The sequence below is a fragment of the Bicyclus anynana genome, chromosome 16 (genome assembly GCF_947172395.1).
Source record: "Bicyclus anynana chromosome 16, ilBicAnyn1.1, whole genome shotgun sequence".
Taxonomy (NCBI): Eukaryota; Metazoa; Arthropoda; class Insecta; order Lepidoptera; family Nymphalidae; genus Bicyclus; species Bicyclus anynana.
In genome coordinates, this window is record NC_069098.1 from 11,159,347 (window position 1) to 11,231,435 (window position 72,089).

At 37.1% G+C, this 72,089-nt stretch overlaps 3 protein-coding genes and 1 non-coding gene across 5 annotated transcripts; 1 reads left to right on the forward strand and 3 right to left on the reverse strand.

The window, feature by feature from the left end:
• Window positions 1–3,472: 3,472 nt before the first annotated feature.
• On the reverse strand, window positions 3,473–37,221 carry LOC112054203 (homeobox protein unc-42). Its single transcript, XM_052886134.1, has 6 exons — window positions 36,549–37,221; window positions 18,268–18,434; window positions 17,446–17,553; window positions 11,279–11,446; window positions 7,454–7,613; window positions 3,473–3,683 (listed from the first exon to the last, which is right to left on the reverse strand). The coding sequence occupies exons 1-6, from the start codon at window positions 37,057–37,059 to the stop codon at window positions 3,574–3,576; spliced, it is 1,224 nt and encodes a 407-aa protein (XP_052742094.1). The 5' UTR covers window positions 37,060–37,221; the 3' UTR covers window positions 3,473–3,573.
• Window positions 37,222–44,156: 6,935 nt separating this feature from the next.
• On the reverse strand, window positions 44,157–44,229 carry Trnar-acg (transfer RNA arginine (anticodon ACG)). Its single transcript has one exon. It is a non-coding gene; the product is annotated as a tRNA-Arg (tRNA).
• Window positions 44,230–56,277: 12,048 nt separating this feature from the next.
• Window positions 56,278–66,236, forward strand: LOC112056664 (multiple coagulation factor deficiency protein 2 homolog). Its single transcript, XM_024097118.2, has 6 exons — window positions 56,278–56,422; window positions 59,377–59,533; window positions 60,131–60,266; window positions 61,081–61,171; window positions 61,568–61,700; window positions 66,071–66,236. Exons 1-5 carry the CDS (start codon window positions 56,410–56,412, stop codon window positions 61,693–61,695), a joined length of 525 nt encoding a protein of 174 aa, XP_023952886.2. The 5' UTR covers window positions 56,278–56,409; the 3' UTR covers window positions 61,696–61,700; window positions 66,071–66,236.
• LOC112056663 (uncharacterized) lies at window positions 66,065–71,106 on the reverse strand. 2 transcript variants are annotated; one of them, XM_024097117.2, is made up of 4 exons: window positions 70,816–71,106; window positions 69,848–69,968; window positions 66,814–66,994; window positions 66,065–66,203 (listed from the first exon to the last, which is right to left on the reverse strand). In XM_024097117.2, exons 1-4 carry the CDS (start codon window positions 71,086–71,088, stop codon window positions 66,095–66,097), a joined length of 684 nt encoding a protein of 227 aa, XP_023952885.2. In that variant the 5' UTR covers window positions 71,089–71,106; the 3' UTR covers window positions 66,065–66,094. The 2 variants fall into 2 exon arrangements, with proteins under 2 accessions (XP_023952885.2, XP_052742096.1); XM_052886136.1 differs by having other exon boundaries at window positions 70,792–71,106.
• Between the last annotated feature and the right edge of the window lie 983 nt (window positions 71,107–72,089).

Sequence of the window (72,089 nt, forward strand, 5' to 3'; positions counted from 1 at the left end):
AGGTAATATTTGTTTACAAGATTGTTTAAATATTTGGCTATTAGTTTCGTTTTACTGTACAAAAATTGAAAATACTGTCTTCTATGCTTATCAATAGGAAACTACGAGATCATTGAACTGACTAGCATCAACATTTGGAGCGTTTTTTTGGCATAGTGGCGTTTTTGAGATAATACATAAATAAACACATTTATTAACTTCACATTGAATAGTAATATAAATTTAACCTTTCGGTTTATTTATGCAATATAAATGGCGTTAGGTACTTATTTATATTCATTTAAGTAATTATTATTTGCAAACGCATGTAAGGTAAATCGATAATTCTTGTAAATTGATATCTATGTATTTATATTTATGATACAATCAGAGACACAATATCAATATTCTGTAATCGCCAATGTATGTTGTCATTATCTGCATTTATAATGTCATGATATATCGTAATTCAGAGAGAGTACCATGACGAGATCGAGTAATGCAGTTTATAATATGCAATAGTATATGTTATCATCACGATACTTATGTGGAACCGGCTTAAGTAATCAAATAATATATAACATGAAAATTACCATTTCATATTGTTAAATTAACTAAATTTATTAATATATATAATATCGTTGAGCTGTTAACACCTTATTTTATTGTATCTATCATGCAAACGCTTTTATATTTACAAGGGATGTATTCACTAACCTCTAACATTTATTAGAGATTAGTGGTTGATTGTAATAATTTATTATATTATATTAAAAAAATAATATGTCATGACAGCTCCTTTTACATATTTTAAATTTTGATTTGGATATCAGTTTTATTTTCGAGTAATTTTTGTAGATACACGAGGACATTGAAGGATTCGATTCATAAAGCAGAACATTCATTCGGCAGATTTTTTAAAAAGAATATTTGCCATATTTTTTATAATATGACCAATATTCCCATTCCCCTCCAACTAGTCTTGAAAGACTGTGCTAGGAGTGGGTACGACTATAGACGGGGATCGAACCACCACATTATATAAACCACAATATTGTGAGGTTTAGGTGACTTGACCATAGATTTACGATTCGGTACAAGTACCTAATGCTGGACAATCAGTGGATAGATTTTTAAAAGTTTATAAATAATAATAATAATAATAATTTATTATTTATTTATTACTATATTTATTTCATAAAAAAATAAGGCGGAAAAAACATAAAATTTTCTTTCCTCCGCTGTGTATTATGTAGCTATATTTCAAAGGGTTATATAATTATAAGAAACAAAATACGTATAATGTATTGGTATCTGAATATCTGATTCAAATATAAGTACTGATTTAAATAGTATCTTACTTACATATAGAGCTGTCATGAAATATGTCTTAAAATTTAACTCACGTAATCAATACAACAAGAAAATATGATACTTATCACTTAACCAATCCAAAATATCTGTACAATATGACTAGCGTACACAATAACCGTATATAGAGGAACAGGTGTCCCTTATTAAATTAGAATCCTATTTTGTACCTATACATATTTTCCAAGCCCGGTATCTTACGTGTTTGTTCAATAAACGTATTTTCTTATAAATACACGTCTTTCCATCGACAATATGGACGTAGAACATTGCATTGGTATAGCAGCGTATAAGTAAAGTAAAAGTTATTTAAGTGCATCAATTAGAAGTGTATAATACTATTTGGTAAATAGCAAAAGCTAGAATCGGGAAGACAGTTTCTGGATAGATCTTAAATGAATTTTGAGTAATAGAATAGATATAAACTCATATTTTTAATTAACAATATATTTTTTCATGTGAAACGTCACGTCAGACAAATATAAATCCGGCTTAAATTGACGTTGTGAACTAAACATAACGCCAAGTTATATATACCTATACCACGATGGTCTACGTGCATTATGTCTTATACACAATTCACATTTATGCTGAGAGGAATAAATTTTATTCCAAGAATTCAAGAAAACCACATACAATTTATTGTTTTTTTACTCAAACTTCCAGTACACTTACGCATCTGACGATTATTTATAATTTATTATAGTCGTTAGTAGAATGATGTGTGTTGTAACTCGCCTAAAGATGCGTAATTCAAACCAATTGATCTTGCCGGGTTTTTATGATCTGGTAGTATAGTCAATGCACCCAGGTTGCATCTAAAGTAAAAAAATCTACAAAAGGTACCGACACGTTATAAGTTATAGATACTTTTGATTGTGGTAAAACTCTGGGTGCACGAGTATGTTACAAGTTAAAAGATTTACGTATAAACCTTAACTGCATATATCCGGAAGTTGCAAGTTATCTTGCTTGTATTGTAGGCTTTGGTAATTTGCGATTTACTCTGCGTCTATCTATATCCATTTATTATGGCTGCTCTACACAATCGGCAGTGACAGCTAGAGCGTGTTACATGATTGCTGTTATTGCTTAGCTGTTGACAGTCATGTGGCCTACGAAAATGTAATGTCTATTTTAAAATTTCCTTTGTCATTTGTCCATAATCCGACATAGATGCGAATAAACTCATAGGCGAATATGCCTTACAATACAAGAGATCTCGTCTGTCACGATCGATGGTGTAGAAGAGCCATTATGGTCTGGCCTTAAGGTCATGGTTTCGTGAAAGTTAAGAAAACGCTTTTTCTGCGATCCGCAAGCCATGATGTTAATGTCGATTAAGTTATTATGTGTTACTGGTCACACATGTATCTGCATTTTGCGCAGTTTTCGTATCGTTTTTTAGTGTCCAGGATGTTTAAAACAGTAAACCTGTTCATAGTTTTGAAGTACTTGAAATGGGAATGACGTAAACAGTACCAATACAACAATTGCACGTACACTGAGAGATATTGTCCTTCCAATTATGCACATTTTTATGTTAAAGTCTTTAAAAATCTAGAGTAATGGGTATACCGAAAATTCATACTGCATCAACGAAGCTGTGACAGTATTAATGGTTCAGTAGGAGAATTTTATTCTTACTTTGAATAAAATTAGCATAACTGTAAATGTTCCGTTAGGAGAAAAACATTTTTGAAATAGTTTGCTTGTCTATCAGCAAATATGCGGAAAACAGATTTTCCTGCAGTTTTCACAATAAGAATAAACATATGGGTTATTTCACTAATATCAACAGTACCAGTGTAAATAAATATGTAGATAATATAGCTAAGTTACACAGTAATTCTTTTTCTACAAACGAAACTAACGCTTCGAAAAGTAATAAATGTATGGGAGATGACATTCGTTATCGATAGGTCATATGACCAACCTATGAATCGGATATGCTTCCATACATTTTTAGTTTTTGAAGTGTTAACGTTTGTAGAAAAAAAAAGAATTGATGTGTAACTTGGCTACAGCCCCAATTTTTATGTATTCGTGTTACGTAGATTTCGCTACTTGTTGGGGAGACTTTTGCAAGGAACTTGTCTTGCACTTGCCTAGAAGTTTGGAAGGTAAATTCCTCTCAGTGGTAGTGCACAATTGGCGATAAGCTTACGGCGGCGCATAGTCATGCGCCGGCGCCGGCGAGTAGTCGGCGCCGTGGAGCAACGATTAGGTCTGGTACTGCAGCATGGGCGCGGCGGCCAGGTTCGCGTGGTGACCACTGTTCATCCGGAGTGCGGAGAGAGACTTGTTGTACCACTCGTCCTCTGCGCTCATGCCTGTGGAGAAGACAGTGGTTAAAGCAAAGGCGATGTTCTTTTTTATCCTTTCAAGTTAGCCCTTGACTGCAATCTCATCTGATGGTAAGTGTTGATGAAATCTAAGATGGAAGCGGGCTAACTTGTTAGGAGTAGGATGAAAATCTACACTCCTTTTGGATTATACACGAGATCGTACCGGAACGCTAAATCGCTTGGCGGTATATTTTTCCCGGTAGGGTGGTCGCTAGGCACGGCTGACAGTAGATGTTATAATAAGGTGGTTTATAGCTGTCTCGTTGGTTGGGTCTAAGATTCAAATCTCTCTGTCTTATAAGTGCAAATGTATGCAAATTCAATTTGAGATTAAATAACGAGTCCGATCATTACTAGCTCAGATTAGATGAATCAACCGTTACAACTTCCACAATAGTGTCGTTTATTAAATAATAATAATAGCTTTGGACTGCTTTAATTTCAGGATGATTGAAAGTTTCTTAAGCAAAATATAAAATTTCGACTTCAACAAAAAATACACGTTTAATAATAAAAAAAGATTAACAACTGTAAATTCTAAATTATATATATATAATATTTTTTGTAATTTTGATTTTTATAAAAAAAAAGATTTTCGCATTGCCCATTTGTCGGTCTCCTTTATTTACTAAAAAAGCTACAATTTTAAAACACAAAATTATTTTATACACCAGTTATGTTCTATCTATTTACAAAGTACCTATGAGTCTATATCGAGGGTATCTCAATTCTAACAATGTTCTCGTAAATGCCCTCCCATTATTGATTACACTTCGAGTTGAGGGTCCGTAGCAGTTTCGTAGCACATAGCGATATAGCGAAGCGTGGGCGTAGCGGAGGGTCGTAGCCCGTAGCCCGTAGACGCGTAGAGCACAAGACTCGACCCTCGCGTTTTCTCAAGATGCAATCTCGCCCCAGGAAATAAGATATTTGCGAAGACGCCGCGAGGACGCCCGTAAAAGTAAATGTAGTGGAAATTTTCTTATTAGAATATCTACGGAACGGTGCCTCGGCTCGTTTTTTCTACGCAGGAATCCGGCTGGAGGCGCTTATACGTTTTACGGTTTGCCGCGTTTTATAGCTCATCCGAAATAGGCTGTTACAGATTTTTCAGCGAAAAATGTCACACGATTAAAAAATTCGTTGGTTTTACATTTTATGGAAACTGCGACAAGCTATGATGTTGTTTTTTTTAAAGGACTCGTAATATAGTGAAAGCTTACTAACTAATATTATTTTTAGGTACACACCATCTACTGACTAATGCCCTATTATTTTCCTGATCCTAAGGTTGCCTGGTTGAGATCGTTACTAAGCGATAAGGCCACCTTTTGTATTTTACTTCTTGGTATGTTTCTGTTAGGTTTATATTCTAATTGTAGTGTACAGATAAAGAGTAATAAATAAATAATATTATTAATATTATTATTGCAAAAGTTTGATAAACGGGTATTTGCCACTTAATTTAACCAGAACGGCTGAAAGGATCTTGAACGGCACAGAAGTGGAATAAAGTAGGGAATAATTTTCTTAATTTTATTTGGATACTACCTGACACCGCGCGGTTTCACCCACGTGATTCCCATTCTCCTATAAATACGGGGATAATATAATGTAGCCTATAGCCTTCCTCGATAAATGTGCAATCTAACACTGAAAGAATTTTTCAAATTGGAGCTAGTAGTAGATTCTGAGATTAGCGCGTTCAACCAAACAAACTCTTCAGCTTTATAACATTAGTATAGATTTCTAAGGCATGCGATATATGCGAGTGAAACCACCGGGTAGGGCTGGTATACAATAAATATATCCTTGTATTAAAAAGTAATTTACTGTTGATCTTAACATTCAAAGAGCAAGGTTTTGTATAATTGGTGGTCTTATATGAACCGATGATTCGCTCATAACCGTTACTATAATTCTAAGCCAAAGTGACCAAACATGAGTTTGATGAACCTTGGAAATTCAGTCAGTAAATACTTAGCAGTATTTGCCTTCATTTTATGAGTTAAACTTGATATTTTTGCCATACCTATCTGCATGTCAGGCAAAATATAAAAACAAATCCTCAGCCATCTAACTAGGTCAGCATATCTAAATTGTTAGTTATAACGTGTGCAAAACTCAGCTCCTTCGAAACACTCATATCTTAAATATATCGTATAAGTTAGAACGTCTTGAGTTGAGCAGCAAATTTATAATCTCCGGCCGCAAACTCAAGGATCATTGAATTAACAAACGTACCGACGTCTTCTACGGCGCACGTCTCAATGTAGATATGTATTATACTATTTATATTTACAGCCACGACTTATCTATAAAGGTTGGCTAGGTTTAGAATGTAGCCGTGCCTCAGTTTTACTGGCTTAGGTCTTTGATTTTCATGTTGAATATCGTGATGAAAAGCTGCTTAATTATATTCCCCAATCTATCTATGTGCCATTTTATGCAAATTCGTCCAGCCACGGCAAAAATGGGTGACAAACACCCTTCATTCATCGATCGTATTTATAATATTGGTTAATTTTCAATCTATTGTGGGAATATAGAGATGAAAAGTAGCTTATTTCTTATACAACTCAATACTATATCTAAATTTAATCAGGACCCATCTAAGTTAAATAAATTTTAGCTCAAAGATTTTTTATATAAAAGTATTTAATGATTTTATTTTGTATACACGAGAGTGAAAAGATTTTCAAATCGGAAATCGGAATCAGGATAAGCTCCGGTTTTCTTAAAAAAAAGGTAAACTGCCATTTAAAAGTTAAATAAATTTCGATAAAAAATACTTTTGAATTAAAGTAAAATGTGCCTAAGCGTAAAGTTTTGAACAATATTTAAGTAGTCAATTTACAAAACTTTAGCATTAAAAACGTACCGAAAGACGAGTAATACGAAGCAACATCCTACCAAGTTTAATAGTCCAATTTTCCACCAAGTTTAAATAGTCTCCGCTCCAACGTCTATGACAAAACACTGCGCGGCGAACAAAAGGAAAGAATTCCCGCAACTTTAACAAATTCTAATTAAGTTTTTTTTTCCTTTCGGAGATCATCTGGCGGAACTTATCCGCGGCCGGCAAAGAGCAAGTTTTCTCATTATTATAAGGGATATTTGTATAAAACGGGGTCGCGATCTGGGCCCGCAACTTTTATAATTGCCCTGACGTTCTAATAGAAAGTTGATGAAAGCTGCCGCTCCCGCCACCACCTCTTGTTTTACACCACCAACTTCTTAGTTGCTACCTACTTAACTTTATATTATTCATTGCATCAGAAATCCTGTGCTATTAATATTGTTAATTTAGTAATATTATGTAGGTAAAATGCTATACTTTATCTACCTATTACTTTTGGCCGCGTAGTATTATAGCGATTAATAAATGATGTTTTTCTAATTTGTAGTGTTTAATATGACCATGATCTATCATTTTGAAATCCTCTTGCTGAGCCCTTAAATTTGATCTATATCGAATTTTTCAAATTCTAAAAGAGTCTGTAGCGTCTCACAGATTTCATGTTTTTTTAACTTCACCTCTTTAAAAACACTTGGGTTATTAAAACGAATCTAACGATATCTTAATTACGAAAATCCATTTAGCGATTTGGAAGATATGATGTAATAAAGTATATGACATACATACTTACATAAAAACATAACCCTTCTTGCCGAATTACTGTAATTTTAATTTGACTATGGTTCTTCCATAGTACAGCATGGTCAAGTTCAGCATATTCAATGTTAATACTAACCCATGGTGTCCTGCCTCATGCCGACGGCGCTCATGTTGGCGCTGTGCCCCATGGAGAAGCCCTGCGGCATGGGGTATGATCCGCTGCCCATCTGCGACAGCGAGAAGATGTCCTTTTGCAGCTCCTCGTAGCTGCCGTGGTGCTGATGAATAGAAGCAGGCTTTACTTTGCGAAAGATCATTATGAAAACGAAAAATTGATTTAGGAGTAGTGATGCGATAGCCCAGTGGATATGATCTCTGTCTTCGATTCTTTTCAGTTATGTGTATTAAAAAAAGACATAGCACGTGTCACAAACGGTTAAGGAAAACATGGTGAGGAAACCTGCATACCTGAGAATTTTCTTAGTTCTCTACGTGTGTGAAGTCTGCCAATCCGCATTTGGCCAGCGAGGTGGACTAAGGCCTAATCCCTCTGATAGGAGACTCGTGCTCAGCAGTGATCCGAATATGGGTTTTTAATGATGATGTCGATTTTGTTTCTCCGCGAAAACACAAGATTGTGCATGTGTGCGCTTAGTGGAGTAGCTAAATTTAAATAGTATAAAATATCGCTGCATATGGCAGGGTGTCCGCGGCTGTTAAAATTCGAGAACAGAGGTAGCAAAAATCGATTTTTGTCCTCAAATTTTAATACTCGTGGACATTTTACCCTATGTAGGATTTGTGACAACTTTTAGAATGACGAAATACAAGTTAACGTGAAATTCTTCATTTACAAATCCCGAGGGAACCATGGATTTTTCCAGGATTAAAGTACTAAAAGCTTACTCCAAATTTTATTAAAATCGGTTTCGTGGTTTAGAAGTGAAAAGGTAACAAACAGATAGACAGACTTACTTTCGCATTTATAATATTAGTATGGAAATATGGATTTAGCTGGTATCTCAAATTCCGAGGTGAACTTACAAAGTTCACTGAAACATGTATAAATCCGCTACAATTTGTCTACAGCTCACCAGCACGAGGCTTCGCGGTTGATATTTATGACGATCAACACTTCGCTAATGGGGATAATGCGACGTTGAAAATATTGGAACCACAGCAATCACCACAGCGGGAAATGATTTTTAATCACAATTATCGACGGCTGTGTAATTTACCATTTTCAACCTATCTGCAGCTATATAAGAGTATATCACATTGTGCCGTCGATCCTGGTTGTTATGATAAACATCCATTATTGGCTGTTAGTTATCATAGCGTTAGTTATGGCAGCGTGGTGGGTCTAGGCTACATATTTCCTATATATAAGAAAGGCTTGGAGGTAGTTTATAGTTAAGAACCGATTTTGGGGCTGGTCTAAGGGCGGAAGAAGTTACAAAAATTTTATAATGAAACTAGCTGACGCCGCGCGGTTTCACCCATGTGGTTCCCGTTCTCGTATTGGAATACGGGGATAATATATAGCCTGTAGCCTTCCTCAATAAATGGGCTATTTAACGTTGAAATAATTTTTCAAATCGGACCAGTAGTTCCTGAGATTAGCGCGTTCAATTAAACGGACAAACAAACTCTTCACTTTATAATATTACTATAGATTAATAAAATTTTGCGGCTATTTTGACATTCTATTGTTAACTTTATCATGTATACCGCTTTAAACGCAGCTATTAATGTTAAGTCAACCGTCATTGTTCCGTTAAGTGTTTTAGAAAATAATCTTATCGAGATAAGCTTCGTCCTACATCTTGAGACGTTACCAATTTGGCTGTTCGATCAAGGTTTTGATATTCGCTTATTGTGAGGAGTTTTTTCACTCTAGACTAGAGTCTTGAACGGTTGAGCGGTTTAGCAACCCGACGCACGATAATTGTTCCAGGCGACGGGTCGCCAAACCACGGGATTTAGTCGGTACGAGACATAATTTGCTCGCTTCTCCAGGCGTGTAGGTAAGAGATATCCATCCATCACATAACATTACACTAATATTATAAAGACGAAAGTTTGTGTTTGTGAAAGTGTGTGTATGTTTGTGCCTTTACACTGCGGCTGCTAAACCAATTTGGCTGAAATTTGGAATGGAACTAGATTTTTACTCTGGATTAACACACATGCTACTTTTCATCCCGGAAAAATCCATGATTCCCGCGGGATTTGTCAAAAACTGAATTCTATGGGAAAAAAGTCACGGGCGTCCGATAATAAGGAAATAAATGAGTCTTGTACTCTGTTTGTTAGAATAACATCCGCAAATGGAGCGTTGGATTTTATTTAACTCTTTTAGAACATACTTAATTAAGAATAGGGTAGTTGACTCATATCAAATTTAATATTTAAAACAGTTCGGACCACGAAACGAACACGAAATTAATATTAATTTCGTGTTTCATGGAAAAAGAATCCGAAATATATCGATATTAATTAAAAAAGTTAAGGATTTCTTATAAAACTTAATTTAAAATCATATATTTTTCAAATTTTCCTAACGTCAAAAACGATGTCGTCCATTATGACGTCACAATGTTACTTGAATATTATGTCAGTAATTGTTAACTAACAATTTTGTTAAACGCTTCGTTTGTAAATAATTTGTTAACGTGACGTCATAAAACAGTTGAATAGTCCATCATGGCCAACAGACGTTTTGGCTCGTTTTGTCAAAAAAATATTTAAAAATTTAAATTTTTATGTAATTACGTCTCAAAAAATATGATATTTTTTTTCAAATTAGTAGAACAATAATGAACAATTTAAGACCGTTTAAAAACTATCATCCTGTTAAAAAAACTGCAATTAAACAAATGAGAGAATATAAATTATACATTTAAAATAATTATGTGTGCCGACAAACAATTGGATGGCAGATTCTTGCATGAAAACTTCCGTTATATTCGTCATAACGAACGCATTGTCCGCGCCCGCCCGCGTGTTGTCGTGATATTTGCATTATTTTCGAATTTCGGTCGCAATCTCATTATAGCGTAATCAGAGCGACTGATTAGCGGCGCATGCTAACGAGCGATTCGCGCCACGAAACGACTCTTTGTTATTGTTTTGCTATTCGCTGTAGTGATGTTTTGTAAGCTAATAAACACTACTTCTGTTATACACAGAATTCACTCCATGCTAAAGAGCGATTTGCACCACGAAACGACTCTTTGTTATTGTTTTGCTATTCGCTGTAGTGTTACTTTGTAAGCTGTTAAACACTACTTCTGTTATACACAGCATTCACTTCATGCTAACGTGCGATTCGCGCCACGAAACGACCATTTGTTATTGTTTTGCTATTCGCTGTAGTGTTACTTTGTAAGCTGTTAAACACTATTTCTGTTATACACAGCATTCACTTCATGCTAACGAGTGATTCGCGCCACGAAACGACTCTTTGTTATTGTTTTGCTATTCGCTGTAGTGATGTTTTGTAAGCTAATAAACACTACTTCTGTTATACACAGAATTCACTCCATGCTAACAAGCGATTCACGCCACGAAACGACTCTTATGATCTGCTATGTAACAGTATACATCATCATCATCATTATCAACCCATATTCAGCTCACTGCTGAGCACGAGCCTCCTCTCAGAATGATAGGGGTATGGCCAATAGTGCACCGCGCTGGCCCAATGCTAATTAGCAGACATCACACACGTAGAGAATTAAGAAAATTCTCACGGTTCGCAGGTCTTCTCACGATGTTTTTTCTTCACCGTTTGAGTCACGTGATATTTAATTTCTTAAAATGCATATAATTGACAAGTTGGAGGTGCATGCCGCGGACCGGATTCGAACCAGAGGCAGATGTCATATCTACTGAGCTATCGCGGCTCAACAGTATACGCAGTAACCTAATAACGGAGCAAATATTAGAGTGAGGGTACCTGTGGATATCTGTTGATGGTGTTGGGGTGCGGGTAGGGTTGGTAGCCCCGGTACCCCTGGATGTTGCGCATCATGCCGTTGCAGCCGGGCAGCACCGCCGGCGCCAGGGCCTTTTGCAGCTGCTTCTCCTGCTTACGGTACTTCGCCCGCCGGTTTTGAAACCAGACCTGGTGAAGACAAACTTGTTTAATCTTCTCTTATTTTATGAAACCCTGTTAACAATTAAGTCATTTCGTTTTTGAAGTGATAACTTCTTACATGAGGGTAAACTAGTTTGTAACGTAACGCGTTACGGCGCCACTCTGTCTGGCTACCCTTTTTCTCACACATACGGCAGCAGGCTTAAGTTATCACTTCTTTCGAGTGATGCACATGTTTCTTTTTTATTAAGAACTAACTTATTCTAATAGCTATATACAAATCATGCACACGTAGAATGGCGGTACTAATACTAAGCAAAGATATATTTATAGGTACACTCATACTTTTTCCTCAGAGCTCCGAGCAAGGAGCTCCGTCACAAAAATCTTTATAACATCTGCCGCTCTAGACATACGAGTAATACAATACTCTTTCTACAATCGCCAACGTTTCAATAATTTATGGGAAAAGTCACGTGATTAACTTATTAATCGGATAGGTAATTCCCATACATTTTTGAAGTGATATTTTAACTCGGGTTAACCGCTTGGTAACGTAACCGCGTTACAATGCCATTCTGTCTGGCTTGCGCTCAGTTATGTTGTTGCTATCAAAATGTTCTTCTCCTCTATAAACCATAGATGAACACTAAGTAAAGATTTTTTAAGTTAACAATTTCAATATGAACTAGTTCAACTTAGTTTATAACTTCTGTCGAGCGTCCTGAGACGCACACGTTTTTTTAATTAGAAACGGATTCCTTTTTTGTGAACATGACAGTGACCAAAAAGTTTAAATATTCGTACTCCTAAATAAAATTATAAGCAAGGATAGTACGAAACATGTATCAAAAAACCCCGTTTCGGAAATTGCCTCGTTTTTCATCACAACGCGCACAAGGGACGGATGTCGAATTGCTTTGCGAAAAAAACTAATATCCCATTTATGTTTCTTCACCCCACTATGTATATACTATGTACGTATACATGGATAATCCATCATAATATCGCCTTTATGGTATTAGGTGTAGGGTTCAAATTAGTATGGCTGCAATGTTGTGCGGTGGGTTGGTATGTATCGGTGTTATTTGTATGGGGAGTGCGTCTAGAGGGCGGCTCCCTCGGCCCTCTCCCTCTAATCAGCTGTAATCACCATATCAAAGTACGCACGCCTCATTCCCGTTGACAACACAGATTACGGCGATGTTTTGTACTTTGTTAAGTTATGTGCTCGCAGAATAATACAGGAAATGTGTAATACAAGGATCAATGTACAAATTATATGGGATTCTCATTTCTGAACTATACTTACTTAGGATTCACGTTAAGCATCCTCAGATCTGCATCTTACGTATCGGATGCAACGCATCAAACGGATTGTAGTATTCTTTGTATATAAAGTCATAATTTCTTAAAGTACAAAAGGTACTATATCTGCTAAAATATAAAATATAAAAAAAAGATAGATATATACTGTTTCGGACTATTTTTTAAAACTTTTAAAGGCGAACAATTCTGTCATACATAAATTTTGCGAAACTTTAACTGTTTACGCAGCGCACGCAACGGAAGCTCTCTCAATAGAATAAACCTCCGATTTTTGAAACATTCTTCATTGGTACTCCACTCCTATTAGTCTTAGCTTAATAATATATAGCTTATAGCCTTCCTCGATAAACGGGCTATCTAACACTGAAAGAATTTTTGAAATCGGACCAGTAGTTCCTGAGATTAGCGCGTTAAAGCAACCAAACAAACAAAGAAACAAACAAACTCTTCCGCTTTATAATAGTGTGTCCACAGATCCGCATCGTACGGATCGCAAGAATCTACCGTAAAATTAAAAATCCGTTTAATGCGATGCGTCCGGTACGTACGATGCTGATTTGTGGACGCACTTGTATGATTTTCTATACAAAGAATACTACAATTCGTTTGATGCGCTATATCCGATACGTAAGATGCAGATGTTAGGATGCTCTTTATGACGTTAATGGCATTAATTTATTAGAATGGATCAAATTAAAAATGATGCTTTAGACTACTCTATGTATCCGATGCTGCTGATATATCTAATAGCTGTTTCATCCTGCGCTTTTTCCCATGTAGCTCTTTTTTTGTATAAAGTGGTTTATATTCTAGTCCAGATATTATGTATCAATCTCTGTGCCTTTGACTAAAATTGGTTCGTTAAATTAGGAGTTAATCGCGGACTAAAAAATTGCTCGCGGTGTTTATTTGCTTTGTTTAGTTTAGTTCTGTTTTTACTATCAAGAGTGTTGTCGGCGGTTGCAAGCTTTTGAGATGTGGGGACTAAGGAAAATGTTCAAAATTTCCTGGAAAGACTTCGTCTCGAATGATCAAGTTTTAAAAAGAGCCAATTGTAACCGAAGCCTCATGACCACCATTGAGAGGAGGAAAATCGCATTTTTCGGGCATCTGCAACGGGGATCCCTCTATGAGTTTCCTAGGTTGATCCTAGAAGGTAAGATACCCGGAAAACGTGCTCCAGGAAGACAGCGGAGAAAGTGGATAGATGATGTCAAAGAGTGGACCAAGTTAACATATACACAGCTTAAAAATACTGCAAAAGACCGGAAGAGTTTTCTACACATGACCGCCAAACTTCAGCTGGAAGAAGGCACCTAATGATGATGATAAAATTTCAATATATTATCAAAATTTTATCATATTCGCATAAAAATAAGACAATATATATGCCTTTTTACTTGATTTCATAACTAAAGACTAGGAGATCAAAAGCAGATGTTTTCATATAATCTTACCTTAATAAAAAAATAGCACCTAAATCAGTTGATCCTCCGGGCCATCCCTGTTGATTCCTACTAATTTTTAGAAATTAGTTCAAATGTTGTTTTGAAATATAAATTTAATGAAGCCCTTGGGCTGAATACAAGCATTTATACACCTACAGACCATTGTAAAAATAGTCACGATAGCTTTTTAGGGACTCCAAACAATCTGATGAAAACTCGACATTCGAAAAATGGGTTTGACTGAAGATAGGTCAAAGATAGGTTCTTATCTATACCACGCGGCGTATGCTAGTAATTTATAATCCTCTAAACCGTTCTCAACATTGATGCAGTTATTGTTTTATTTTGGCAATAGAATTTCGTTAAAATGTATCTAGTAGTTTTGTCATGCCACCTATCTATACTAATATTATAAAGCTGAAGAGTTTGTTTGTTTGTGTGTTTGATTGAACACGCTAATTTCAGGAACTACTGGTCCGATTTGAAAAGTTCTTTCAGTGTTAGATAGCTCATTTATCGAAGAAGGCTTTATTTTATCCCCGTCTTCCTGCGGGAACGGGAACCACACGGTTGAAACCGCGTGGCGTCTACTAGTCATTTATAAAATAAAATACTATAGAGTATTAAAGTATTTCATCATACTACACAGTAACTTACTGATGACATAACAAAAATAGAACTAGTACATAAATAATAATTTACAAAGATGCTAGATGTTTTAATGTTGTCCAAATCAAATTGGGCACGATCTCAAAGCCATTTTGTCCCAATAACAGAAAACAGATAAGTATCTACGCATTTACCCGAGCGGCGCGACGTCGTGTTATCCGCTGAAAATGGTCGCTTTTAAACTGAAAAAGCACGGATCCAACAAAACATTTTCTTATTTCCAATTGTAGAATTCATTTGAGGGCAGAGACAATGTCGAGAGGCGCGCGGGGAGGATGAGCGGCTAACTTCGTTACGGATCCATTTGATGGGATTGCAATGCCTCAGGGGCCGCCGCCCGCCCGCCCGCCGCTCACCCCCTCGCTCGCCCGACGACGTTGTATTTTTATATCGAAATTTCCTCTAGAAGGAGGGTGAACGACGTCGCTGTCGTCTTTAACGTTTACATTCTTATGTAGCGTCGCCTGAACGTTAATAGCCTCCTACGGCTCCAGTGTAGCAACTCATTGTACGTGTGTTTACATGTATTGGCACTCTATATACTGTGTGCGTTTCACGAGCTTTTAGACGCGGAATGTATGCAAAAGTCTCCCTTGTAATGATATTTCGACGAGCCTTTCATATTTTTAAGTAGTACGTTGTCTTTCTAAAAGACTCGTTTAAAAGCTCCATGAATTTTGTTTTTCCTTTCTTTTCAGCATTTTCTGTAAATTGCCATGTACAATTGTACATATATCTAAGAATTGTACATATTAATTAAGTCATAGACAGAGAATTCAGTGGACATCTGATTGACGTGCCGTTATACAAGTATAAAGATATACCAATCATCCTAACAGACCAACAATAAACCATCTTTTCATTAATATATATATCGTAGGTATATTTTCAGTCAAGTGAACAGGTACCTATAACTCGCAACAAGTTCAAAATCAAAATTCATTTAATTCAAGTAGGCTCTATTTATAAGCACATACGAAACGTTAAGTTTGACTATTAGCAAAGACTCTACCACTTCAGTTTAGGCTCTATGAGTTAAAAATATCTTACCTTTATACCATCGTTGTGAACGACATCATTTTACATACATCCGTTTACATACATCCGTTTACATACATCCGTTACTTTTTTAATTTTTTACACAGTGTAAAGTTGTTTACACCATATATTAAATTGTATTGTCTCGCTTTTTGTGCATAATTGTTCTCTTTTTTTGATGGAACAAAATGAACGTTTTCCATCTGTCTACATACTTTTTTGTCTACGTATGGAACACTCAAGATTAGGTTTTTACTGCGAGTTCTAGCATTTAAAATGTACGCTAAAAGTCGCGACCTGAATAAAATATCTAAAGCACCGAATTAGGTACTCTCGGGACAAATCAATAGCGTGTCCCGGGGGATTGAGCAATTTTAAAACTGAGATAAGGATCGTTCGCAACTGTAAGTATTTCGTATTCATACAGCCGAGGACGACAGATGGCGGTTTAATTCAATCCGCCTCCGGCCTACGCTACAAATTGTATTACCGAAGTATTCTCGCATCATTGATATTTCGACAATTCCACCAAAGAAAAAGAACGATAAGAGTATTCCGCGTATTTTGCGCCTTTAGATCATATAAAATAGCAGACTTTAGTATTTTAATATAAATTTTGTTAATACCTTATTATGCGAAATATTTTACTTGATCCGAAATCTTTGCTTGTCTGTAGAAATGTCATAAAAATTTAGTAATTTATATCATATTCCATCTCAACTGTATGATAATAGTTAACTGTCTGTCATTTTATTTTGACGTCACAAAATAAACACTTAGCAGCTTTTTGGAATATATACTTGTTGTATAATATTCACAACATAAACGAGACAAGGCTATGGTAATATTGGTAGAAAAAATTACGGTTTTCATTTGTAAGCTTTAATTAAAAAATAAAATAAACGTAGTTTCTGTGAGTACAAAAATATAGCCTCAATTTATTGCAAATGCTGAAAAGATGGTTGTGTTGGGTTGGGATGTCAACATCGTACATACGCTTTGACTTACTTGTGTTATTACTCCCAGCAGTGTCGGGGTAGTGAGATTTTGTATGTGTCTTCAAATAATAAATGTTATGTCTCACAACTGAGCTGTGACTTCGCTTCATTAAGCTTTATCATCCTCAGCAGTTCTCCCGGCGGTATATGTGTCAAGGAAGAGAGATTATGTATGTGTCTTTAAACATGGTATGTGTCATAACTGACCTGTATCGTTGCTTCCTTGAGCTTCGTCGTCCTCGCTGGATCCTCTCAGCAGTATATGTCAAGGTAGTGTGATTTTGTATGTGTCTTTAAACATGTTATGTGCTGACTGACCTGTATCGTTGCTTCCTTGAGCTTCGTCATCCTCGCCAGATCCTCTCAGCAGTATATGTCGGGGTAGTGAGATATTGTATGTGTCTTCAAACATGTTGTGTGTCACAACTGACCTGTATCCTTGCATCGTCGAACTTTGTCGTCCTCGCCAGATCCTCTCAGCAGTATATGTCGTAGTAGTAAAATTTGGTATGTGTTTTCAAACATGTTATTTGACACAACTGACCTGTATCCTCGCTTCGTTGAGCTTCGTCGTCCTCGCGAGCTCCTCTCGGCAGTATATGTCGGGGTAGTGAGATTTCGCGAACGCCGCTTCTAATTCCGCTAATTGTTCCTGTTCAAACAATAAAATAATTATTATAATGTCATATAATATTTCAACAAAATAGGTACGAGTAGGTATGTTTTTTATTTTTATTGAGAAGGGCAGTCCCTCCGAGATCAGTATTAGTTACGAGTTAATGATTATAGTTGCACACAACGAGGCGAATGATCAATCAGCACGGTGAGCAATGTGGCAAGACATGCGGACACTACGTCAAGTGGTAGTGACTTTTCCTTTTTGCGATAGCGTAAAATTTTAACGAAATTACGTTAAATAACTCAATTGATTACGTGGCTTCGGAACTGGGTTACAGTAGAGGTTGATATGCAATATAAGTTTTTCTTTCTTCCATGACATTCATAGTAAAAATTCTCAGCCCGGAATTAGGAAGTCGGTGGTGTTATATCGTAAGCCGTAGGCCATTATCACTGACATCTTATAGTGATTGAACAGGACTAAATATCACGACCCTTAGCCCGCCAGGTCACTTAGGTCTAAACTTTAAATGAAGCCCGGCTGGTTCGGACTTTAATTATTGCTAGTGTTGGTAGTATACCCGCGTTATCGTCGTCCTGTGCGGTTGCCTAGTGTGCGTGGACTAGGACGCTGTGGCATGTGTCCCGCGTGCTGGGAGCCCAGAGACGGGGACAAAGCTGGCGTGTCCTCCAACGATCCCGTGTCGCCTGGCTCGGGCTTTAACTATTGCTAGTGTTGCTAGTATACCTGCGTGAACGTTGTCCTGTGCCGTCGCCTGGCGGGCGTGGGGCAGGAGGCAGTGGTGGGCGTGTGCCCCGCGTGCTGGGGGCCCAGGGACGGGGACAATGCTGATGTGCCCCCCGACGAGCCAGTCCCGCCTGGTTCGGGTTTTAATTTTTTGAACGCTCCTTCGGCTGTTGAAGAAAACAAAGAGTTAGACTGTTTTTAAGGTTCCCAACGTACGTGCACGGAACACTTTACATAAGACGTTTCTACGGGAATATCGGAGTAAAAGAAGCCTATGTTACATTATTATTATTTATTTTTAAAATGCTTACATGCTAGTCCACACTAACTCGTAAAATCGATTTGTATTTCCATACAAGTATGTACCAAACCAAGATCCGTTCGATTTCGATTACGAAAACTATACGAGTATGTATACATGATGAACTAGTTTATGCCCAAGAGTTCTTCTGCGTGAAATTAAATTTCTCAGAAATCTCGCGGAAATCGTGGACTATTCCATGCATAAAAAGCATGTGTTCATACCCTAGATAATCATTTCAAATTTCAGCCAAATCCATTCAGTAGTTTTTGTATGAAAGAGTAACAAACATCCATACAAACTTTTGAGTTTATATAATTTTATAGTTAAGATAAAGTCACGATCTCAACTGATAATAAATGTAAATGTGGCCTAAAATCTAGCCAAGTTATAAGGAATCAAGAAAAACAGGCATCGGAATATTATTTCAGACCATAGACTATTCAGAACCTAGTTTAGATTCAGAATATAGTTAGGGTATTGTTAAAAACACATTTAGAAAACTAAAATTTTCATGTAATCACGTCTCAAAAAAATATGACTATGTGAGATTATAAAAAGTGTTAACTAACCTATTTACATTTGACATCTCCACTCTTAAGGCGAGTTAAATAAAACGTATATCGTGATTCTAAAACAAATAAAGGGTTTAACCCAGGTTACTTTAAATCCAAAAATATGTTCCGCACCTACTTTTGTTCCGGAATTAGGAACAGTTAAAACATTGGCTCTTCCTATAGGTGTAAATACTCGCAATAAACATAATATATTGCGTAGAAGTTAAAAATTTAATAAGTTTTACAATAATATTAAAACTGCGTACCTACATATCTATAACTACATATTATAAAAATTAGAAAGGAGATATACTAAATTTAAATTATATCTAAAGGTTTCAGGCGTCGTAGAATTCATCCGAATCGACGATCATAGGTAAAGTGCCCAGAAGGTTGCCACATTGTTGTATGACAATACTAATTCTTATTCTTCTTATTGCGTAGAATAATTACAATTTGTTTCGTAACGTTAGACAGCGAAAGGTGTCTCGCCCTCACTTAGAGCGGGTCCGGTGGACTCAAAGAAACGGCTTCTTATTTGCATAGCGGGCGGCATCGATCCCTGCCCTAGGTCAAGTTCAGACCGCTCGTAATTGTAATTGCGTTGCTTTAACACTGTTATAGCTCATGATTCGGCAGACTTCGTGCACCATTCCGAATGAATGAACAGCTTGTTGCTTGCGTAAACTGGCTTAATGTATCTATGACAGCTTACTTTTTGATGTGAAACATCTATAGCCGCACGTACCGTACGTACGTATATATATATATATATATACCACGCCAGAAATGACGGCCGTGTGGGCGCAGTGGGTAGTGACCCTGCTTTCAGCATCCACGGTCGTGGGTTCGATTCCCACAACTGGAAAATATTTGTGTGATGAGCATGGGTGTTTTCCAGTGTCTGTGTGTATTTATACATTATATAAGTATTTATATGTAGTATAGAAATGTATATGAATATTATAATATCAACTATCTTAGTACCCATAACACAAGCTACTCTGTATGCTTACTTTGGGGCTAGATAGTGATGTGTATTGTTTAAGTATATTTATTATTTATTATTATTATACATACAGTCTATATGCAGTAGTGTGTACGGTGTGGCGACGCGTCGCCATGCGCAATTGACTGTGCGATTCTCTCCCACTTGATCCGGCCTTAAGCCATCTCTCTCGCTACACTGAGCTCGGATATAGTATATATACTCCGTAGTGGATACAGTGTTGTTTACTACAGTACACATAACCTTTTTTATTTTCTGATAATAAAATGTCTGACCTAAATTAAGAGAGTGAGATGTTTCACATCTGCCAGGCGTCCCGTGACGACATTTTTTTTATAGAGTTTCTTGATACGAAGGCAGAGGCTCAGATTTAGCTGGCTTAAGTACGTTTAAGGAAAATAAAGAGGTCGACTTCGTAATGGGAGATAACGAGCAGATATAACTTTAAAAAAACGAAAATGAAGGCTCATATCAGTTAAAGCAAACTTTTTCGTCTTGTTAACGTAGTTTCAGAATTTTCATAAAATTACATATCTGTGACAAAAATTATTCAAGTTTTGGTCTAAGATACGGCATTAGAAATATACTCTCAACTGTTATTTATTAGAAATCCGAAATAAGAAATAAATTATAGATAATTTTCACAGTGACACATTGCAAAAAGATTGCCTAGTCATTATTATTTCTTATGCCGTATCTCGTACTATTTAAAGGTCACAAAATTCTTTTTTTTGTGAGCGAAAGTAAGTCTGTCTATCTTTTACCTATTCTCGGTCAGGCCACTAAACTAATTTAGATGAAATATAGTATAAAGATAAATTGGACATTGGAGCAGAACATAGGTGCCGGATTTGTAGAGAACAGAATTTTACGCGAAAAAAGTCGCGAGCGACCGCTAGTTTGTTATAAAAATTTTAAAGTATAAAATTTGCAATAAATTTTGCTCACTCCGAGGTGGAATCCTTATTTAAAAGGGGTAGGTATACAGGGTAAAGAAACATAAATAACCCACTAACATTTTATTTGCCGCTTTTGACTCATAAAATAATAATATAGGTCAAATAATAATATTTAATACCCCTTTAGGATATTGTTCGTCATATAAATTTCCAACAAGAGGAAAACTTGACGGGCGAAACCGTAATTTGATTGCTCAAATTACTTACATAGCTATCAAACGCTTTCACATATACACGAGTCTTTAAGCTCGTTTCTGTAAAAAAATGCATATTGGCGACATAATCAGTTTACCTTTGGTTTCTCTGAGCTTCTGAATTAAGAGGGGGAGATTTTAAAAGCACCGTCAGAGGTCGGTTTGGCAAGTATTCATGCATTCCCTTTGACGGCGTTCCAGCTACTTATTAATTAAAATGGAGCTAAGTGTTTGCGTCCGCGGTAAACGGTGCCTTTTAACGTTTAAAAGGCAGTATTTTTTTTTCGCTCGCTTCTATGTTTTACAAGCTTTGATGCCGTGTATATCGGTTACGCTTTCCGTTTGACATTTTGCCGAAACTAAATTAAGGTTGCTACTTTTGAAACTTGGTTATTTTTTTATTCATTAACACAGATTTTGGGAGCAATTATTTCTAAATTTAGTGGAAGTTGAGGCACAACCAGATATACATACGTCAGTAATTTGTGTCTTAATTCAAACGTTAAGAAGAGATCTGGGCTGCGATTCCGCTATTTGACACTCGTCGACGAACTTTTCGCCTATCATTATAACACGTCTTATTCGAATTTGAACTTTATGTTTATGTCCTATAAACATAAATTATAAAAAATTGGATATCCTACTAATATTATAAAGGCGAAAATTTGTGTGTAAGTGTGAAAGTGTGTAAATGTGTAAATGTTTGTTCCTCTTTTACGTTGCGGCTACTGAAGCGATTTGGCTAAAATTTTGAATGAAAATAGATTTTACTCTAGATTAACTTTTCATCCCGGAAAAATCCATGATTCCCGCGGGATTTGTGAAAACTGAATTCCACGCGAACGTGGGCGTCCGCTAGTTCTTAATAAAACAAGTAATAAAAATCTGATCAAAACAAATCACTTTTTCAGTCCTTAAACTCGACATCAAAGGCCAACAAATTCCCTGGCAACATGTAGAATCGTAACCTGCATACTTTTCGGAGTTCAAAACTATAAACAGAATGCGGTCATCGATTTTTCGCATCATTCATATTCGCATCCTCACAGCGCCCGGTCTTTAACAAAGCTTGATCTAGTTCTAGGGAATGTAGTCAGCTTTCCTGGCACCGTTCCGTTCCGTTCCAACGTTTCGTTAGAAGCATGACTTGTATAATTAGTTCATGTGTTTAAGTTAATTACTTAATCCGTGAGCGGAGTAAAATGCATGTTCAGAGTATTTTGGTTATATGTGGTGTCACTGACGTATTGACTATTATTAAGTAGACTATTAAAAACGCGTTCTCAACTGAGTCGTAGGGCCATCAATCAATACCCTATACCAAACGATTTATCGATCTATTGACATTTTTTTTTCCACCAGTTAGCCCTTGATTACAATCTCACCTGATGGCAAGTGATGATGCAATCTAAGATGGAAGTGGGATGGTAGATGAAAGAAGCAATCTAAGATAACTTGTTAGGAGTAGGATGAAATCAACACTACTTTTGGTTTCTATACGACATCGTACCGGAACGCTAAATCGCTTGGCGGTTATTTTTTGTCTGTAGGGTAGTAACTAGCCACGGTCGAAGCCCCCCACCAGCCAGACTTGGACCAATTAAGAAAACCTCAATCGGCCCAGCCGGGGATCGAACCCAGGACCTCCGTCTTGTAAATCCACCGCGCATACCACTGCGCCACGGAGGCCGTAAAAGGCATTTATCGTAATGATGGACATTCTAATTAAATATAGTGAGTGCGAAATGTTTGCAAAGTTCAATAAAAAATATTTCAATTTTGTAATAGTTGGATTTCTTATGTAAAAAAATCAACAGTTACTACCCTATAATAGAGAGCACAAAAGCTGGTGCCAAATCTCGAGTGACTTGCGGAGTCAACGCGCAATATTTGTAGCAATGCAGGGAACATTTGTTCGGGGGTGTAACAAGTATTCAATGTAACATGTCATTAGGGGGGCCTAATCCCCTAATTATTACGATTGACATAAAAGCACCATCTGTGGTGGTGAAGAGGTGTCGGGTGACTGCACTAGCAAAATGCGGCTCTGTTCTAATCTCTATTAAATGTAAAAAGCTTAAAAATCCCTATGTATGAAAATCTTATTGCTCGCTTTTAATAGTTGCACAGTTGATACGAAGCAGAAATTTATGAATAATATTAATAAGTAAATATACAATGACGAGTGGAAAATCTTTGTCTAGAAAAGAGAAATACTTCGCAGGGCTTGTAAGAACATCTCGTACAATGCCCTGGGCCTGTCCAGTGTCCACCTAAGGTAGGAAAAGCTAAAATTATTTATCATCGTCATTATAGGAAAGGACAAAATTAGTGATATCAGCTTATTGTTTTCAAAGAGTGCAAAAAAAAGCTGTTTTATGACAAGATCATCAAGTTATGCACCTACCAATGCATAGATTTAAGCAATTTGCAATTTACTAGCTACAAGTAATTTATGAATTCCTTAGTGAAAAAGATGCTTAGAGGATATTGGATCACCTTGCACCTTCATACAGGAAGTGAAAGAAATTATAACAATATAAAGTAGATTTATTATTCTTGTACATTCAAAAGTAAAGAAGTACCCTCGATCACAAATTCTGTATTTAAAAAAAAACTAAAACTGTATGACGTATTTGTCACCCGGGGGGCGCCACGGGGCATCTCTACCGCCCTCCAGCGTCCATATGTTGTCGCGGACTGTTAATAGATTTATAATCGGCCCAAATGCCGCAAATCCCTCTGATTGAGATCTTTGATTGATCTCACTCGAGCATGATCTGTAGTTGTGATTTGTGAAAGTTGCAGGGCTTATTAATTGTTAAATATGCTTTAGCCCCATTTAAATGTTCTTTTTAAAACGTCTATTGAAGAAGTAAACTATAGTTAAAAATAGGTAATTTGGCAAAAAATTCTTTCAATGTACTAATTTTAACATGTGTGGAAAATTCAAGTTTCAAGCATTTCAGGCCTGAATGGTAAACTCTCTCTTTAAATAAAACTTGTGAATATTTTTTTTTATATCATTGATAGAATTTGTAATACCTAATTATTCAAATACAGTTTTATTTATTTCTTTAATTGCTTTTATTAATACGATTAATGCGTATAATTTAATACATTATATTAACGTTATTAATAATTATATGCATAGTATGTATTTAGGCATTAGTGACGCCTTATTTGGCGCAGTTAGATGTTGCATTGGTTAAAGTATATATCGCCATTATTATCATTATCATCAACCTGTTTTAATCGCCCCAAGCCTAAAGCTCAGGTTTCACACCTTTCCTTTTAAACGCCGACTTTCTAAGCAAAGCCTAGGTTTTCTCGGCTTAGACTCACCACGCTGCTTTAAAGTTGGTGGGCGGACTTAGGATTTTCGACTCTTTATTAGATGTTAATGATAATGACCATGGCCTGTAACCATGTGGCACGTCTTTCTAAAAATGCTAATAACAAAATGTATGGGAATGACAGATCCGATCGACAACTTGGAATTCCGACACTTATTTTTTTTTAATCTTCGGAACGTTAGCGTTTGTAGAAAGAGAATCTCTTGCCACATGGCTACAGACCCAGCACCAACAGCTTAAATCATCGAGGCAAGAAAATGCAAGAAATATTAATTTTAGATTTATAGTTACTTTTGGTAACACTTTTTATTTGCTCGACTGGACATACAGATTTATTCCATTTAACCCGTTGGACATTTGTAACTTTTTGTCGAGTGGCAGCTGATCGGAATGACAATGCGTTTACACTTTTATAGGATTAGGGGGTTGCGCGCGCGCCGGCTCCAAGCCTCTCCATTATGTCGAGTGGCCTCTTTGCTGGAGATTTATTTATGCGCATATTTATTGTGACGCGGTTCGGTCTTAATGAACTAGTGATTTGTAAACTGTTTCTTTTGTGGTTATGTGAGATAGATGAGTAAATGCGGTCAAGAGACCTGTAGCGCTAATAAATAAATGTTAGTTTTAAGTTTCTTCTCTTTTTTGTATTCTTCTTCTTATTTCTTCTTATTCTGTAGTAATGTGGTATGTGCTAACTATTGAATTATTTATTTTAGTCTATTCTATTTGTGATGTAACGTGTGACGTTTTCGAAACTCTACAGTGTGACGGCGGTGGTGTGACGATATTGAGCCTCGAATATTGTTATGTTGCTATGTTGCTATGTCTCTGTTATACAGGATACTATAGATAGAGACGAATTCGAAACTCACTATTGAGTAAAATATCGTATAATATTATAAAGCGACGAGTAGCAACGACAGGGAGTGTAGCATCATCTTGTAGTAGAGGAAACATCTTGAACAAATCCCAGGACTTGTGACCTTGGGTGTGGGTTTAAAGGATCATTTTAGAATGTAATGACTCACCTGCCCTTACGCGACATGCTCTCTATGCCCTTACTTGACAATTTATGATCAATTACACCACAAAACATTATTGCACAAAATCACTAACACGACAAAACAGCGTGAGAGTAAGAACGTTGCTCAACAAGGAACTGAATACAAGACACCAATCACCTTCTTAATCAAGCCTCTATCATCACAAATTTATACAAATAACTCCTTTTTATGAAAACAAAATTATTATGAATGTTAACACCATCCGTACTCATAGGAACTCGAAACATCAAACCCCAAAACCCAAGAAACAGCCAAAATAATCGAAAAGACAGCTATTCTTTTATGGGATGGTCAATTCCAATTTCTTAATAATATATAATACGTAGATAGCACGTCGACGTTGAAGAAGCACTATAAATCAATATAGACCTAAAGACTGTTGAATGTTAGCTATTACGAAGTAATAATATGTAATTAAAGAAGGACCCAAAAAAAACATAGACCAAATCTACGTTTCTAACCCATGCGCTTACTTTTTTTTTCACTAATCAGAAAGCCGGGTTAAAGTCACACTAACACGTAAAAAAAGTAAACAGGATGCATGTGATTCCCTCGGCTTTACAAAATCTGCCGCACGCGCCCGCCACGCGCCTCCGATTATAACAATCTGTCATTGACCAGCATACCTTTACATCGACAAGTATTGTCATGATGAATGAATACACGTCATATTAGCCCAGTCAAAAAGGACGAAAAAATCGGCCAAGTGAGAGTCGATCGGACTCACAGACCGAGGGTTCCGTACAAAATTAAACATATAGGTATTTTATAAGTTCAAATTCAAATTCTTGTACTTCAACTGGCAATTGAGCTAAAATTTTAATATTTTGTTTTACAATTGCCAGATGTCTTTCCATACGAAAATTACAATATAAATAAATAAATTGGCTTTTCTTGAACGTTACGTTAGAACGCAAATAAAAATATCAAGAAATTTCCTAATAACTTTTGATAGTCATATGAATGGGATTTTAGTAATTTTGACTGAAATTAATGGCAGAACGTTTGCCGTGCCAGCAAGTTATATTATAAAAAATAGAGTGATATAAAATAGTCTAAGATAAATTGTTTATGCTTAATTAGTAATTATATTTGTTTATATGTATGTATCTGTAGAAGATGTGGTTTTTGTAGAAATGTTCATAGCAGTTACCCGGAAGTATGTTAAGGATCGCCCTCACGTCTCTCTGAGCTATTGTTAAGCACCAGTGGCAGCTCGCACGTGACTCGCTCACTGAATGTGCAAATACCAGTTTTACCCTTAGTGCGAGAGGACTATGTTGAATTACACTAAAACGGACTAAATTAGCATTGTGTGTTGTTTCCTATAATTAGTAAGATGATCAGTGACGAATTGCACAACTATAATCCAATTATGTAATTAATTATTATTTTTATTTGTTTATGCTTAATATTCGCTTAAAAAATGTAAGTTTTTGATCAATGTTGCGTTAGTAGAAATATTCATAGCCTTTATCTGGAAGTATGTTAAGGATCGCCCTCACGTCTCTCTGAGCTATTGTTAAGCGGCAGTGGCAGCTCGCACGTGACTCACTCACTGAATGTGTAAATACCAGTGTAACCCTTAGTGCGAGAGGACTATGTTGAATTACACTAAAACGGACTTAATAAATGTTGTGTATTGGATGATGATCAGTGACCTGCGTAACTGTAATCCATGAATACGATTAATATTAGTATGATATTTGTTTATTTATGCTTAATATTAGCTTAAAATATGTTAGTAGCCTGTCTTTATGGTACATGTTGCGTTAGTGGAGTTGTTCATAGCAGTTACCGGGAAGTATGTTAAGGATCGCCCTCACGTCTCTCTGAGCTATTGTTAAGCAGCAGTGGCAGCTCGCACGTTACTTGCTCACTGAATGTGCAAATACCAGTGTAACCCTTAGTGCGTGAGGACTATGTCGAATATACTAAAAAGGACTAAAAGCATCGTGAGGAAACCTGAATACCAGATAATTTTCTTAATTCTCTGCGTGTGTTAAGTCTGCCAATTCGCATTGTGCCAGCGTGGTGGACTATTGGCCATTCTGAGAGGGGTTCGGCTCACTCGAGCTCGAATGAGCCGAATATGGGTGATAATTAGTGAAATAATGAATTCATAAAATATTTTTTTTTTATTCTTTACAAGTTAGCCCTTGACTAAAATCTCACCTGGTGGTAAGTGATGATGCAGTCTAAGATGGAAGCGGGCTAACTTGGTAGGAGGAGGATGAAAATCCACACTCCTTTCAGTTTCTACACGACATCGTACCGGAACGACAAATCGCTTGGCGGCACGTCTTTGCCGGTAGGGTGGTAACTAGCCACGGCCGAAGCCTCTACCAGCCAGACCTGGACCAATAAAGTATTGTTAGTGTGCAATAAAGTATTCCTTCTTCTTCTTCCTTATATTAACTACCATTTGTACGAAAGTGCCATGTCCAATTACTCTAAAATGGATTTGTATGTTACCAATTAACGACTCCATCGTCAGACCATTGTCTTGTTCAAATGTCGTCTCTTCTACGGAGGTTGGCTATTCGACTTTTATTATCCTTTAATGGGTAACTTTTGTTAGTCTTAATATTTTATAAACTGATCTCCAAATCGAAAAATATTGGTAAAACACGGCACGTCTTTACCGGTAGGGTCGTAATTAGCCATGGCCGAAGTCCTGAATTGTCCCGTAATTAATGGATAAAACGCAAATGATAGATACATCACCTAATTATCTAACCTAATTTGAATAGTTATGAAAAATTAGGGTATCCACGTTTTTTTTTTCGGATTTTTCAATATTTGTGGTGATTCAAATGAGTTTTCACTACTCTTGCTCAAAAACACTGTCATATTACCACTCCACAGCGGGGCTAAACAAGCATTTTAGCCTCTAGGGGCTAAAGTAATTTTGTTTTTTTAATTCTTGTCTGTTACGAGTACTAGCCAAGCACTAGCCTACTATAAAACGGGGGAGGTTTTATTCGAAAATAGAATAATTATAGGTAAGGCCCCGATTGTTTTGAAAAATAAATAAAAAACTTTAAATTGGAATGAAATGCACCGTTCTTGTCTGTGGAATGCGTTTATTTTTTTATTTAATTTTATTGAGTTGCGAATAGAGCGAGATTTGAAGACATGGGACATCCTTTACGGTGTAATAACTTTGCCTTTTTCTCATGTAAAAAAATAAAAATAAAAAGCGAGAATTTAAAAAACAATTGGCGTGAATAATACACACTTGATTTTTTTCTGATATTCATTGTAAATTTGTTACCGTAACTTACATATTTCTCAACAATAATTGTTATTGTTGTCTTCATCTAGTGAGAATGGTAATCTTAATTTGGAGATGGATGAAATTTTCAATCTGTTACCATCAAAGTCCAGACGCATTTACTTGAATATTTACCTACGAAAAATTTAATAAGTGAAGAAAACAACAACAAATGGATTCACTTACGAAAGGAGTTTTTTAAACTATTATCTCCCACGTATACCTCATATACTCGTTATCCATCTTCACAGTAGTCGGAAATTATGTTACCGGGTAAAAGCATCTCCCATAATATCCAAAATTGTACATTTAATTTTCAATTAAATAAATCATTGAATATTGAACTAAACTATTTTATTTTCTCGCAATCGTAGTGAAAAGCAGAGTGTAACACGTGGGGCTAAACCCATTATAAACTCGGTTTTCTATTTAGGCGGCCCTCGACTTACGTCTCAGGCCCTAAAAATACCTCGTATATAATGGGTCTTTTTAGCCCCTTGTATAACAATCTACTATTTAGATAATAGGGAAGATGTCAGAATTCAGAAAAGTGACAGGGTATCGGCGATCATTACTTTCGGAGTTACAGGGATTTAAAATGTCAGATTTGCGGCGCTGCCGCGGATCCCTGAAAAACGCCTCATACAAAATGGTACGAATTAATGACGTCGTAGGTATGTGTTATAGAAGGCCTATGTTTATTATTTGTGCGTTTATGTTTATAGTTTTTATATTAAAAAATGTCACATTTAATGTAAGGAAGCTAAAACTCTATGAATTTTCATCTAATTACGATAAAGGATTTTGAAATTTTATAATCTAATTTATTTTGCAAATATCCAGACAATCTTTGCTTTTTATGTAAAATAGAAATCTATATATTCAAACCTAGTCACCATCCCCATTACGTGGAGTATCTACCATTTGCGTTTCTATCTATTAATTACGTTACAACCTGTATACTAATAAGGCCAGTTTTAAGTAAATGAAAAAATGTAAACTAGACACCTATTAAATCTAGATTATTTTCAAGATTTTCTAGAAAGAAATAAAGTGTGTACGCTACACACGTCTCGCTAAGTCATTGTTAAGCGCCAGTAGTAGGAGCTCCTCGCACGTGAGACGATTCCGAGAGAGCTCGCCCCGGTTGTATTCCAGCGTAGCTTCTGGGTTATATGTTGAACTGTTATGTATTCTGTGGTTATGTTCAGTATTTTAGTACAACAAATTGGCAGATTCATTAAAACGTTTTCATTTTAACCCTCGACGGAACGTAGACTACATACGGGGTGTTATAAGTTTCACCGCTATGTGTTCTTCTAAGACATCGTTCCCCAACCTGTGGTCCGCGGACCCCTGGAGGTCCGCGAGTATGTGTATGGGGGTCCGCGGTGTCATCTCTAGACCATACATAAATGCTAATATCTCGTAATCGCTAAGCTTACTTAAAGCGAGTAGATTTTATTATTTTTAGATGAGAGCATATGTTCATTACGGACACAACAACAGCATAAGTGAGGATTTTTTATTTTATATACCTCTGCCTTGCTCATGAACTTACTTGTTTGTGGCAGTTAATACCGACGCTCGTTAGACGACGTTAGTAGATGTGTAGGGGTTCGTTTATGCTGACGTACATTTATAGTGTAACCATTGTGTAATGGAAAGCGCATATATACGTCAGACACTTCCCGCGACTCGCGCAAAACAGTCGAGTGTAACATTAAATAAATAAATATCATTCTACCAAGTGTCTCTTTGATAGCAACCCCGAATAGTACTATACTTACCACAGAAGACTACAAAAGTTGCTAAAGATGCTCGAGCTATGAATGAGACTCGAATAGGGCTTCAGGCGCGTGAAGAAGATGAATCCATCCAGCTATTATCTGGCATCATTGACGCATTTATAGGGATTTTTTTACTGTTCAGTTTATTAAGGGGGTCCGTGAAAACTGTGCTTGATTTCCTAGGGGTCCTTGGTTGAAAAAGGTTGGGAAACACTGTTCTAAGATATGTTTAATTTAAATCGATTCAGTCTTTTACAAGATAAAAGGGAGTGAAAGTTGGAAATAATGCAATATATTTAGGTTAGTTTAGGTACGGGTTATGATATGTTGTACTGTTATGTATTCTGTGGTTATGTTCAGTGTTTTAGTACAACACATTGGCTGTTTCACTAAAACGTTTTCATTTTAACCCTCGAAGAAACCTAGACTACATACAGAGTGTTATAAGTTTTACCTCTATGTGTGTTCTTCTTAGATATGGTTAATTAAAATCGATTCAGCCTTTTCAGAACAAGGGCTAAGTTACATGAAATCTGTCATATTGCCGAAAATTGTGACAGGGGAAAGGTGAGTTACCTATTTTATACCTAAAGACCAGGCGCTGGGGTGGCGCTGGGAGAATGTGAGTATGCAAAAGTCCAGGACCGCATTCTGTTTATAGTTTTGGACTCCGAAAAGCATGTAGATTACGATTCTGCATGTTGCTAGGAGGTTTGTTGGTCCATTATTTTGTTACACACTACCCCTTTTGGTGTCGAATATATGGAATGATTGTACAAATTTGACAAATGATTTGTATCAGTTTTATTGCTTGTATTATTAAGAATGTAATTTTTTTATTTAATTAACGTTTTTAGAAAACATTAATGTGTTAGTAATTAAACTACTAAGTGAGACGTGACAGGTAGCAGCAACAGTGATTGTCCCATTATTTCGTGGTAGAGGAAACACCTCGAGCAGGTCCCAGGACTTGTGTGTAGGTTTAAAAAATCCTTTGAGAATGCATAAACACTCACCTTCCCTGCCTGACATGTCCCACACTAAACAATTTGTGATCATTAATATAACACAAAACACAATAATTACAACTTATGTATATAAATAAATAAAATCCTCAATATACCTATGTTTATACAACTTATTCACTATTAATAATGAAACAGCTATTGCAAAATAAATCAAAATGCTACAGAATTAATGAAACCCAACAAACAAATTGATACAAAATAAGAGCAAACTAATGTTCAAATTTCGGACACGTAGTTTGACTACTCTGAATATGTACGTATTACAATTTCAATTAGAGTAATATTGCAAACAATCGCCCCGGGGCTGACGTCATGAATACGAAATGTCACTAACGACCGTACCCCCCCTCCACCCCGGGCGAAGCCTGAATTTTCAAGCGGCATTTGCGGAGCGCGTAGGTATACATGTGTGAATTCGTTATTGGTCCAGTGTGGATAAAGTGATATTACCTCTTTTTCGAAATATTGAATATTTTTGGTTTCTTGTGTAACGTATTATGCTAGTCTATATCTATTGTATATTGTATACTTATAATAAATCTGGTCGAACTCTATACATTTATTCGCAATTTGAGATTTAACTTATACCATTTGTAACACCATACGTTACCGTGGCATAGAGTACTACTAGCGCCATCTAGAATCTAAACTTATAATATGAATTTTGTACATTTGGTACATTCTGTACATTGAAGATATTTTGAAATTTTTTGTTGGGGAGCATTATATAATCGACACTGCAAAATTTTTTTTAAAAATAATATTTTTTTTTCGATTTTTTGTCTGTCTGTCAGTCTGTCCATGTTCTTTTTGTTATTCGGGCATCACGCTAAAACTACTGAATGACTTCAAATGAAACTTGGCACGGTTTAAGACCATAATACGAAGAAGGTTATAGGATAATTTTTATTACGAAAATAAAAGTCGATGTTGTGTATAAGACTGCTATTGTTGAGTTAATGTATAGATATTTAAAAAAAAAACTCGTTTCTTGGTTATGAGACATCTAAGCAACAATTAACTATGCATTTCTCTTATAAATTTCCATATAAGCCACAAGACAGGTCGGCCAGAAAATTACATCGGAGAACACTCGAAGTTTTTCTACACTCAAATTTAGAAAATCAAGAAAAAATTTAGAAGCTACTTCTCTATTGAGGTAGATGTTTTTGTTTATAATGTCTGCGATGCAATCAATGTAGTGCGCATAACATATTGTAAAAAACAAATTTAATTTTATATTTATTTTGACTACAGTGTTTTAAGAAATTTGCATGCCGTATATGGCGTAGTGTATGGCGAATTGTATAATGTACCTACTTCAACATTTATTGTATACCAGCTAATGTACCTATACAATTACAAATAAATAAATTGATTTGATGTAAATCAGTGAGTTTTTTCGTATCAGTTGAATGTCGTGTGCTTGCGTAGACTGCCCTGAGTCGGCATATCAGTTTCAAAGATTTTATCTGATCCCTTACCTAGGATTTCTTGCTTTTACTCAATAACTTTAGCGTATTTATCATTTAAAATGATGATTAAACTCAAAAGACATTAATTTCCTCATCAGCCTGATAAAAAAAATTGTTTTTGTTATCAACACAAGCAAAATACGGCTCAAACTGTGCAAGTTATCGACTATCCACTTATATTTTGAAAGTTTTAAATCATTACCAACAGCTTGCCACGAATAAAAATAGTTTAAATTAATATTATTAAATGATTTAAGTACTATAATTCCTAAATCGAATAATAACAAAAAAAATCGATTTGTCAAAAAAACTAAAGTAAGTGGTCGCGTGGACTACATTTACTACATTTTTGCGCGGTGGATATACAAGACATAGGTCCTGGGTTCGATCCCCGGCTGGGCAGATTGAGATTTTCTTAATTTGTCCAGGTCTGGCTGGTGGGAGGCTTCGGCCGTGGCTAGTTAACACCCTACCGGCAAAGACGTACCGCCAAGCGATTTAGCGTTCCGGTACGATGCCGTGTAGAAACCGAAAGGGGTGTGGATTTTCATCCTCCTCCTAACAAGTTAGTCCGCTTCCATCTTAGACTGCATCATCACTAACCATCAGGTGAGATTGTAGTCAAGGGCTAATTTGTAAAGAATAAAAAAAATATATGTAATCCACCACACTTTGCGGAGCTCCTGTGACTCAATTATTGGTGACTGGTGCTTATGCGACTCTGAGCGTGTCTCTCAAACATTTAATTGAAAGTACCTAGAAGTGCCATAAGCTCTTGACAGGACGGTGAGGGTGTTAAGAATCTACGGCAAATTCCGCGGCCAACCCTTACGGCAACATATCGCACGTACTTTGAGGATCGATGAAAAGGTTATCGAGCTGGATAAAGTATTGAGAGCAATTTGCGGTGGAATATTAAAGGATTGTCTGAAGTCCAAAGAGAGGGGGAGGGCTTGATAATCCTTGAATCCGGCAATTTGTTTTACAACCGGAAAGGTAACCGACAGTCCCAGGGTGATGTTGGATTTATCGTCCACGGGCTCCTCGTGAACAGAGTTGTATTTTCGTCAGTTGATATACAAGTGGAGAGTGCGTCCAGTAGGGTAGCATTCCATGTCCTCCCTAAATAATGAAGCCTCAAAAATATTCGTGGGAGATCTGTCTATTGGACATAGACAGTTCATCTGACGCGTTTGAAGACTAAAGAGGGTAATCTGATTTATTTTAAGCCCGAGATATACAGTTAATAATACACAACTACTCAACACACACAATCGACACTTTAAGGAAGATACCGAACGTCAGCCTATACGGGATAAGTACGGCCCACAAACATCTGAAGAACAATAAGGCGCCACTTGAGGAAGGAATCACAGAGGAACTCATATAAGGGGGTGGAAAACCGATGCTTAATATCCTTCGGCAGTTGTCCAGTTTCGTTATGCACGAGGCACGACGCTTGAGATGTGTCACAGGAGTGTGGTGGTTATATTTTTCAAAAATACTAACAACAGCTGAACAATTACAGACCCACCTCGCTGTTTACAAATTGTTCTCGAGAGTTATTATGATTCGTAATTAACGACTCGTCTCGTTCGTAGGTTTGACGACGTCAAGCCTCTGGACTAAGCCGGTTTCCCAAAATAGCTTTAGTACCAAATATCACATTCGTACGCCGCGGCAGATAACACAGAAGACTGAAGCATAACCAGCCACTTTGCTTAGCATTTGTGAGAGAGCAGAAGAAGGAAGAAAGAAAAGACTTGTGAGAGAGTAGAAATGAGAAAGCAGAAGAAAGAAAAGACATGTAAGTGTTGAAGTGCTTGTACAAACACGCCGAAATGTCAATCCGTATACAGGAATCTGCTACGAGGTTAATCCAGTTACAGCGAGAAATGCTCCAGGGAGATGTGATCGGTGAAGGAAGCATTGAAGGACGTCTTTAATCTTTTGGAAGGACGGACTTGGCATCAACATCAATGGCAAGTACATAACTCAACAGCGGTTCGCCGACGATGTAGTCGATCTAGGAAAACACTCTGAAACACTAGAATCATTGAGCATGGTACTCTGAGTACCATGCTGAATGACTCTAACATAATTTCTTAACAAGTGAGCCTAAAGTGAACATGGAAAAGACAAAATAAAATAAAAACACAAGGTCCAGTTAGGCATGTCCAATTTCGAGAAAGAGGTGAATCGCCGAATTCATCTCAAGAAACTCAAAGAAAGCGTTCTATTTTGTATCTCTATGAGAAATCAAATGATTTGACCTACCTACTTGATTTCATTAAATCCAAGTAAGTATGTAGGTATGCCAAGTCACTTTATGACAATATTTAAATTCGTATTTTATAACTCTCCAAACTAATTTATACTAATAGCTATATAGGTTATGCCCACGTGGAATGTTGGCAAGAATACTGCAACTCCGAATTGAATAGTCACGCTGATCATTTGTGCAAAAAAAGAGCCAGTTTCTCTTAGCGCGAGTTAAACGCAATGAAATATATTGGAAAACATATATTAGGAGCTTTATGTTCGAACATTTCGATTTACATTTTCTTATACGATAAATGGCGGTATAATCATGGCAATGGGCAGGGCATATAGTTCACAGAGCCGATAATGGGTTTGAGGTGCTGGAATGGCGACCTCGCACCGGAAAGCGCAGTGTTGGTCCATCCCCCACTCGGACGGAAGACATCAAGCGGGTTGTAGGGCTGTTCGATGCTGGTGGCTCGTAACCATAGTGTTTGGAAGTCTATGCAAGATGTCTATGTCCAGCAGTACTCGTCCATCGGCTGTTATTGATGAATATGATACATTACGAAAACAAACGCACTAATTACTGCATAATTATATGTTGTGTTTGCCATATTGAAGCTACTAATGAGATATGAGAATCATCAATGTGGATCATGGAATAAATAAAGCGTCACAGCTTTAACTACTTTCATATTTTATGTGGATGCTGTCGGCATTTGTTTTCATGACTGGCCGGTGAAATTACATGTATAGCCTACCCGTTGAAAGTTGTTTTTTTTTTTGGTATTTATTCTATCGATCAATATTTCCAAATAACTAAGTAAGTACTCATTTCATTACGCATTTCTACTGACGGAGTTTAAACTCAATCTCTATCTTCCACGTCACCACGTGTACAAAATATTGCATAGTGATGATTGTTGTGAATCTCTGTTTGTCTTCATCTATGATTGTGTTTTATATGATAATAACTAGACTGACGATGATTTACGGATGAACGTACCTGTGTGGTCCTGTAAGGAACGACCATGCAGCGGCGCCGGCGGCGTGGCGGCGTGGTCCCCGCCGTACAGCCCGCCGAACTCCTCCGCGGACGACGACGACGCGTTGCTGCACTTCCGGCCCTTGTCCGGCGTGTACTTGCTCTCCGCGCCCGTCTGCAGGAACTTCGCGTCCGACTGGTGCTCGTCGAGGAGCCCCGGCATGCCGAGGAGGCCGCCCACCAGGTTGGGTCGGAGCTCCTCCATGATCTTGGCGCCCTGGCCGCCGCCGCCAGCGCTGAAGTTGAGCTGGCGGCTGAAGAAGGCGGGGAAGATGTTGAACTGCTGCGGGTCCGGCAGCGCGGCGAGAGGCGGCGCGGGCGGCTCGGCGGCCCCCGCGCACGCCGCGCTCTTGTACTCCACCGTGGCGTGGCCGCGCGCGCTGAGCGGGCAGCGCGGCTCTCCCGCGCTCCTGAACTCGTGCTCCGTGCCGTCGCCGTCGGCTCGGCCCCGACGCTCACTGACTAACCACATTATAGTGACGCGGTGTGCCGCCGACCCGCGCGCTAATTGTTGGCGACTGCGCGAGAGGCCCGCACGTCGCCGCCCTCGGGCGAGAGCGAAACGGCTCGCTCCCGCACCCCCGTAATCGATGTAAAATCTTTATAGCGATGCTGCGTTTCACAACCCTCCCCCTGACCCCTCCCCCGCGCACCCGAATGGGGCGGAGCTTGCCGCTGATTGGCGGAGCTGTACGGGGGTTCGACACCGCTCCGGGCCAGAAACGTTCCTCTTTGTTTTATTGTCTCCATAGCTTCGTCGATCTTGCGTTCAAAGTTTATGCATTGTACCATGTTTTGTTCTACAAAACACGAAATCACGTATGAACTTCTTGAGGTAAAATGTGTTCAAATTGAGGTGTGACGTTGCATTCTTTTTTCTCTGGGTGTTTTTCGTTGTTGTGGTGATTTTGTTGTTCCTTTTGATATATTGTTTTGATTATCTATACGAATACATTGATGTAGTAAATTGGTGATATTGTGCTTAAAAACTTTTTTAAGAGAATATTATAGGTGTTTTATTTAAATATCTAATGCAATCCAATGGAAAGTTTTTTTGTGCTAATCCGTACTAGGGTTACATTTTAGTAAGGCCTACGAGTATTACAAGTTTCGTTACACTTTCAAGGTTTTTTAGAGTTGTGTATTTTGAAATGAAGTAGTATTTTTTCATCTCTTTTAAATATTTTCATGGTAAAAACGCGAAAATGGTTTATTTTATTCCATTATGTAGGTATATGATATTTATTCCTTTTTTAAAGACGAACCAAGATACAGGTAGTTCACCCACCTACCTAGCAGTAAGTTACAGGCAGTAACCTATACAGAATAAATAGTTACCAGGTACCTTTTGCTCCTGTTTATGCATCACCTAGTAACCCGTTGATTGTACCGACGGGTCATTTTGGGCCGACGGCAGATATTGTCCATTTAGTAAGTAGTTAAACTAGAAGAAAATTACATTGATAATATGATGTCCTGGTTTTTCGTGACACTGTAACAATTGTCTGTCAAACTGTCATTAATTAATTGGACACATTGAACATCTGCTGTAATTAATTAAACACTTTAGAGCAGGTAGGTAAGTATGTTATCACACGGGACTTCACAATTATCAGCCTATTTCAATCCACTATAGGCCAGGCCTCATTTAATAGAGAAGATTTGGAGCTTAGACCCACTATGCTGATTCAATGTGGGTTGGTGAACTTCGGGACTTTCAAATGTTAATGTTAACCATCAGAACCGATGAACTCTCCAAGGTATAACGTTTCGCAGGCAACACAAACACAAACTACACAGCATCTTCGCTGGCGAAGACGAGGTGCCAGTTATTTGAAGTCTCTCGGACGTGGGCTTTTTAACTCACGATCTCGGGGGCGACTAGATGACTGATACTCAGGCCAAAAAACCTTTCCAGAACGGCCCTCTAAGCCAAGGTCCGAGTCTTAGAGGAAACACCCATAATTAGTCGTGCCATCCATCTATTTTCTGCCTTCGGTCCCCATCAGGCGATGCTCCTGCGCTAGCTCAAACCCCCCGGTGATGCTGCTGAGATCCTATTAAAGAAGGAGTACCTAACCACTACACAATTAGAAAAAAGACGTGTACTATCAGTTTTCCAATTATGGGCTGAGTATTTTTTTCCAAATTTCTTACTTGCCACAACACCTAGCAGACAGAAGCATCAGCAATCCTACACTTAAAGAAAAACTTAAGAAAGTTTCTAATACAAAAATGTTACTACTCCATAGAAGAGTACTTTGCTGATACTTCAAAAAAAATGTTGTAATTATATTTCTTTTAAACTTAATGCCATTTAATTTTTACTTATATAATTTTAATTTTATTAATTAAACATTTGTATACCTATTAATGGTGAAACATTTTTACCTAATACATAAGAATATCTTTGTATAACTAAATTTAATGTTTTTTTTTGCAAATAAACAATTCTGATTCTGATTCTTAAAAGAAATAAAAGCTCAGTATTTTATAGCCTTGCCCAGGGTTCGTACGCATATCCTCGTGTTCCAAATATTGATCCACATAGGATTAACATGCAGGTATAAATTCCACTATAATTATAATTTGAAGAAATTGTTCAAGTAAAAAATATAAAGATATACATCAACCCCATATTAAAGGGTAGGTATTCAATATTAATAGCAACGTAAAGGGTTATGAATATCATTCACAGTCGACAGTATCATGTTCCCGCAGCAAATGCCACAATTTGAATATTCAGCCATTGTTCACGATCAAAGATGATCTTGATATTGAATTAAACCATGGAGGACGTACTTTATCGATGAGCATATTATATTCGCGCAATTTGTGACTGAGAGCTGTGATAGCCTGGTGGATATGACCTCTGCCTTCGAATCGGAGGGCGTAGGTTTGAATTCGGTCTAGGGCAAATACAACTTTACGCGTAGGTATGTGCATTTTAAGAAATTAAATAGCACGTGTCTCAAACGGTGAAGGAAAAACATCGTGAGGAAACCAGCATACCTGAAAATTTTCTTAATTCTCTACGTGTGGAAAGACTGCCAATCCGGATTGGGCCATTTGGTGGACTAAGGCGTATTCGTTTCATACTGAGAGGAGACTCGTGCTCAAAAGTAAGTCAAAAATGGGTTTCGAACTACTACGAGTAGGTAGGTAGGTTAAACTGCGTTGATCCAGTGCTGAGTCTATTCGGATTCTGATTAAGAGAACCTACAGGCTAATTCACTAACTGACGAATGTTTATGACCTATACGAAGTTGAGATTCATCATCATCCGATGACTACCTACTGAAAACTCTTCGTGGATATATCATACAGTAGGTAGATGACATTTCTCATTTGATTTGATGTTCATTTTAATAGGTTGTTAAAAAAACAAATTAGTGAATAGGCCAGCTGCGTTCGCCTTCTGACATTAATGATTTACATTGATGGTTTAATTGCATTTCACATAGGTACATTGAGATAAAAGTCTCGATTGAAGGTTAAGGCTAATTTAGATACTTAATATGAACATTTTTTTTTGCCTAATTTCATCCAAATTAAAATGTAGATAAGTTTCATCCATCTAACTGTTTTTGTATTTTGAGCATAAAACAACAAACAATTTTGATACAAATTATCAAAATTAGTAATTTTTGGTTACAGCAAATAAGAAAATCGAGAAAATATATAATGAAATTCTTACCTACCCCTGCCTACCTACTCATGCCCTTGACCTCTATTTTTATCCCAATGACAAGTTGCTCTAACTTGTTATTGGATAAAAAAAAGATTGACTACCTTCTCACATGATAATAAGTGGCGATGAATGGCGTGCAATTCATAGATGCAAAAACACATTGCCTGACTTCCTACGACGTGCTTGATGTCGCCATTCCACCTGGTGGGGGAGTTGACCAACACTGCGCTTTGATAAAACAATCAACGTTATTTTAAGTTTTATTAAATAAAGTTGATTTCAGAACTAAAACTTTGAATCCACTCCAAAGAGCGGGGAGCCAATTAAAACTAGTTCCAAACTTATAAGACATCTTTTACATACGAGTGGAGACGTGGAGCGAGTCATGTAACTTTGGATGAATAAATGAATACACTTTTACCTAATTTGCCTTTCGTCTCGGTCGCGCCCTCTATGTGCTTTAAGTCTTACTAAAGCCGCGTTTACACTTTGCCGTGACGACAGATCGGTTCGACAAATTATCGTGTAATTTTTGGTGTCCTCTTCGTTTAATTCCTTTTCCTAAGCCTTTCCGCACTTGGTCGCAATGCTGCTCATTGTATACGTAGTTCCGTTGACACTGGTTCCCACTGGATCACTCCAGCCAGCTGAGCTCTCCAGAAGCTTAGCAGGTCACCCAGGATCGCCTTAGAAAGTTATAGCTTTGGTGATAATTAAAGGTGTCTCGATCCATGTAAGAAGAGTACCTAATTGATTGTTCTTTTAGGCACAGCATTTATTCTGCTTAAAATGTCATTACTCGTATATTTAAATGTAGATGTTATCTTTAGGAAAGCATGATAAAATGTCTTCAATGACTTTATATTGTAAATCTATCGTACCCATGATGAAATAAAGGTATCCAGAACAGTATAGCGATTGGTGTTCTAACAATATAGAAGTGATCAGATTATATTTACACGATCTATTGGGACCAGCTATACCTACTATGTTATATGGGTCATTCCACGTCAAATCGACCAATAGTTGGACTCGACCCCTTTCGATTTGGATAAATTTTGGTCAGAAGTTTTCTTTTATCCTATAACGAAGTTCTGCCGAAGAAAAAAAATTAAAAAATTTTTTTTCAAAAGTTATGCAAAATCCAAAATTTCACTATTTTCTATATTTTTTAAATTTATGTTTTAAAAATCTCGAAAACTATTGCAATTAAAAAAATCGCTTATGGTAAACTTCAAAGGAGATATTTGGGGCTTTAAAAAAAAAAATACCAAAATAAAATTTTGAAAAATCTCCAATATGTGAGATTGAATTTTTGAAAATTGACAAAATTGACCGTCGACAATAAATTTTTGGCTCAAATTTTTTTGTGTACTACCTTGTACCAATCTTAAAAGATCCTGAAATTTTTGGAACTGTGTTTTTTGTTTTTTCAAAAATATGAATTTTTGAAATTTGTTAAAAAAAATTTTTTTCTTAAATTTTTTTTTTTAATCTGTTTGGCGAATCGCGTAATTTTGATATTTTGAACAGTTGAAATTTCATTTAGTGGCATAATGATGAGAAAAAAAACATTAATGATATTTGTTTATTATTGGTTATTAATTTATTTAATAGGGCTTTTTACGTGTAAGTTTACTTGATATTCTGTTACGAAAATTTTTTTTCTTCAATTCTTCAGTTACTGTTGTTGCTCCTTTTCTTTTTCATAACCTGAAAAATGTTAATATGACTTAAATCTTTAAATCCAAACTTAAAATAGATAAAGTACTAACACAGAAATTTCAGATTTTTACCTGCTTTTAATATCTGGTTCTTCAACGAACTCGTAGATATCTGTATTTTTTAACCGGAAATCCTTTCCTTCCTCAGATGATAATGAGGTTTTTACTCTCATCACATCACTTGGAATGACAATTTCGGATTCCTTGTACTGGCAGAGCATTTTTAAATCTCTGGTTAAGTTTTTTTTTTCTTTTTTTTTCTCATCATTATGCCACTAAATGAAATTTCAGCTGTTCAAAATATCAAAATTACGCGATTCGCCAAACTGATTAAAAAAAAAAAATTTAAGAAAAAATTTTTTTTAACAAATTTCAAAAATTCATATTTTTGAAAAAACAAAAAACACAGTTCCAAAAATTTCAGGATCTTTTAAGATTGGTACAAGGTAGTACACAAAAAAATTTGAGCCAAAAATTTATTGTCGACGGTCAATTTTGTCAATTTTCAAAAATTCAATCTCACATATTGGAGATTTTTCAAAATTTTCTTTTGGTATTTTTTTTTTTTAAAGCCCCAAATATCTCCTTTGAAGTTTACCATAAGCGATTTTTTTAATTGCAATAGTTTTCGAGATTTTTAAAACATAAATTTAAAAAATATGGAAAATAGTGAAATTTTGGATTTTGCATAACTTTTGAAAAAAAATTTTTTAATTTTTTTTCTTCGGCAGAACTTCGTTATAGGATAAAAGAAAACTTCTGACCAAAATTTATCCAAATCGAAAGGGGTCGAGTCCAACTATTGGTCGATTTGACGTGGAATGACCCATATAGAAGTCGTTCAACGATAAAAAATATCAAAAAAATTGGATATTTAATAGGATTCCAAAGATGTAATATATTAGTACATTATTTTCGAACATAGCAGTAGTATAGTGATTAGAACCATCCCATTAAGTTTGCAGTATTACTACTGTAACTTGTGACGGGCGGCCCCGCTCTTCAATTTAAAATAGACTAATACATTTGACATAAATAATCATTAATACCAAATGACTAATAATATACAAAAGTGCATGTGTTTGTGTTTGTGAGTGTTGTGTTTGTTTGGTGTGTGTGTGAGTATGTGTTCATGAGCGTATGTGTGAGCCTGTGTGTTATAATTCGATTTATGCTACACTTAAAAATATAATAAATAGTCGTCTAACGATAAATTAACCGTAACGACACATTATGAACGCGTTGTAACTGGTGATAAAGATGCGTTTACATTTGCGTTTAATTACGTAATTATTTGCGATTACATTTTTTTCGTCAAATTTTGTATAGAAAGATATGGTTAAAACTTTATTATTAAAATGTATGATGAAACACATTCCCTTACAATTAGCCGTACAGAATGTGTGTGAGTGAGTAGGTACGAAATTAGTCTAGCGGGGATAGAACCTAAGACCTGTATGTGTGAAGACTGGTATACTCTGCATTACCCGCTTACAGTATTATAAGTTACTTACCTAAGAATTAAGCTTTAGCGGCCTCCGTGTTGCAGTGGTTTGGTTTGATGGTGGTGGATTTACAAGACGGAGGTCCTGGGTTTGATCCCCGGCTGGACCGATTGAGATTTTCTTAGTTGATCCAGGTCTGGCTGGTGGGAGGATTCGGTGGCTTATTACCGCCCTACCAACAAAGACGTACCGCAAAGCGATTTAGCGTTTCGGTACGATTTCGCGTAGAAACCGAAAGGAGTGTGGATTTCATCCTACTTCTAACAAGTTAGCCGGCTTCTATCTTAGATTGCATCATCACTTAGCATCAGGTTAGATTGTAGTCAAGGCCTTACTTGTGGAGAATAAAAAAAAAGCTACTCGTAGACAGTGGCGTGCACAAAGCTTTTAAATAGGGTAAGCATTATGCGTATGTATAAATTGAAAAAAACGGAAAATTCCTTTTACTTTACAGATTCTTAATGATTACACTGGGTAGGCAGTATGCAGAAGTGCTGCATCTCTGAAATACTGCATCTATAAAAACAACGCCACTGGTCGTAGACGTAATAAAAACAATTATTAACTTTTTCATAAAATAAACATAGTCAAAATTAAAAAAAAAGATGTTATTTATTAACTTACAATTGGAACAAAAACATTATTTAATCGACCCTGCCAGGATTCGAACCTGGAATCTTCTGATCCGTAGTCAGACGCGTTATCCATTGCGCCACAGGGCCGGTGATGAGGTTCAGCCAAAATTAACATTTGAACAACCTACATCTATATAAATAAACAAGATTGAAGTGTTTGTGTGTAATTTCTAATCAATAGCTTTCCACTAAATTCATATAAAAGTAATTATCTTACTACCTTACATGTTTAAAAAAAAATCATTAAACAACATTTTTGTGTGTTCCGGCTAATCTTCGAAATGGTAGGGCCAATTTTGATGGGACTTTCACTGACAGATACCTAATGTTAAAAGGAGGAACTGCTTTTTTCAGTGTGACAACACGTTTTTTGCAAGATAGACACGTCTTTAGCTAGTGAGAGGCTTCGGCCGTGGCTAGTTACCACCATACCGGCAAAGACGTACCGCCAAGCGATTTAGCTTTCCGGTACGATGTCTTTTCAGTTAAAAAAATTATCAGTCAGTATTTAATTTAAAAAAATTAAATACTGACTGAAAATTTCTAAGAAGAAAGAATAGCCAGTTGGTATTCCATGGCCCGACCTAAGTACGAAACCCAGGCCATCGTGATTAAGCCTCATAGGCTAACCACTATACCAACGATGCAGTCCGAGGCAATTCTGTTTTGAGAAAATCGGCAAATAATTTGCGACATTTGTTTGGACATGTGCCGGGAACGCCCACCCAACCCTCACTATGCGATATATTTGCGATATAGGGGGTTGAGAGGCAAATTATACCTCTTTTCAAAATATTATTGGGGCCACGTGGCTGGATGCTGTGTGATCTTACTACGGGTAATCTTGTTAAATTATATACTGCATGGAGTTTTATTCATTCCTTGAGTAGGTGGATATTTAGTGATCAAATATAATTTTTGATTGGAATTTCTGTTCGTACCTTAAAAAGAAAAATAGAATATTTATATGATCACTTTGATTTGTATATTGGTCTGACAGCCATAGACTCTTATCCTCAGGAAAACTCGTCACTTGGATATACCTTCTTACGAGTACTTTTATTTTTTCTCGTTATTGACTGTCATTTGCAGTGGGTACGAATTTTACGTAGACGGAACACATAATTGTATAATATTCCATTTGTTGGAGGTAAATCAAACAAATGAAATATTATAAAAATCGGTTCAGCCATTCCAACTATAAATGTAACTCACGTGATTTTGTTTTATACATATTACTAGCAGACCTCCCACGGTTTTACCCACGTAGTTCTTATTCCCATGGGAATACGGAGATACAATAAAGCGTCTGTTACTCGCTCATAATGCAGCTTTCCACCAGCGAAAGAATTTTTAAAATCAGTCCAGTTTTGGAGCTCATCATTTATAACAAACAATAAAAACATCAAATCTTACCTGTTCTTTATATTAAGATTTCAGATATAATTAATAGAATAAATTCTGAAAGATTCAGTGTTTAATAATTTAATTTATACCTCTACAATACTATTCATTTAAGGCTTCGCTTGCAGGCAGGCTTCTCCGCGGAGACGGCGACATGTTTCCTGCGGGAACCACATCCGGCGTCCGAGCGCTTCGCTTCATGACTGTACCTATAACCTGATACTATAGTAGTATAGAAACAAGGAACAGTTTATCTATTCTAGTAGTAGTTCAACTGTCTCATTGGCCTCGTTGTTAGCTTTAGGGAATGCCCATCCCCGGTCCTGACCTACCCTAACCATGCGGCAATTTACATATATCTATAAAAAATCTTGCTAATTCTACTTTAATAATGAAAAATTTTTACTAGAACGTTTTACGACATTTTTAATTCATCTTTAATCTGTCCGATAATTTTTCTTTTACAGTTATTTACTTTTTCTTTTACAGTTCACAAGACTATCGCCATTTGGAAAACTTTGATGAAGTAAATAGATTACTTAATTACTAATATGTAACACGTAAAGGAAAACTCGTGATATCCCAGTGGATATGACTTCTGCCTCCGATTCCGGAGGGTGTGGGTTCGAATCCGGTCCGGGGCATGTGAATTTTAAGAAATCAAATATCACGTGTCCCAAACGATGAAGGAAAAACATCGTGAGGAAACCTGCATACCAGATAATTTCCTTAATTCTCTACGTGTGTGAAGTCTGCCAATCCGCATTAGGCCTAGCGTGGTGAACTATTGGCCTAACCCCTCTCATTCTGAGAGGAGACTCGAGCTCAGCAGTGAGCCGAATATGGGTTGATAACGATGAAAGGAAAACTTACCCGAAATAGAAAGTAAGTAATCAAAAGATAGATTTTCCTTAATAATAATTAGGAAACATTGATGGCAGTGATTAAAATCCCTTACAATATAACGGCCAATGATATCCCGGTAATTCCTGACTAGAAAGGGGTGCGTGGGGGGGAGTAATTGCTCGAGATGATGTTTAATAAGTTTTTAATAGCTACGGGCGGACGCCGCGCCCCAGACCCGAACATAACAGCTTCTTTAGATGCTGACTATCTATACGTACATATTACTATCTCTGGAATGGCTGTTTAATCGGAAGTTCCAAGGCTCGATTCAAGTTGAGTCAATTTTGGAAATTATGTTTTGCATTGTCAAGCCAGCGACTTCGCATGCGACCGTCTGAGTAAAACGTTGTACGTTATACGTGATGATTGTTATATAGATATCTTTAAAAGATTGATAAACATAATATATGCAATTGCAGCCTATTGTTCATTATCAATATCACACTAATATTACAAAGGCGAAAGTTTGTTTGTTCCTCTTTTACACTGCGGCTACTGAAGCGATTTAGCTAAAATTTGGAATGGAAATAGATTTTACTCTGGATAAACACATAGGCTACTTTTCATCCCGGAAAAATCCATGGTTCCCAAGGGATTTGTGAAAAACTAAATTCCACGCGGATGAAGTCGCGGGCGTCCGGTAGTTGTAAATAATAACAATTTTAAAATAGTATTTGAAATCTGAGTTTCTTGTCCTCCATAACAATAATAAATCAGTTTTTTTTAAATACTATATCTTACATTAAATATAACCAATATTCCCTTTCCCCTCCAACTAATCGGGAAATACTATATTAGAAGTGGGTACGATAATAGACCAACGGGGCGGGGATCGAACCACCACCTCTCTGTGATGAGTTCGATCGCTCTTACCATTGAGCTATCGAGGTTATTTGATTTGAGTTTTTAGTCAGTGTAGATTCTACTGCGATATCCTGCGCTTACTCATAGAAGAATTATAGGCACAAACCGATTTAGTATACGGAAAGTAGACTATATTTTGTAGTATGTAGAGAGTAAGAGATAGATATACGATGTACGGTTACACGTGGGACGTAGGGACTTAAAAGGGCTAGTAAAGCCAGAATGAAAGAGGCGAAACAGCGCCTGCAATTCCCTTAAAAGCCCACCCTTTTTCAATGCCGCGAATCGTTTGAGAGGTAACCTTATAATTATTCCATTTCCAACCATTTTCCATGATTAAATATTTATATTAGAACCCCGATTTGTTAGGCAGGTTAATTGGGAGACGCAATTTAATAAATTGTACGATATAAATGACAATTTCAGAATCGTGTGTTGCCAGTACAAAAAATATTTCCTCCCGACATTTTTTTATTGTTACACTTAACAATGGTACACAAAACAGTTTTATACAAGTAACTATTATGCTAATTGTGGTTTTGTTTTGTTATTTCGTAGTGGGTTGTGACGTTATAGTTGCAGAATTAGAGCGCCGATTGTTTGTTAAAAATATTTTGACAAGTAAATTCATGGTTGCCCCGCTGTCAAAATTGCCACCTAATTAGGCGCGCGCGCTGTAACCGCCCTCTTTAGTTTTGAAATTGGAACGGGAAGTATTTTTATTGTCGGCACGTGGCAACTTATTCTTTTTTAAATAGTCGTGTACATTTTTGTGAACGAGTTATTTTACTTTTGGAAGTCTGTGGATCTATGGATGTAGACCTGTGTGTAAATCTATAGTGAAGTGGTAAGGAATACAGAAGCGTTTAATAGTAGGCAACTGACAGAAAGCGCGTTGAAACTCGTATGTATCTTCTTCTTCTTCTTCTTGATGTCGCGGCTCTGCAGGTCTCTTGAGGTCCTGTATCACGTTGACCGTTACCTATCTATTGTGATCGCCACTGACTAGATATCCCCTCCAATACTGGTTGCTGCCAGGTACAGCAGCAGTTTCTTGGCTGGGATGTGTTTCACCTCCTCTGGATCCATTGACTCTCGTGTCTCGTGTGTGACTCGTATGTATACTTCTGTTTTGATAATTGTTTGGTTGAGGTTGAGTGAGGTTGAGAAGTTAAATTATGAAAGTACCAGCTAACGCCTGCGACTTTGTCCGCCCTTGGACTTCTTTAATCCAGCCCTTACGTAGTATCGCTGTAAAAATGGAGTAACTTCTCCCATTTTCCCAACATTTCCGTTCACTACTCTGCTGCTGAAAATTGATCGTAGCGTGATGAAAGTTTACTATAATCTGCCCAGGAGTATGAATAATAATAGTACCAAATTTCGTTAAAATCCGTTGTCTAGTTTTTGTTTCTATAACGAACATACAGACAGACAGACTATATTCTATAACGAACATACAAGTTAGTACTTGGTAGTAGCGGGCTAACTTGTTAGGAGTTACATGAAAATCCACAATGCGGCTGCAACACAACATCGTACCGGAACGTTAAACGTGGCTTTCTATTAGTAAAAGAATTTTCAAAATCAGTTTCGTCACCATTATCAGCCGATGGACGTCCCTTGCATGGACTTCTAAGCACAACGCTCTCGAGCCGCCAGCATCCAGCGACTTCCTGCAACCCGCATGATGTCCTCGGTCCACATAGTGGGAGTCGACCAACACTGCGCTTTCTGGTGTTGTGGTTTCTGGTCGCCATTTCAGCACCTTGGGATATCAGTAGGTAAATCGCTTTAGTATATCCAGGCATCACCTATAATAATATGTACTAAGATAATAAAATACCACATGTTAACAATACCCACTAAGTGTAACACTTTAGGAATATGAATCCTACTTTTGTAATCTGAATACTTAAATCTTGGTTCAAATGTCTGATTTGGATTTTCTAATCTAATTTAATGGTAGGTACAGTTGGCACAAAAAAGCATTCAAATATTTCCACCGATAAACTCACAAATATAATTTTTTTTTAAAGTTTTCATAAGTAGGTAGTGTCGACATGTAATTATTCAGTTACCTAGTTATGTTATGCGTTTGGAAACCTCATACCTTGACGTTTCAGACTTGAATCCATTTTCGACTTTACTCATCATGAATAATTTACCTTTTTTATCCTTGTTATAATTTATTTACTTCTGCCGCCAAAAATTGTTGTGTTTCGATGTGAAGGCTATATTGACTGGTGAACTTGAAGCTTTGCGGCTTACATCAGCTATTCCTCATGTTGGTAATGAAATAAACTAAAAAAATAACCTTATAGCCATATACACATACCATAGCGCATTTACATCTATTCCTCATATTGGTAATGAAATAACCTAAAGAAAGTACCCTACGCCATAGCACATAGAAGCAAATATCCTTACATAGTCTGTAAAGTATTATTGATCTGTTATCTGTGATCAGTCAGTCGCCTGTGTGACGTTCATAATACTTAGGTACTATTATCGTGTATTGCGGCAAACTTCCAAGAGTGAAACGAACTGTAGTTAGGAGTATTTTATAACACGTATATAAAATCACTGTGTTTGACAACGCCGTTTCCTTATTATTATTTTTTTTTAATTTTGGTATGAAAAAGTGCAAGTGTCAAACGTGACAACTTCAGATGTAACGCGTTACGTTACAAAGCGTTATTCTCCCATGAGAAGTTATAACTTCAAAAAATAAACTTTATGAAAAAGAAATAAAACGCTTTGTACGCGACAGTACAAGCGACGTCAAACAAACTCGCGGCAGTCTTAAAAGCTCGCCAATTAGGGGCTAAAAGCACCTTCGGGCCCGCGGATGCGGTTTCTGTTGCTTCATCAATTTTGTACGATACACTCACTCCGGTCGGAAACTTTCCCCGTCTACAAAAATCTGGGACGCCGTGTGATGGTTACATTATTTTATTTGCGATCTTTGTTGTTTGTTGTGTCTTAGATTATCTAAAGTTTGGTACGAGTTTTAGAGTTTTTTTTTTTTTGTAAAGAACCTTTGCCACGTCTTTTATCATCAAATCAGCCGACGGACGTTCATTGCAGGACAGTGGCCTTTTGTAAGTACTTCCAAACATCACGATCCTGAACCGCTTGCATCCAGCGGATCCCTGCGACTCGCTTGATGTCGTAAGTCTACCTGGTGAGCGGTCGACCCACACACTAGCACCTTGGGACCCTATTATGAAGAGCCGATAGTCTTCGAACTATGTTTCCCGCTCATAGTCACTTAAGCTTGTACTGTAGACTGTACAGAGATTAGATCATGCAAATATTGCAAATATACTCCGATCATAGCTCGTTCCACCATCCGCTTTGTAACTCTCAGCCTTCTGATGAGGCCCACAGTTAGCAACTAAGTTTTGGAATCAGTCATCAGTCAAAAAGCTCTATTCGAAGTTTTCGTCCTCAGACATTGAGGAATTTTTGGAAGAAATGTGTAACTAAAAAAACTAAACTTTTAATATGACCATTATTTAATTGCCCTCCAACTTAATCGTAAAGACTGTTTGAAGTTGGTACGACAACTTGTACTATTCTGTATTCTGTGGCACGAAGGCACCCACGATTTCTCGGTATTGCTCGTTAAACGTTGAACTATTGATCCTTAGAATTTCGTATAGAAGTTAGAGTAACATTAAAAAAGTATTTGTCATAGATAAACAATGAACATTGTTAAAATGTTATCTACTAATGTTAAGTCGTTGTGTAGTTGAAAAACTAGTAAAACTTTTTTTGTTCATTTTGAATATTCAATTGGAAATTCTAGGTAAATAAAAAGGACCAAATTTGTTGACAGCATTTTAGTAGCGTCGTATACATATCAGCAACCTCTAAAGCACATAAGCGTTGCCATAAAGTGCTCGCAGTATGTGGAAAAAGGGCGAAAAACATTTTCACCGCTCATTTAATCTCGGAAAGTGTCAGGTAATTCACCACGCCACTTACCTGTGTATGAAATAATATGACACAAAAGACACGAAGCTTAAACGGATAATGAATGTAAAAGCAAGCAACCTCTGTACTCTCTACTTACTTAGTTTTTTTTTAATGCAAACATGCAAAGATCGGTGAACGTACAGCCTTTCCACTATATTTTATAGTATTCCATGTTATTGTTGTAGGTAAGTTGATGTATTTGCAGTGAAAGGTGATTATATTTTACAACACAAACACTATGGAATACATTAACCAATTGTTTTTTTTTGTTTTTATAGTACACTGTAAATGTATGTAATAACTATTTACCAAATCCTACTAATATTATAAACGCGAAAGTTTGTATGGATGTTTGTTACTCTTTAACGCCGCTACTACTGAAGCAATTTGGCTAAAATTTGGAATGAAAATGGATTTTACTCTGGATTAACCCACAGGGCTACTTTTTATCCTGAAAAAATCCATGGTTTCCCGAGATTTGCGAAGACTGATGATTTAATGATATGAATGTTTGTTTCTCTTTCACGCCTCGACTACTTAACTGAATTAGCTGAAATTTGGTATTGAGATATATTATAGCATGGATTAACACACTGGCTACTTTTTATCTCGGAAAAATACATGGTTCCCGAAGGAATTTGTGAAAAACTAAATTCCACGCAGACGAAGTCGCGGGCGTCCACTAGTTAAAAATATATATTTTATATTGCAACCGTAAAGCTAGTAAATCACCAAAAAAACAGTCTGGTATACGTACATACATTAGTTTTACATGGAGTATTTATAACATGAATGAAAACAAGACGATTAAGTTACTTTTTAGTATGACGTCACACGCCCTTCGCTTCCTTTAGTGTTTACACACTACTTCTATGAAAGTAAGGTAAGGTAGGATATGGTGCTATATGTAAATTTATTTTTTAGTATCAAAGTATTCTTTTACTTCAAATAAAGAAAGATTTCTGTATTTACGTAAAATCCTTGGTCCATTTATAGGTACAAAAATAAAAAGAAGAAAAGCACTTCATATTTCTTGACATAAGGAGGCTATGAACAAAAAGAGACGAGTTCTAAAGCCGCAAGCAAACCTTAAAAACTTCCCGACATGAAAGTTTAAAAGTGATCCGGTAGGGTGGCTGGGGTGGGTTGCCTAGCAACCGCCCGCCCGCCTCGCGCCGCAAATCTCAGTTCGGTGCCAGAAAACCGTATATTTATTGTTTCTTGGTTTCTTGCTTACATTTATATTGTAGTAATGATATTCCCCTGCTCGCCGTATGCCCCTGCATATATCGTGGGCGGAGAGGGAAAACTAGATAACTGACATTTTTGAAAAAACATATTTTTTGCGTATTTGTCATGTATCGAAGCGTTTTCTTGTATTTTATATGTTTAACTATTATGTACGTGATTTTCAAGATCTGCTGTTGATTTACGTCTTTGTTACTGTGATAGGTAGGTATTTATTTAATTTGTTACAGTACTTACTCGTGATAGTTGGCGGAGTAAGTGAATGGTTCACCTGATGTTCTACAAAGTCACTCTACGCCTAAGAACCTGAACTATGTCTGCCCATGTGCCTCTTTTACCGGCAACCATATTCTTTAGGCAGCCGTGACAGCCCAGCGGATATGACCTCTGCCTTCGATTCGAAGGGCGTAGGTTTGAACCAGGGCTCCTCCGATTCTTTCGACTTTTCAGTTATATATGCATCATGGAAAAACATCGTAAGGAAGCCTGACGATACCTGCATACCTAAGATTTTTTTGTTCTTTACGTGTGGGAAATCTGTCAATAAGCATTGGGTCAGCGTGGTAGAGCCTTACTCCTCTTATTGTGTGGACACTCGTGCTCAACAGTGAGCCGGATATGAGTTGTTAATGATGTTGATATCCTTCAGACACAGGATTTATTAATGAAGCTTGGTGGTAGAAATAAGCTTGGCAGTAGTTCTACTCTGGATGACTACTGGCATATAATGCTCTACGTCTTTTACTTTCCCGGTACGTTTTTTGGCAGAGCATCCATGGTTGTCTATGAAGTTTTTAGACAATATTTAGGTACATGTACAATTCGTCTGGAGACTACGGAAAGAATGGACTCCTCTCTTATGGCTGCCTTTTTAGGACACTCATTTGTATAATTTATATTGAAAACTAACGTATGCCTCGCTTATCCCGCGAGAAAATATTATTTTTTGCATGGATTATCAAGGAAAAGGGTACTTACTTACTATATTTTTGTATTACCTATTTTGGTAAAATTATTATATTACATATAGGTAAGTATTATATCCTAATTTTATATACCTATGCCTAATTTTATTCAGCGTTCAATTGGTTACTTTTAACTTGACTATTGTTATTTGTCTCTATGTGCGGACAACCATAAAATAAATTTCAATACCTAATAGTAATTTATTAGAGTTTTCCCTACGAACTTGAATACATACAAACTCAGAGTTATTCATTCTATAAGCATATACACTTATAGACACACGCTACATTTACCGAAACGGACAAAAAGTTTTGCGCACTGCAATAAAAAATAACGCGACAATCTGAAACGGGGAAAATACCTCCACTAAAGTATTCTACAGAAAAAAAATCCAACGCTAATCCTGCAATTATGTCACACACGGACAAAAGGACTCTGAGCGGTGACGGCAATTAGCATGCAAATGTAAGAAAACGAACATTACGGCGCCAGAGGGCCTCCTCGCGCAGCCCCCGATGTATTGATCATACGATACTTCACACGCTTACATACGCCCGTCTCTTTTTAACTTCCCCACAACAGATCGCTATAAACATAAACATTTTTATAATAAAACGACTCCATACATCTTTACTAACAAACGAAATTGTACTCTATGTATAACATAATAAGATTTAAAATCAGTTATTTAGTTTAAATAATTACGTCGTTGTTCCCGTTATCAAAGCGTTGTTGTGCCAGTAAATTCTGTTCCTATCTTTAAAGGAATAAAGATCTATTTCAGCGAAGAGTTAACGGAAAATGAGACGTACTTCAAAATTTAAAAGGTTATCAACGTGAACTTAATTAGATTTTTCAGTTGTTTACTGGTTCGATTAGTTTCGGAGATTTCCTTTATTTATTTAGTAGGTTAAAGTAGGTGGATTTTGTGTATGGACCTATACATTTTATGGAATGTGGTAAATCAGAATAAAGTGCAGACTACACATCTTAAACACGCGTAGTTACTATAATATGGTTTTGTTTCGTTCTCTTTTCTATGCTGAATTGCACTCCAAGTAGGCATTCGACAATCTAATTCACTACTGTTATGACATCCAATGGTATTTATTTTGCATGTACTTATACTAATTTCCAGTTCGAGTTTTTTGTTCTCGCGATTTCCGAATCCTAAGGTTGCCTGCACGAATACGTTAGCTTTATCTATTCTGCTTCTCAAGTACTATGTTACTCTTTTCTTGTTTTGTGGTACACAAATTGCAAGTTTTTAAATAAATTAACTTATTAACACATGAGATTGCAAAGCAACACCACCGGAGAGATCTGGTAAGATCGACGGGTTTACGGGCTTTTCCAGACACGATTGTGTAAAGTAAACTCAAGTGCTATGAAAATTTGTTGGAAGAAAGGCAGAATATTTTTTAAGGCTGCCCTAATCCTGCTGGTATATACTATTAAAAAACATCAAATCAATTGACAAAATATCATTTACTTCCTGTGTAATATCCACCAGTAAGCACCGGATGACATTTTGGTCTTTATTATCAATCCATAAAAATAGAAAACGAATCAATTGACAAAATGTCATTCATACACGATACAAATTACAAATTTCATGCTTTTTGTGTATATTATAAAGTGTAGATGACACTTGATGATAATAAAGACCAATAGTGGAACTTATGATTCGTATTCGTATAAATGAGGCACATGAGGCTTTCAATATCAGCCTCGGATGACAGGATTCCTTGATGCAACGCGTATAGAAGCTCTTATCATTAATTTAAGTTTTCTGCTAGGCACCTATTTTCGATTGTTGATATTACTGATGCACATGACGATTATCTGGTTATAGCTGAAAAAGAAAAAGTACCAAAATACTTGGATCATGCTCACGAGATTACCGCCATGTGGAATGTTGAGGTAACTGTTAATTTTCCGATAGTCGTTTCAGTGAATTATCTTATAACGAAAAGCTCCGACCAACACTTTGAGAAGCTTATGCTTGACTGTTGGATCAAGGGCCGGATACAGAAGGCAGTGATTCTTGAAACGGCGCGTATTGGAAGGAGGATCCTTGCTCTGGAGCCCTGATCACCTGAATTTTCAATATTTTTTGGTGTTTTGTTATATTTTGTAGTTAATAAATATTGTAAAAATAAATAAATCAGAGGACATAATTTTACAAATATTACTTACTTAAAATAATACTTTGGTAAACATTAGTTTACGTAATTAGTCAACATCAGATACTGTAGTGTATGTGTAAAATATTTTTTCTTTCTTTTCTTCCCCTTGTAAACACACTCGCTAAAAGGAGCCAAGCCAAGGTCTGCTAGCAAAATCCTACCAAAATCAACTGGCAGATATGTTTATATTTAAATGGCAAAAGAAATATAAAACAAGTTTTCACGGTGCCTGAAAATGTCCACTAGCCGTTATAAAATAAAGGTAGTGTCTATTTCATTATTTAAATTTGCTTAAAAAGATTTTGAATTGCTTTTTTTTTTGTTCTTGGCATCCCCTATATCTATATTTTTAATGTTTGATCTCTAATTTTCTATTCACGATCTCATTATAATTTCTTTGCAGCCCTTTTACTACCACTAACGCCATCTAGTATGAACTTGCAAAAAGTTTACAAAGCTTCTGAAATAGCATCTGTAGATGCTATTTAGGCATGCGCTGAAAATGCTAGTAGATACAATGGAAATTATACTTTATATCAAGGTGATACGATAAAATTTCGCATGCGGCGTCTGCGCTTGCGCTGTATAATTGATTTCTCCTGTCATTTCAGTGACGCCGTGCGAGCTTACATAGGTCAAAGTAAAATTATTGTTTATATTCGTTTTATAATAAAAATAAACCGAGGGACATAGTTATGTGACAAAAATGTTACTAAACGGTAAGATTATATTTATTTTTATACTATTTATAGTTTATTTTATTGGCTATACTGTAAAATTGCCTAGGTTAGGTTACCTATTTCTTATGGCTTCATTAAATTTTGGAAAGCGATTATGATACTGCGTTTAAAGAAACTGAAAGGGTAAAATATGGGCAAAATGTTCACTTCATGTACAATTGTATATGGCTTTCGGATCTCATAACCTCACTATTAAGTCGTGAGATTAATATGAGCCAATGAAGTGTTGATCAGCAGCTAGCATTATTTAAATTATTATTAAAATACATAAATAAATTCATACAGCCGAAGTAAATATTATTGTAAAGTCATTGGTCCTTAAGTGTGCAAAATTTCAAATTAATCCGAAGTTTGGAAGATTGAAAAACGAGTTCAAAAAATTCCATTGCATTATGTTAACGCGCTTATACGTAAAGATAATAAAAGCTTGTTTTTTTTCTTTTTCTTTCATCTTCACATTGTTTTATATACCACTCACTACCTTGACCACACCGGCTAGAACTATTAGAACTATAAATACATGAAAAATGCGAGTTTGTTGAGTTTTGTCATTATTTTGACCGAAATAATTCTACTTTTGTTAGTATTGAGGCGCGGTAAGTATGTAATAAAGGAATTTGTGACCCGCACATTGTATGAACTGTAATCGTACAGGATTAGGGTGTTATCGGGTGATAATATGGTGGGTCGACTTTAGGGGCTCTTACAGTGCAGTGACACACAGCATGCATGATTGTGGTACAGAAAAAATATTGTAATAATTTCGCGCAAAATTTTCTAATTCGAACGTGTTTATTACCAGGTTATACAATAGGTTGGACATGATTTAGAACCCAAGGGCTGTTGGGTACTGCAAAATGCACTCCTCGACTACTTCGATGTATTAAAATCAGCTTCTGATGAATTACTTAAATGCACTTTAAATGGTTGGTTTGGTTGAGTATTGTGGGTTCTCTGCCCTTTATCTCAAAAATGATTGGGCGTATGAATTGTTTTTAAAACAAAATTTTTAGAAAAGACATCATTGGAGGAGAAGCAGAGATAAACACGTAAAACTTATTTTGTGCTTTTGGCATTAAAAAATTTACGAGATTTTATATGACAATTGAGACAACTCTTAGAACACCAAAAAGAAGGTGTATACAGCATAGTATTTCACATACCGAGGTTGACCTATTTATTTTCCATATTGACAGGCCTAGTGTCCAGCGTTCGTCACAGCCGTGTGTGTCACTTGACATCGCTTGTGACGGACACCGTGACATACGGAGCGCGCACTTGTCACCGCGAGTGCATAATTTGTCGTCCATTACAACTCCATTCTATACACAGCACCCCATAATAAAGTGGGGGGCCGATTAAAGGCCCGGTTCGTCTTTCCAACGACAACTGTGCAGTTTTATAAAGGGGGCCGAATAAATTATGCATTCGATCTATTGAAAGTGTATACTGTAATAGATTTCTGTTTTTGGACAGGGTAGTTTTGTGACACCTGTTTTTCTGTTTTTGTTTGTGGAATTTGAGAAAATGATTCTCAAGTTGCATTTAGAACTGTTGATGGAGATAATGAAAAACATACTTTTTGTTTTTTGTATTGTATTTTCTTTTGTTTGTTTTTTTTTATTGGAAACCTGTTTTGGTGATTCAGATGCTAGCTTTCTTCGGATAATGAGTTCTTTTGTTCGAGTCCTAGGTTAGGCTATGAAATATTAAGCCTTTTTTCCTCACAATAAATGTCTCGTAGAATCCTAGAGCGTGTAGAACGCTGTCACTGTCTTAAATATCTGAAGGATAATCGTTTTAACGCCATCCGCAGCGCGTTGGGTTCAAATTCCAAATTCACTCATCCTATTTTTTACTGTGTCCCATTCACCTAAGAACAAGAGGTCTGGCAGAGTAACTTAAAGTCCTCTATTATATGCTATAAAACGTTACACATAAACTTGAGCTCCTTTAGTATTTCGTTTTTTAAACTGTGTGCTTGTGAAAACTTTAAAAAGAAAGGCATTTTTGCTGCAGCATTACTGGTATTTACTAAATGTTATCGGTTGATGGACGTAATTTTGTTATTCTGTCTTTGATGATTAAGCGATTAAACAAAGAATTGTCTGACAAAAAGTTGTATAGAAATGGTTGAGTTAAATTTTAGGCACATGATGGAAAAATGATGTGTTTCCTAAACTTCAAGGTTAGACAAATTAAAATTAGATCAGCTACCAATCAACAATTTGAATAAAAGGACCTAATAAATCAAAATGCTCTCGCCTTTTTTCCGATAAAACAGTTTACTAAATTTCCTGGGCGCTGACAAATGTAATAGGCATGAGGGTAGTTGTGAAATGAGGTGTGAATATTGCGTCTCCGCGGGATGTATGCCCCGCGGACCGGGGGTGGGCCCATCTGTCCGTCTCCCCTGCGTACCCTTTGGTGCAATACAATGCCCTTCAAATTAAACAGGTATGAGCTCGGATCTCGAATGTAGCTTTATCGAACTTATTTGCCAATTGTCAAATTAATTGATAACGCGTGGCATTGGGTTTTTGTCGATTTGATCAAAAAATTTACCCTTTTGAAAAATTAGCCATTACTCGTGTTTTTTTTTTGTTAGTTAAGTTAGTCCCTGACTACAACCTCACTTGATGGTTAGTGATGATGCAGTCTAAGATGAAAGCGGGCTAAGTTAGCCCGCTTTCATCAATGTTAGGACATTTTAGTTTTAAAAGACGTCTTTAACCCTACATCCTTCGGTCACAAGTCCGGGACTTCGCTCACTGCCATTCGAGGGTTTATTGGGGACCTGACAGGCTTTTATTTTATAATAGTGTTTTGTATTTTTAAATCCGCTTCTGATGGTAACCCGTTTTCGACACATGCATCTTAGGATCCTATCGGGTTATTTTAAACGGTTAATTTGTCAACTTTTTTAATTGTAGCGTATTTCATCCTCTTATTGAACTGGTTGTCGCCTTGTACGGGTCGCGGGCCACACCATCCTCACGGCCAACACGTGGTCGACCACAAGCACCACCACTACAAGCCTATCTCGTCTGAATCTCTCACCAGTGATGCGAAGCTCTTACACGATACCAAGTGAGTTTAGTAGCATTTATTTTTTTACGAATGAAAAGAATGTCGATACATTGAATTGTGTTTTTTTTTATTTTTTACAAGTTAGCCCTTGTAAGTCTTTTATTACAATCTGGCTTGATAATAAGTGATGATGCAATCTAAGATGTATAAATTCACACTCTTTTCGGTTTCTACTCTCTTCTTTTCGGTGTATTTGGATGCACAAAGGTTAGATTAAAGTCAGTAGAAACCGAAAGAGGTGTAGATTGTCATCCTCCTCCCAACAAGTTAGCCCGTATCCAACTGAGATTCCATCATCACTTACCATCAGGTGAAATTGTAGTCAAGGGCTAACTTGTAAAAAAATGAAAGACGTTGAAGGGCATTCCACATCACAGAACGGCTAATAGTTCTTATTAGAAACGTTGATAGATAACGTGTCATGCGGTGTCGACAACAAAAGGATGCCATTGAAGTTACTGAAGAAAAACCTTGAATATTAAATTATTATTCTTATTTATTCTTCAGTATACTTTATGAAAACACGTAATAAAATATGTACATGAGTAAACCATAATTCTAACTTACTTTATCAATGATTACTGTTATCATTTACAGACATTTAGAAGAAGATACAAAATCTCTAACAGCAGAGGCATTAGCTAAGATGACGCCTGAAGAACTAGAATTCCATTACTTTTCTTCACATGATTATGATAAAAACTCAAAATTGGATGGATTAGAAATGTTAAAAGTAAGTAGTATATTAAATTCGCTATGACAAAATGAACAAGATAATTCTTGCATTGATGGTCATCGATGTCATGACTCGTGACCGTTTTTACCGACCGACCGTTTTTCAGGTGAATGAACCAAAAATAAATTGGACCATGTGAGACTCGTCTCAAAACTTTCAAATAGTTCTGTGTAGGGTAAAGCACAAATTATAAACAAACGCCAACGATAGGCACTTTATTTTTAATTTAAAACTAGCTTACGCCCTACGGGTTCACCCGTGTAATTCCCGTTCCCGTAAGAATACGGGAATAAAATATATATGACACACACAAATAATGTGCTTTCTATAAGTAAAAGAATTTTGAAATCGGTTAAGTCGATTCAGAGATTACCCATTATAATCTCAAAAACTTTATATGTATTAGTATTTTAAATGAAATATGATTTTTATCAACCCATATTCGGCTCACTGCTGAGCTCGAGTCTCCTCTAAGAATGAGAGGGGTTAGGCCAATAGTCCACCACGCTGGCCCAATGCGGATTGGCAGACTTCACACACGCAGAGAATTAAGATAATTCTCTGGTATGCAGGTTTCCTCACGATGTTTTCCTTCACCGATTGAGACACGTGATATTTAATTTCTTAAAATGCACACAACTGAAAAGTTGGAGGTGCATGCCCCGGACCGGATTCGAACCCACACCCTCCGGAATCGGAGGCAGAGGTCATATCCACTGGGCTATCACAGCTCTATGATATGATTTTTATACGAATTATTTATTTCAATATTGGAGTACAGTTATTTAATCAACATTTTTTTGTATTTTAGGCGGTATATCACACAATAGAACACTCTTTTCCTGAACCAGCTGAGGATGACTCTATTGAACCCGCAGCATCAGATATGGATACGTTTATTGGTAACTCAACTTAATATAATTTTAATACGGTACGTTTTTTTCGGTAGGTAGCTAGCTACGGCAGACGCTCCCACCAGCTAGATCTGGGTCAATTAAGAAAATCTCAATCGACCCAGCCGGGTTCGAAACCGAGACCTTCGTCTTGTAAATCCACTGCACACAGCACTCGCCACGAAGGACGTCAAAATGTATGTGTCAGTAGCGGACATCATTGATACCGTGAACCCGCTTTGTTCCTATACCCATGGAAATGCGGGAATAAAATAAAACCTATGTTATACGCTGATAATGAATTTTAAAAATCGTTTTATTGATTAAGCCGTAAAAGCGTTACTAACATACTAACTTTCGCATTAATAAAAAATATGGGCTTTAATATAATGATTTAAATTTCAGCTATAGTTGATCGTACATTACAGACAGATGATACTGATGGTGATGGATATGTCTCATATTCAGAATACAGAGCTGCACGTATCAATAATACTGATGATAGAACACCAAGGATTCTCAACTCACCGTAAACAAGGTAAACAACATAATTTTGAGTAATCAACGATAACATTTTTGTTAGATTAAGAAAACTATACAGTAAACATAGAAAATGGGGTGTAAGGGGGAGGCTAGTACCAGTCAGTCTCCCCAACTGCCAACCTCACCTGCTCGTGGTGCACCCTGCAGATGGACCGACGAGGCTCTGGCGACCGACGAATGGCGGTATATCCATTCCCACAGGCTAGATTACGAAATGCCTCAGGCCGGTGTCGGGCAGCAGCGACACCGGCGCGAGTGATCTAGCACTGCGCTGACCAACCCGCATGCCCAGCGTGGTCAGTACTGGGCAAAACTTTGTATGGACGGCAAAAACAAAACACAGCCCCTAGTCCCCGGCAGCCCCGCTATTCCTGGCTCTGGCAGCGGTTATGGTAACGGCGGGGCAAGGGGTGTTAAGAATCTCCGGCAGAGATTCCGCTGCCAACCCCGACGACTAGACCTGGCAACATACAACGCACGCACTTTGAGGTCTGACGAAAAGGTCATCGAGCTGGAAGAAGTTATGAGCAAGTTGCACTGGGATATCATAGGATTGTCTGAAGTCCGAAGAGAGGGGGAGGGCTCGATAATCCTTGAATCCGGCAACATGCTCTACTACCGGGAGGGCGACCAACAGTCCCAGGGTGGTGTCGGATTTATCGTTCACAAGTCCCTCGTGAACAATGTTGTAAAAGTCGAGAGTGTGTCGAGCAGGGTAGCGTTCCTGGTCCTCCGAATTACCAAACGGTATTCGTTGAAGGTTATACAGGTTTACGCACCGACCTCGACACATCCCGACGAGGAGGTAGAGGTATTGTATGAGGATATTTCTAAAGCCATACATGCCTCAAACTCTTATTACAATGTTGTGATGGGGGATTTTAACGCAAAGCTGGGCGAACGTAGCGGTTCAGAGTTGAAAGTGGGACGATTTGGATATGGGCAACGGAACGATAGGGGCCAAATGTTGGCTGACTTCATGGAGAAGGAGGGCCTCTTTATGATGAACTCCTTCTTCAAGAAGCCACCACACAGGAAATGGACCTGGATGAGCCCCGATGGTTCCACGAAAAACGAGATCGACTTCATCTTGTCTACCAGACGGCAAATATTCAACGATGTTTCTGTGATCCATAGGGTGAAAACCGGTAGCGATCACCGAATGGTTAGAGGCACGTTGAATATCAACATTCAGCTGGAACGGTATCGACTGGTGAAGTCTACGCTCCGACCTACTCGTGCCCATATTCAAAACCCCGAGTCCTTTCAACTAGAACTGCAGAACCGCTTTGATTGCCTAGCAAATTGCGAAACTGTGGACGATCTGAACAACAGGTTCGTGGAAACTGTCCATTCCGTTGGGTCTAAGTTCTATAAGACCCACCGTGCGAAAAGAACCAAAAAGTTCTCGGACCAAACACTTAAACTCATGGAAGAGAGGCAAGAAATGAGATTACAGTCTTCAGCAGATGCGTCAAAATACCGACAAATCAGTAGACAGATCTCTAAGTCGCAAACCAGCGACTTGCGAAATTTCAATACCGAGCGTATTAAAAATGCGATTGAAAATAATCGAGGCTCGAAAGTTTTCGCCAGAGATCTGTCTATTGGACAGAGGCAGCTGACGCGTTTGAAGACCGAACACGGTAATCTAATTTCTTCCAAGCCCGAGTTATTAAGTGAGGTCGAGAAGTTCTATGGACAGCTATACACGACTACTCAGCAGCCTGTTGCCAATTTGGCTAAAGACCCCAGAGCCAAGTTGACCCGACACTATGCCGAAGATATCCCGGACGTCAGCCTATACGAGATTAGTGTGGCTCTCAAACACCTGAAGAACAATAAGGCGCCAGGTGAGGACGGAATCACAGCAGAACTCCTGAAAGCGGGTGGAAAACCGATACTTAAAGTCCTTCAGCGATTGTTCAATTCCGTCATTCACGAGGGCACGACGCCTGAGGCGTGGCATAGGAGCGTGGTGGTTCTGTTCTTCAAAAAAGGTGACAACACCTTGCTGAAGAATTACAGACCCATCTCGCTGCTGAGCCATGTTTACAAATTGTTCTCGAGAGTCATCACGAATCGTCTCGCTAATAGGTTTGACGACTTCCAGCCTCCCGAACAAGCCGGTTTCCGAAAAGGCTTTAGTACCATAGACCACATCCATACGCTGCGGCAGGTTATACAGAAGACTCACGAGTATAACCAGCCACTTTGCTTAGCGTTTGCGGACTATGAGAAAGCCTTCGATTCGGTGGAAACTTGGGCTGTGCTAAGGTCATTGCAGAGATGCCGAATTGATTACAGGTATATCCAAGCGTTGAAGTGCTTGTACGAAAACGCCACTATGTCAGTCCGTATTCAGGATCAGACTACGAGGCCAATCCAGTTGCAGCGAGGAGTGCGTCAGGGAGATGTGATCTCTCCGAAGCTATTTACCGCCGCACTGGAAGACGTCTTTAAGCTTCTGGACTGGAGCGGACTTGGCATCAACATCAATGGCGAGTACATCACTCAACTGCGGTTCGCGGATGATGTAGTCATCATGGCACAGACTCTGGATGACCTTAGTACCATGCTCAATGACCTCAGCAGCGTTTCTCAACAGGTGGGCCTGAAAATGAACATGGGCAAAACAAAAATAATGTGTAATGCTCATATATCGCTCCACCCAGTTATAGTTGAGAACGCTGCACTCGAAATTGTAGACGAATACATATACCTAGGACATATGATCCAGTTAGGTAGGTCCAATTTCGAGAAAGAGGTGAACCGTCGAATCCAACTCGGCTGGGCTGCATTCGGGAAGCTTCGCGACATCTTTTCGTCCGAAATTCCTCAGTGCCTGAAGACAAAAGTCTTCGAACAGTGCGTGTTGCCAGTGATGACCTATGGTTCCGAGACTTGGTCGCTAACTATGGGCCTCATAAGAAGGCTTAGAGTCACACAGCGGGCGATGGAACGAGCTATGTTAGGAGTATCTCTGCGTGATCGAATCAGAAATGAGGAGATCCGCAGAAGAACCAAAGTCACCGACATAGCTCAACGAGTTGCGAAGCTGAAGTGGCAATGGGCGGGGCACATAGTTCGAAGAGCCGATGGACGTTGGGGTCCCAAAGTGCTGGAATGGCGACCCCGCACTAGTAAGCGCAGTGTTGGCCGACCTCCCACCAGGTGGACTGACGACATCAAGCGAGTCGCAGGGATTCGCTGGATGCAGGCGGCTCAGTATCGTGATGTTTGGAAGTCCCTACAAAAGGCCTATGTCCTGCAGTGGACGTCCATCGGCTGATATGATGATGATGATGATGAAACATAGAAAAATACAAAAGGCCCTACACCCTGCAGTGGGCGTCTATCAGCTGATATGATAATGATGATGAAGATGACGATAACGAATTATAGAAAGTAAGAGAAAAAAGTTCTTAGTAATTTAATTTATACAGCGTTTTTTACAATATAAACACACTTAAACTTACTGATAAAGCAATAATTAGATTATCAGAGTTATTAGACAATATAGAAACTAAAACTAATGCATATTGTTCAGAGATACTGTAATTTAAAATCATGAATAACTAAGGACACATTAATTAAATATCAAGCCAATAAAATTATACATTTAAAAATTAAACATGTAGTTAGAAGTAAAAATAGTGAATCTGAATACGTTTAAGTTATTCCGTTTCCTTTAGATCTTGGAAGATGATATAAGTGTTTCGATCAGTATGCCATATAATATAATGACAATGTTTAATGTAGACAAGTGGAACACCGAAGATCATATTTATTGTAATGAATTAGATAATTGGAAAAAACAATAGAGTGAAAGAAAACCAATATGAATTAAACTTAAGTATTTTTTACTTAGGAGACATGTTTTTAATTATTGCTTAAAACTTCGCTTGTCTTCGCTTTTTGTCCCACTTAGGCTTCAAACCACGCCAACATTAAAAAATCAGAACAGCTACAAGGAAATTAAACTGGTTATGTACAAATAACTTGATTAATAAATTATTATTACATTGTTTTTTATAGTGTTTCTGCAAATAGTCAAACTTAAGTTTCAAAAAAGTGTGTAAACTAAACCTACCTACTTGAAATAGACGAATTTGAACATGAAAAATTTGTTAATTTGTCTAGTCTGGTATATGACATAGCAAAGATATGTAGCGTAATGTATGTACCACTAATTAGATGGAGATTTGTTTCGAGATTCTCACTATTCATTGATAAATATACTCGTATCTTTACAGAATATAGGTTTTCTGCTAATATAATATCGTTTTTGTATGTTCTTGATTGTTCTTTTTGCTATAGTTGTTGTATTTTTTATTAAAATTGAGCATAGTTTCTTTATTCTAGGCGTATTTTCGACTGCAAGTTGTTCTACGTGCATTGATAGCGCGTGTGGCAGGGCATCCCTCGCTCGCCCCACGACGCTGCCTCTCTGATACCGTTGGATATGTCTTCGTATGGTTCCAATTCGTTACTGTCACTGGAATAAAATGTGGAATGTTATGTTTATTTATTTGGGTGTTTCAATTAAAAAGTAAAATTGAAAACACGTATCCTTCTAAATCCTAGCAAAAGGTGAGTAAAACTTTGCCATTTTAATCTTAAACCGTTGCAGGATTTAGATTCAAAAATCTTTAGAAACAGGAACTGTACTAATTTAGGTATTGTTTTTACTGTAATGTAACTTTTTAAGCACTGAAACGTTTCCTCTTTCAATTCACTCGACAGTAGTATGATATTATCAAAAACACCTAAAATATGATGGAAGTCAAGTTTTTATTCTACTACTGTGCCCCGCGGCATCTACACGAGTGATTACATCCCGTTCATACTGTGGGATATTTGGATAAAAAGTATCTACCCTACGATCGTATGCTATTCCAATTTCATCCAAATCGGCTCAGCTGTTCTGGAGTTATAAATGAAATTAATCTGCCTTTGTTTTCTCTGTATCTACGAGTAAATGTGACTTTAAGGATTTCAAATGGTCTCATGGGAAAGTTTTTACAGTTCTGTACAGGACTGTTCAGATAAAACTGCACGATAAAAAAATGGATCGACTGCAATAATAACAATAATTTGTTGGTTACCCTTGAAACAGTTTTGTTCCCTGCAGCAGTAGTTCCGCTCCAGAAGCATAGAGCGCCGACTGGTGTGGCTTCAGACAGGCTATCCGGTACAGGCAGCCGAAGTCCTGGCTCTGCTGCCCAGAGAGGTAGCTGAGGTACAGCATTATCTCGTCTTCAGTCAAGTAGCTCACGTTTTTGTTGTCTACGAAATTGGTCAGTTATTATTAGTAAAACATGTCTTACTTTGTGATGAAAACAATTTCAGTTAGTTTTACTGTTTGTAATTTTTTTGGTTCAAGGTATGACTACATAGTGATGGCCGCGTGGCGCAGTGGGTAGTGACCCTGCTTTCTGCATCCACGGCAGTGGGTTCGATTCCCAAAACTGGAAAATATTTGTGTTGAGCATGGGTGTTTTCCAGTGTCTGTGTGTATTTATACATTATATAAGTATTTATATGTAGTATATAATTGTATATTAATATTATAATATCAACTATCTTAGCACCCATAACACAAGCTACTTTGTATGCTTACTTTGGGGCTAGATAGTGATGTGTATTGTTTAAGTATATTTATTTATTTATTTATTTATATTTTAATTTGTATCTGCAAATCAAAACCGGTTGTACCTGTTTATCGAACCGATTTGATTTGAATGACTTGTTTATTTGTTTGTCCAAACTTCAATTGACTTGAAAAAATTAACCGACTTCAAAATCAGAAATAATCTAAAAAGCGAACAATAACATCGTACTTTTATCTTCTGATCACTTTGAAGGCGGTGCCAACACAGTGCTGCATTAACTCAAGCCAACAATATAAAGTTTTATGAACATAAAGTCTTATGGTTCTTTCCTGTGGTTCTTTCAGAAACGGTTTTAACTAATACGTCACTGGCTTGGCACCGCCTTCAAAGTTCAGAAACCCAAATATTTTTCTTGATTTAACTTTTAATTATGTGAATAAAATACCTACTATTTAGCTAATATTAAATTTTTCACAATGCTAATATTAATTGAATATCTATATTTCATTAAAAACATAGCCACATATTGTTATAACTGATCTACGCATCATTTTTGGCTGGTGGGAGGCTTCGGCCGTGGCTAGTTACCACCCTACCGCCAAGCGATTTAGCGTTCCGGTACGATGTCGTATAAAAAACGAAAGGGGTGTGGATTGTCATCCTACTCCTAACAAGTTGGCCCGCTACCATTCATAGATTACATCATCACTTACCACCAGGTGAGATTGTAGTCAAAGGCTAACTTGTAAAGAACAAAAAAAAAGGATTGTCTATGCTTGAAATTTAACTGGTATACATTATTTATAAGTAGGAACCTATATTCAACAACAAATCCGTTGGTCATTTGGGCGAGTCGTGTGCAGACCTTTAGATAATCCCATGGCAATGGGATTACTTCGGACATGACAAACGCATCACACACTATTGGATTAAATGGGAATGACCCTACTGGTCAGTCTGTACGAAAAACCGCTAATATTTTTTTTGGAAATTAGTACACGCAAGTCTATACCTTATTTCTTGTAACGTAAATGTTATAAAAGCATCACAATATTTTTGATTTATAATACAACTTTGATGATGAGAGATAAAGGTGTTAAAGACGCAGATGTTCTAGAAGGGTATTTATTAGCACTATTTCCTGGTCATTATAACATTGTGTACGGCTAAATGACATTATTTGGTGGATTGTTGATTGTTATTATTTACTCTTATCATACTTATTCAACCCTAAAGGGCTTTTACAAATTAGATATAGGAGCTCCAGCAAATCAGTTTTGTATCAAATGTTAGAACCTAATGATGTTTTTTTAACTCTGCCTCATTTAATTGCCAGCTTATTTCAATGGTCAGCTTATTTGTTTACCGATCTCTAGATCCTTAAACGTGAACGAGAAGGTTTGTGTCCTAGATCAGGCTAACAAAAAGGCTCTTGCAGTGGTATGTGCGATGGATTTACAAGACGGAGGTCCTGGGTTCGATCTCCGGCTGGGACGATTGAGGTTTTCTTGATTGGTCTGGCTGATGGGAGGCTACAGTTTTGGATACCTACCGGAAAAAATGTACCGCCAAGCGATTTAGTGTTCCGGTACGATGTCGTGTAGAAACCGAAAGAGGTGTGTGTGGAATTTCATCGTGTTTTCTTTATTAATTATTTCATCATTATAAAGAGAAGTTTTACTGAAAGATAGAGGCTATAGATAGATTCTTGCAGAATTTTTGAAAAACAGAATTTCTCGCGTACGAAGTCGTGGGCAAAAAACCCTCCTGAATGCCAAATTGAAATTTTGTAATTTTGTCAAAAAGCCCAATTGATATTTTGGAGGGAGTATATTGTAAAGTTTTAAAGCAATTTTATTAGGTTTTTGTATGGAATACTCATCATTCATCATCATTAGCAACCCATTAATGGTTCACTGTGAGCACGAGTGTCCTCTCAGAATGAGAGGGGTTAGGCCAATAGTACACCACGCTCGCCCAATGCGGATTGGCAGACTTCACATACTTACGTAGAGAATCAAGAAAAAAATTCTCAGCTATGTAGATCACTCACGATGTTTTTACTTCACCGTTTGAGACACGTGATATTGCTTAAAATGCACGTAACTGAAAAGTTTGACGTACGAAAACAGAGGTCATATCCACTGGGCTATCGCGGCTCGGCTATGGTATGATGATTAATTATACTACCACATATGTTTTCTGTGATACTACTATGACGCATCTGTGGCGCAGTGGATTTACAAAACGGAGGTCCTGGGTTCGATCCCCGGCTGGACAGATTGAGATTTTATTAATTGGTCCAGGTCTGGCTGGTGGGAGGCTTCGGCCATGGCTAGTTACCACCCTACCGGCAAAGAATTACCGCCAAGCGGTATAGCGTTCCGGTACGATGTGTAGAAAATCGAAAAAGTGTCGTGTAGAAACCGAAAGGAGTGTGGATTTTCATCCTCCTCCTAACAAGTTAGCCCGCTTCCATATTAGACTGCATCATCACTTGTCGAAAAAAAAAGTGAAATGTTTTTACCTTCTAAACTTCGTCCATAATTATGTCCTTTCCAAGCACCAGCGCCGAAGAAGCCAGCAGCCAGTACGAGAGCCTTGAGGACGATCAGTATCACCAGGTTCGTCAGATTCAAACTGAGGACCTGAATGAAAAGTTCTATTAGCAACAAAACAAAGGTTTCTACCTTTATATTTTATTTTAATGTTGGATTAAAAAAAAACATTTATTAATTCAATAATTTATAAGCTATAAATTAACAAACATCAGAAATTCAGTGAAATTTTTGATATGAGAAGAAATTAATCTTCCATTTTGTAAATTTACTTTTGTTCATACATTTTCTGTGATTTTTATTGTGAATTTTCAAAGACCCATTAAAACTGTATAATAACACCAATAAAATGGTGTTATAGTATAAATATTTGTTCCATAATTATGACGAGTACATAAAGGTACAACTTTGTAATGTACAACATTGATGAGTTCCTTAAAGATAAAAGCGCTTGGAGGCCATTGGATCAGCTTCCACCATCACACAGGAAATAAAACTATAAGAAATTGTAATTGTTATCAATTGTAAATTATAATACTGTATGACTTTTTCAAAAGAGCAACTGTTGAGTTTCTTGCCGGTATCTTCTCAGCAGAACCTGCCTTCCGAACCGGTGGTAGAATCTTTACAAATAGTCAACTGACGTGTCAAAAGTGCTTGTAAACTGAGCCTACTTGAAATAAATGATTTTTGATTTTGATTTTGATGTTTGGTTCAACATTATTTGTTATTTAACTACACATAAATACGAACATATACCTTATTATTTTTTTGTTGGAACATCACTCACTCTTCATATTCAATACAAAACTCATAAATGAAGTCATCAAACGTGAGTCACACTAAACCCAAACTTATTATCTACAAAAGTCTTTAAGGAATGCGTGCAAAGATTTAAAAGTGCGATACGAACCTGCGACATGCAGTCAAAACCAACCTGGCTACTCCCAGTTGACCTGGCAATGAAGTCCTTAGCCAGATCCGATACAACTTGACCTCCGGTGCCGCTGAGGAAACTTCCAGCTGTTTCTAGAAACGAGGATCTTGCGTAACTGGACGTATCATTGTAGTAACCATTTGTTTCTTGGTGGCTTTTGAACTGGGTTTCTTGTTTTTCTTTTGGCAAGAAAGCGCTGGAGTCGTAGTTCTTCGGGAACATCTTCTTCGCGTATTGGGGTGATGAGTAGGCGCCGGAATGTTCGGCGGACATCACAAGTGGTACGACGAGGAGTAGATAAATTGGGACCATTTTGTCACGCGGCCGGAAGGTGACTGGGAACAGGTAGCCGTCGCGAGAGGGTTTGCGGCGCTGCCGAGTGCATTTCGCTATTTTATCTCTTCACTTCGCTTTTGTTTGTTGCACGCACGATGACATCCCGTAATGGAGTTATTGTTGTTGCTTTTAACTGGCCCGTCTTTTGTCTACTTTTATTATTTGTATGGTCTCTATTTTTGTAACGTTAGAGTACTTAACTAAAAGATTATTGAAGATTTATTATTACAGTAAATGTTGTTATAGTATCATCCTTACAAAAATATTACTAAATCCTTATAATGATTTATTGCAATAGTTTAGTTTTTTATTTCTGTTTTAACAACAGGTTACAACAACGATCGATATTTTTATCTATAATTTTTATACTTAGTTAAAGCGGTATTTTTTAATTTTAAACAGTTTAATTTGAGTTAAATGACGAGGTCTATGAATACGAAGGTTTAGCATTTAATTAGAAGATACTTATTAACCCTATAATCGGAGGGAGGTAGGTGCGTATCTAAGAATACCATAAATTGTTCTAAATCAAAATTTATTGCCGTCACTTATTAGACTTTGCAGCTTAACCACCAGAATTGTATAGAGTGGGTACGACTGTTGTCTTAAAATATTAATAATAATAATAATAAATAAAGGACGGCTTCAAAAGGAAATGTAGTAAACGTATCATTAATGAAAGTAAAAGCGGCGACGGTAACAATCCACGGAAGGTGACAAAGATTAACTCTGCGGAACACCTTGCTTACCTACTCTATATGTCGATTCTTGTTCCAATATAGTTACATACTACGACGTTGGTCATCTTGTTACGATATAGTTAGATACTACGACGTTGGCCAAATTATGGTGACAATCTCAGAATACAATTTCTGTAGGTATTATGAGGTGATGGATTATATCAAAACATATATGTAGGTATGTCATTTCACGCGTTG

Excerpts from the sequence above, each read along its gene's own strand:
- LOC112056664 (XM_024097118.2), top strand. Across the intron at positions 59,534-60,130 it reads AAGCTCTTACACGATACCAA|ACATTTAGAAGAAGATACAA; the intron begins GTGAGTTTAGTA and ends TATCATTTACAG. Across the intron at positions 60,267-61,080 it reads ATGGATTAGAAATGTTAAAA|GCGGTATATCACACAATAGA; the intron begins GTAAGTAGTATA and ends TTTGTATTTTAG.
- LOC112054203 (XM_052886134.1), bottom strand. The coding sequence starts at position 37,059 with ATGTGGTTAGTCAGTGAGCGTCGGGGCCGAGCCGACGGCGACGGCACG. Across the intron at positions 7,614-11,278 it reads CCATCAACAGATATCCACAG|CCTGCTTCTATTCATCAGCA; the intron begins GTACCCTCACTC and ends CGCAAAGTAAAG. Across the intron at positions 3,684-7,453 it reads CATGAGGCAGGACACCATGG|GCATGAGCGCAGAGGACGAG; the intron begins GTTAGTATTAAC and ends TCTTCTCCACAG.
- LOC112056663 (XM_052886136.1), bottom strand. The coding sequence starts at position 71,088 with ATGTCCGCCGAACATTCCGGCGCCTACTCATCACCCCAATACGCGAAG. Across the intron at positions 69,969-70,791 it reads GTTTTGACTGCATGTCGCAG|GTCCTCAGTTTGAATCTGAC; the intron begins GTTCGTATCGCA and ends CTTTTCATTCAG. Across the intron at positions 66,995-69,847 it reads TTATGGACGAAGTTTAGAAG|ACAACAAAAACGTGAGCTAC; the intron begins GTAAAAACATTT and ends CCAATTTCGTAG.